Here is a 72,089-nt window from a genome sequence, read left to right as displayed (position 1 = left end):
TTCCTAGTGGGGGAGACTGAAATATCTTGGGTTTTGACCCTTAGAAAATTTCCTAGAATTTTTGCTCTCTAGTCCCAATACGACTCATAGGTACGAGCCGTATATTGGGGTACAAGTGGTATGGTCCTGTCGTATGCTTACCAATATTAGTTGGTGGGATAGTTTTGGTCACTAGAATGGGAACGACTTAGGGGTATAAGTCATAGGGCTTGGTACAAGTCATACCAGGGACTCGTATAGTGGGTAGTGTTTGATCCTCCTAGTATTTTATTATTCCAGGGATACGGGTTATGGATATGAATTGTATGTTGTGGTTATGACTTGGTTGGATATGTCGTATGCTGAATAGTATTTGATATAGTGGTTGAGGCTTGGATACAAGTGGTGGGTACTGATTGTATAGGGAGGATACGACTTGTATGGGTCAATTGTATCCCTCTGAAGGGATTTTGTGCAACTTAAGTGGGAGTATTCTGGACATTTCCCTGCTTACCCTAATTAGGAACCACTACTTCTAATATACTTAGGAGGTTATTTACCCTATAAATCTATTCATTAAACTTAGAAAATATTTCAAAACACTCCATAATTCTCTCAAGAGCTTTTGGGGTAAGAAGGTTAGGGTTTCATCTTTTTGATTGCTTTGGGGCTTGTCTTGGTGATTTCTTTCCATCATTTCTTCAGTATACGACATAATTCTCTTCCCTCATTGTAATTTCCACTAAAGGCATGGTTTATATGATTGATTTCATGGTTTTACTATTTCATGATTATGGTTTTCAACTATTATTTAAGGGTTTTGATATTAAAGTCTTGGTTATGGTTTCCTATTGTTTTAATTATGCTTTTTATATGCATTATTGGTGGATTTTTACAATTAGATTGTGTGGTAATGGTTTAATGGTCTTTGGAATTGCTTTTAGTTATATTATGCCCCCATGTGTTTGATAAACTACTTATAAAGATTTGTTTATTGCATTGAATTATTTTGATGGAACTCTTGCATGTTTTTAGCATAGTAAAAGAATAATACATGGTTTAAATGGATTGAAAAGTCTAAAGGCTACATAATTATGCTTGTGAGGATCCCAAGTGGTTTAACATGGTATATGGAAGGGCACTTGAAAGTCCCCTTAACTTAAATGGTTGGCTATGGATATTACTTGCAAGTAAGGGGTGGTATGACGATACTACTAATATTGTCCTTGGTTAATAAAATGGTAAATGGATTGGTTTCTCATTTGGAAATGGTTTTAATAGGGCATTAATAGTGGGATGTGTAGCAAAGTCGTGGAAGGTGATGGCCCCGGGGGAGCAAAATAGGAAACTTGTATTTGCCAATATAAGGATTGGTCTTAGTGGACTGTGTGCATAATGTCACACTATTGTGGGATGTACTAGTCATCCTATGGGATACTTCCTTAGTCGTAAGGCTACACACACTAGGGCCTTTTCAGCAGGGGAAGCTGAACCCATATAGCCCGTGGGTGGTTTAGGACTGCCAAGCTACATAGCCTAGATAAAGGTTTTAAATAAATGCTAAACCCGGATCCCCGTTCCCATAACTTATATATGTATGGTTGTGTGGATTGGATGGTTTTACTTAGTTTTATAACTGGCTTTATTTTATCCTTATCCTAAGATTTGTGCTAGCAGTCACTCATTAACCCATCAATGAGCGGTTGTATACCTATGCTATACAGGAACTATCTGTTTGACTCCTCCTACATAGTGATTGATTCTAGGAAAAGACTGAAGTGGTGAGCTTCCATTCTTTCGGATGGAAACATTTCATGTTATGGATATTGTTAGAAGTTTTGATTTTGTATTGGATATTGGTTTTGGCCATGGTTGGGACATGTCCCAACTGAATTTACTTACTTTTTTGGATAGAGGCTTTGTGGTACTTCTGGGGGTTGGAATGGGTGGAATCGGTATTTGTGTTTTCCTTGGTATCAGTATTGGTGTTGGGGTCTATAACCATAGAAGATATTCTTAGTTGTTCTATCATATTACGTTTTTGGATTAATTATATTATGTTTTCATATTCTTTTGGTTATAACTTGGTTTATGGCCTACGGTTTGGTCGGTATGGTTGGGTGGTTGATTTGGTACGGATGGACTCAGTTGGGTCGGTCATGGATGTGACCCTATCCCAGAGACTTCATGAGAGCATTTATGCTATCTTGCTATATTCTAAAAATTTAGCCCATCTAAGGCTGGATATATGTGGTTGGGTTGGGTAACAGGGGGCGGTCCCCAATCTTGGTTAGACTTGGGATGCCTATTACGATAAGGCCCAGGTGTCGGGTCATGTCAATTTCTAAGCTAGAGAGAGGTATGCAAGAGATATCTTCCTTCGTTACTTCCTTAGTCAGTGCATTATGTTCTAGGATGGATGTTCCTCAAGAGACTCAAGACACTATGGAAAAGTATGAGATGGTGTACAGACCGTTGAGGGGTAGGGACATACGTGGAGTGAGAAAAAAAGAAAGATTAGGAAAGAAAGAGAGAGTAGTCAGAATGGCAACGGTGAGGAGTCAGGTTCCCCTTCTACTTAGTCTTCCTTATCTCTCGATAGTTAGGAGTACGAATTTTCTGCCATTTGGAGATAACTAGAGAGGACTCAGCTACTCTCTCCTAGGTTGTCTCATTCGATCTCAACTTCCTTCTTGTATCCATCCTATGCATATGCTAAGTTTAGGAGTAAGCTAGATGCAGACGAAGAAGAATTTCTCTTGAATTGTATGCTAGAGGGGATGTAGAAGGAGGTCCATGTGATCTTCAAGTGTGCCTCACCCACTAAGAAGCTCCCCAAGCTGACCAAGAAGGATGTCAAGGAGTTCTCCTTCCTTAGTGGGACGGAGTAAGAGAGTTCAGATGAATTGAGCCTCAGAGAAAGTGCCACCAAATAGATCTCCCCCTTTAATTGTTATTATGATTTCTAAATTTGGATTGCCCTAATTTGTAGTTTGTAACAAAAAATCACTCTATTTATTTTCTTTTATTTTTAGATATTTTACTACCACGGTGCTTGAATACTAATTATTTTATCTTACACTAAGTGTCAAATCAGTTTTTCATTTTATTATCTCAAAAATAGGGTTCCCTTCCAACAATTGCAAAATCACAAAACAAGGGAACCCTGGCAGGCCACTGCACGTAGCCACTGTAGCAGTTAATTTTATCATTATAGTGGTAACCTCCAGTAGTTTTTCCTTTTCCCTTTTCTTGTTAATTTTATCATTATTGTTCTTGGTTAGGTTTTGGTTTTGTTATTCAATTTAAGACTTTGAAATTTCTTATTTCATTATTATGAGATTGGTTCTATAATTTTTTCTATGAATTCTATGAATTACCTTTCAACTATGAGCTGCTAATTCTCTTGGATAGGGTTGTGGGAACCCTGCAGGATTAACAAAGTAGAGACAGTGTCAAGTCATTCTAGATAAATATTTTTTCATGTATTGGGTTTTGTTCGTTCTTATTAATTTCTTAGCGGTGGCCAATATTAAGATCCCACGTATATTCACTACTTGCTTCACAATAGAGTTAGTGAGTAGGAAAAGATGATCACAATAGTAATTTAGAGATTAATTATCAATCTAGGCTAATTAGCATCATCCACATAAGATGATTATCTTTTATCTAATAAGTTGAAACTCAAAAGGTGATAGTTCACTAGGATCTAGGATAAGGGATAGTAAGGCAACACTCTAAGACTCAAAAGCTAAAAAGTGAAATCTATCAATGAGGCCATAAGACAATTGATGTTACATAACTTACAAATTCTACATGCAAGGCATTACAGTTTATCGATAGTGCACGATAAATCTATGGAGTTAGAAACCAGGGGAAACACAAGCCAAGTGTTCGTCTTAGATTGCTTACAACCAAAAGCATCCAATTCTTGTTACTTCTTTCTAGTTACTATAAATTCCCTCTTTTCACTTTTTTGCACTGCCTGGTGATTTTAACAAGTTCAAAAAAGATATCTGATATATTCCTTGTAAGATCGACCCCAACCTATTCGGTTTACTATATTTTGACAACAAATGCTTTATCCTTAGAAGGAGGTATAGTTTAGGCATTATAAAATTTTAGCATTGTTACCGAGGAATGCGATTGTAGATTGACTGATTGAAATTGTTGAAGTTGTCAATTTTTTCTTTTCTAATCTACTTTGAGAATACGCTAGTGTTTGACTACTGTTCTTGATATGACAACATATCCGGAGAAAGTATGGAGTGATAAAGAATTCTTAATTATTGATCGTTATACTTTTGACATTATTCATTAATGTAAGAGTGTGGCTGATATAGTGTATAAACACATTGATAGCCTGTTGGAAGCATTTACACACCTTGTCCATAATAATCATGAGCTTATTCAAAAGGTTGATAGGTTTGTCATAGATATTTACCACTTACAAGTAGAGTTGATGTAAAAGCTACTGTGTGTAACGTCCAGCAACTTAGTTAGGGGTGGTATGACTAAAAAATTTGTGAGAAGCTAACTTGTAGAGCTAAAATTTAAGGAGTCTAAAATTTCTCATACCCTTATAGATAGTGTCACTCTTAAGGAGAGTATACTAGAGTTATCTAGGGATGTAAATAAGACTGCAATTCCTAACTTGGGGCGTATTGGACCTCATTCGAAGCATTTTCCACATTGTGTTACTATAGTCAGATCTTGGTTGAGCCATCTGGACCTGAAGAAGTGTGCAAGAAGGAGGAAACACATGTCTACATTCTTTAATTTGCTAAGCCAGAATCAAAGAATTACATTCCTCGCATAAGGTTTGAGAAGTAAGATATGCCACATCTATTCCTTACGTCCTTTATTTTTATAGCTCCGCCCCATGAGTATAATGAAAAATCAAAAAACAATTAAGGGTGAAATTCATAAGTTAAAAGTGGAAAAATAAAATTAGAGACCAACTTTTAGGACACCATGATGAAGTCTGAGTAAGCAAGGTACCCATGGGCTTATTGGTGAAGTCTGAGTAACCAACCCAGCCTCGTCATACTACAACATCAAATCAGGCGTTGTTTGAAAGGCAACTAAAGGTATTTTGTTATTTGTATTTGTCTTCGTGGTTGATGTTAGATCTCCACACCTATGGTGCCAAAGGTATTTCCTAACTCTTTTGTGTTATAGCGGTTTGATGCATTGGGGACAATGCATGATTTTAAGTTGAGAGAGGTGCTACTTATGGGTTTTAATATCCTCATGGGGTATTTTTTGTTGTGTCTCTTTTCCTCAGAGTTCTGTTCCTAGTAGAGCCTGCATGTTTAGGCGTATTGTATTTTGTTTTGTTATGCTATGTGTTTAACTAGGAGAAAAATGAGTATCTAGGGCAGTTGACTTATTTTAGAACTATATGATATGTATATTTATGTGACCATTATGGATCTTATTATGGCATTAGAATTTGGGAGATGATAATCATTGCTAACTTGTGCATGAACCAGATAGGTGGTAGCTTATGATGTGACCCTATGCCATGTGTGAGTAAGATGCTACTTAGTCCCTTTGTGTGTTGAATCTATAACTTTCCCGGTTATCTTGCCTAAGTTGTAGGACAGTCGGTTAGTAAAGGATTATTGGTTGTTTTTTATATTAGTCTACTTTTAGCCTAAATGACCTTCCCAATGTGCATAAGTATCCCTTGATCCCTGTCTTTGAGCTTGTATAGGCTATTTCTTTGTTTTTACCTTTCACTTTCCTATTTGGTAACAATGAACCTATTTTGGCCATAGTCCTTCTTAGACATTGTGCACCTCAACTTAGGAAAATCGGTAAGTTGAGGGTGGCTATCATAGGGGTGTGTAATGTAAAGTAGGTATGAATAAGGATAAAATAAGAGAAAAAGAAAGTAAGGTTGGATGTGGTAGCAAAAGAAAAGAAAGGTTGAAAATTTTGAAAAAGAAAGAATAAAAGAAACCACACTTAACCTGAATGTGTAATAACATAAAAAGGGAGAAATAAGGGTAAAATAAGAGTATATTGATTAATAAGTGGGAGCCCAAAGTGAATTTAGTGTCGAGGAGGCTTAGTCACTTGATATATCCATATATGCCATACCAGCCCCCAAGCCTACATTATAAGATAAACAAAGTTCCATAGTGATCCTAACTTACTATCTAAAAGTTAAGGTAAAGAAAATAAGGGCAAGCCTATGGTGTTCCATGTGCATTGGTGGAACTTCTCTTGTGAGTGTATCTTAAATGTCTCTGCATTGACATGCATGGTTTCATATGTGTGAGTGGGATTTCATTAATGTGAGGGAACATGGGTTGTATTGCTAGTTGCTTACATATTTGGGTAGTGTGACTTGTACATAGGCATGTTTATATGTTGCTAATGTAATTACCATACCTTGATTTCTTTGTGTCACACAGTTGCGTTTCATGTTTACACATGATTGGTCTTTGAATTGTTTTTATAGGAGAGGGTAATGTATTTAGAGCTAAATTTGATGATTGAATGCCATAGGTATCTTAGTTTTCTCTTGGTTAAGCATCATCGTATACTGTGTTGTGTTTTTGTTGCCTGAGGACATGTAATGTTCTATGTTGAATTTTCTTGATGTGCTATGAACTTATAGCACTTATGATGCTTAAACTTGGAGAATATGCATGTACTTAAGGCTATTTTGTTGGATATGATATGTTTTTGGAGTGATTTACAAAAAACCAAGTTTTGGATGCTAAAAGGAAGAAAAAGATGGTTGTGGATGCTAAATGAAAGAAAAGATGGTTTTAGATGCTAAACAGAAAGAAAGTTGAAAAGTAGAAGTTTTAGGCTACTTACTTAGGCAGTTTTCGGTGTACGTACCACTTACGGGACATAGGTGACCAAAGTAGTTCCAAAACTTGAAGTCTACAGGCTCATTAGTAGAAAAAATGAGGTTTTTTACTTACTAAGACCAAATAATGGTCTGTATGTGGTACATACGATACATATGTGATCTTAGTAAGTGGCCACCAATGCAAATTTTTCTAGATCATTATGAAATTGTTTCCTAGGGTTTTCGTGTAACCTACATACAGGCATATGATTTTTTAGTCCTTATTATGTACATTTAGTCATGTTTTCTTATTTTATTTAGGATTTGATTTCTAGGGTTCTTATAATCTATAAATACCCTTTAGACTTTGTTTAGTGGGGATACACTAGAGAGGGCCACATATTGAGAGATAGGCCCTTGGGGGATACCATACACTTATTATTCTTGGTTTGTTTTTTGGTTTTTTTATTCAATTTAAGACTTTGAGATTTCTTATTTCATTATTACGAGATTAATTCGGTAATTTTCTCTGTGAATTCCATTAATTGTCTTGCAACTATGAGTGGCTAATTCCCTTAGCTAGGGTTGTGAGAACCCTAGCAGATTAACGAAGTAGAGTAAGTTCCAAGTCATTTAAGGTAAAGATTCTTGCAAGTATTGGGTTTTCTTCATTCTTATTGATTTCTTAGCGGTGGCCAATGTTAAGATCCCGTCTATATTTGTTGAGTTTATTTAAGTTGTTGGTTTTGTTTGTTGATTTTGGGTTTTCTACTATTTTAAGGCACACATTTATGTATTCTCAATACTCAAAGTCAAAGTAATCCCCTGATTCTATTGAATCCTGAGCTTGAATAAACTTTATGATAGAATACTAAGATGGAGAGAAAAAAAATATATGATCAAGAAGCCTTGAGAGAAGGGGTTCATGATGACACAACAACATTGAATTAACTACCTCGACACAGTGTTTATGAATCTGTAGAGCATGTCACAACTTGTTTAATAGCCATAGAAAATACTAGGCAGGCAGATGCCTATTGTACAGCTATGAATGAAAGAGATAGATAAGAGAATAATAAATGTCGAGCAACACTTGACAGTTGGAATTAGAAGGAATAGAGGTCAAAGATGATTCAACAGTACTTGCCAGTGCATAATGATCCAAAAGAAAACTTGGTTTATGTTGATCCAATTTAGAAAGGTGCAATATGTCCACTAACATTTCCCTAAGATAAAATCCAATATGCAATGATCTAGTTGCTGAACTTGAAAAGAGTATTTTTTAGTTTGCCTAATGATGATGCAAACATGCACCTTATGAACTTTATGTGGATTTTCACTTCAAATAAGTTGCCTGGAGTGAGTCAAGAATCTATACGACTCAGGTTGTTCCAATTCTCACTAATAGGAGAAGCGACTTTGTAGTTAGGAGAGCTTCCTCGTTGGTATATTACCACATGGAATGAGTTGGGGACGTAGTTCTTGCACTAATTCTTTCCAACCCCTCAAATATTACAGTTGAAAGATTAGATCTATAATTTTTGATAGTTATATTCAGAGGCACTATATGAGACATGGTTGAGGTTTAAGAAGAAACTATTGAATGTTGCAAATCACAAAATCATAGGGAAAAACTTGTTTGAGATATTTTATAGAGCCTTGAATACAAATACCAAGGTTATAGATGATACTATTACAAGTGGATTTTTCATGAGTCTCTATTAGAAGCAGACCGTAAAAAGCTTAAATCAGGTTACTAAAACCAATTAAGGGTGTCATACTTGGGAGGCGAATAGATCAACTGGTACTTATACCAGTAAGTTGAGAGCATTTGATGAGATACTGGCTCAAGAGGTAGCATAATTGAGAACTGAGATTGGTCGGCTTACTATGCAGTTTGTAGAAATGGGAGAAGAAAAGGTAAATAAAATGGGCTCTAGAGGTAAGTCCTCTAGACATGAAGAATCCAATTTTGAGGAAGAATTATAGTATCTAGACAAAGAGATAGCAAGTTTCTGAGCCAAGGTCTTAGGGTCTAATCAAGACACTTGGAACTCAAGGCAAGGGAATCAAGGTCGAAACTACTATGGCAACAAGTATAAGGACAAAAATAGACAATGTGATTGTGACTAGAAGAGGAAAGAAGATTATAAGGATAAAGTAGCCTTTATGTTCCACCGGGGAAGCATGATGCTGAGTCCAAAAGTTTGAGAATTGAAGAACTGATTGTTAAGCTTGTGAAGGGTTCAAAGAGCCAAGAGAGTTGCTTTAAGGAAATTAAGGCGGATATTTCAAGGTTGGGCCCGAAAGTAGAATCGTATGAATCAATAATGAAGTAGCTTGAGCAATAGTTTGGGAAGATGTCTGCTACATTGAATTAGCATCAATCGGGCACTCTTCCTAACAATATTATTTAGAATCCAAAGAACGATAGTCACTTCCTAGATATTACTACTCAAAGTGGTAAGGCTACTATTTATCCACCTATGCATGTGGTTGATGACGTGAGGAATAACAGTGTGGATGCGGATAAAATTAAAACTAAAAAGCCAATAAGTGACGGTGAGAAATCTTAAAAACTGATAGTTGTAAGGAAATAACCAAATAATGATAAAGAAAAGGGTAAGGACCGCACCTATATTGAAACCCATACCACAACCTCCTCCACGTTTTCCTAAAAGGTTGAAGAAGAATGCTAAAAAGGGGAAATATCACAATTTTTTTATGTTAAAGAAATTGGCTGTGAATATCCCTCTTGTGGAAGATTTGGAGAATAAGCCTAGATATGCAAAATTTTTGAAGGATTTAGTGACTAAAATTCGGATGGTGAGTTTTGAGCCTACTAATAATTTGCACCACTATAGTGCTATCACCTCATGGTCTTTAGTTGAAAAGAACGAGGATCTAGGAGATTTTACTATTCCTTGTACTATTGGATCTTTCTACTTTGCATGAGCTTTATATTACCTAGGACCTAGCATTAATTTAATGTTTCTTGTTGTATAAAAAAAGTTAGGGTTAGGGTTGCCTAAGCCGCCTTTTATAAGACTATTAATGGCAGATTATACTGTGAAGAAGTAGGTTGGTATTTTGTGTTATGTATTGGTGAAAGTGGCTTCTTTCATATTCTCAGCTAATTTTTTGATTCTCGATTCTAAAGTTGATTTTTCTATCCCTAGAATGTTGGAAAGGTCTTTCATATCCATAGACAGGGCATTGGTTGACATGGAGATCAGATAGATAAAATTAAGACTTAATAATGAGTAGTTCATATTCAACGTGTGTCAGTCGATGAGGCAACCCAAAGATATGCAAGTAGTTTCTTTGGTAGACACTGTAGATAAAAATATGTTCGTTGTACCCATTTAGAAGAGGTTCGATATCAATTCTTAAGAATTCATGATCATGAATTTCTATAGTGAGTGTATTGATGAGTATGATAAAATGGTGAGTTCATTTGTCAGTAGAGGTTTATACACTTATGCGCTGAAGAAGTCTGACCTTGATTTGAAAAATAGAGCAACCCAGTCGATGAGACCATCTATTGAGGATCCATCAATTTTAGAATTAAAGGCCCTCTTCTCTCATTTGTGTTATGCATTCTTAGGGGCCAACAATACCTTTCAAATTATTATTGCAACAGATTTGTTAGAGTAGCAGGTTGAGGCCTTGATATTCTTGTTGTAGAGGTTTAAAAGGGATATTGATTGGACTACTGCTGGCATCATCAGAATTCTACCTGGAATTTATACTCACCAGATTCAGCTTAAACGAAAATATGTACCTAGCATTAGAATCAATGTCAATTGAATCCACCTATGCAAAAGGTGGTGAAGAAAAAATCATTAAGCAGTTAGATGCAGGTATAGTTTACCCTATTGACGATAGCAAATGGGTGAGCTCGGTTCAGTTTGTGCCGATTAGGGTGGGATAACTGTAGTCCCTAATGACAAAAATGAGTTAGTACCCATGATACTAGTCATGGAATGGTGAGTTCATATGGATTATTGGAAACTAAATATTTCGGCTTAGAAGGATCATTTTTCTATACCATTCATGGATCAATTATTAAACCGTGTTGCAGGTAGAGAATGGTATTGTTTACTTGATGATTATTTAGGGTATAATTAGATTTTATATTGCTCCCAAGGACCAAGATAAAATCACTTTCACTTTTTCATATGGTACATTTTCATTTAAGAGGATTCATTTCTATCTTTGTAATGCTTCTGCCAGCTTTTAGTGTTGAATGGTTGAAATGACCTGTAATACCCGTGCTTTTTATTATCTTGAAAATCATCTCAAGAATGTTAGAACTTTCTTATAAATAAGAATTCATTCTTATACATGAGTTATTTCCATAATTTTCACTTCCTATCACGTGGGAAATTGAATAAGCTTTCCATTAATATACAATTCGCCCAAATCTGACACTCGAGCAAAGAGTTAGAGCCTTTTTAGTGAGACGGTGTTTGACCTGAGCCTTCAGCGCGTCGTGGAGATAGCTCAAATGGTAATTGTCAATGTCCAGTATTGCTCTGCGATACTGGCGCATCGCACCAAAATTCCAGGTCATAGACATGGTGGAACGAGATAGCTCCGCGTCGCGCCACCATGCAGTTTCCCAATTGTCAATTTCCAGTTACACAGCACGATACCGCCGTATTGCACCAAGGGTCCAATTTGGGAAATTTTACTGAAAATTAAATTATGTGTCCAGGGTTAAAAGGGTCAATTTGCCCCCCTATATTAGCTTCCAAACACGAGATTTAGCCCTTATTCATCCAAAATATTGATGTTTTCTCAAATACTCTCAATAACTCAAGATAGGGTTTTTAATAGAAGGTCCAATTTCAAGAAGGTTTCACCATTAATCTTCACGATATCATAAACTAAGGTATGCATAGTGTTCATTCATGGGCTCCTTTCATCTATAAATTCCAAGAATCCCTTTTCAACTACAAGTTATGGATTTTCTTCATGTTTTCATGCTTTGTATGTTCTCTTTCATGTTGATAAATGACGAATTGATTTGTATTCCATGATTTGATGATAAATTCCATGTGGGTTGACTAGTATAGATAAAGATTTACGAAATCTCATGACTAAAACCTTGTATGATGAAATTGGAATTGAACCATGATGTTTAATTGCTATACCATGATGTTTACATCTACTATTCCTGCCATATATTTGATTAAATGCCTAGATAAAGGAAATTTGCCTAATTAGCATGATATCATGAAAATCCCTATAAATGTACAAACTTATGCCTAATAGACGTTTGATGAAATGATTCAATAAACATATTGTGGTGATTATCATGTATTCAAGAATATCAAGTCATGTTAGTTTCCTTCCATCAAGTCCTGAGGGTATTTGTACCCAAAATATTAGTTGTGTGCCTAGATCCATGTCATGTTTTCATGATACTCTCAGTCAAGATATGAACTCTTAGACTTCAGATAGTCTTATGACTCAGGAAAAATCTTCATGATCTCATGACTCAGTCAGTTATCAGATATCAGTAGTATTTTGTCAGCCACAGAAATTCAGTAACTCAGTCTATGCTCAGTTTAGTTCAGTAAATCATGCTCAGTGTCCATTCAGATGGTAGTAGGAATTAGAACCAAGTGAACCAAAGGATGGGGACTCACTTGTTATACGAGGGTGTGATTTCTAGAAGCAATCCTTGCATTCCAGAACTATGTAGCCAGCATAGGTTAAGACATCGTAGCCTACTATATGAGGATAGATAAGGTAGCTTAACCTATTATGTGAGGGTTCCCACTATTCTCGCTAGAGTTACCTGTTAATTGAGGGTTACTCATATGTTGTCATTACCAATGGTGCGGTATTGACACCCTTCCAATCAGGGCATAGATTGGACCATAGCTCAACTATCATAGCACCTTTGGGGCATGTCGGTTAGATACTACTTCCTACAGTTTTATGTTATAGAATTAGGACTGTCAGATATAGTCAATCAGTTTCAGTAGTAGAACTCAGATAGTTCTTCAGATTTCAGGACTTTCAAATACAGTCAACTCAGATACAGTACAAAACTGAGATAGTTCCATTAGATTTAGGACTATCAGACACAGTCAGGCATGTTATCAGTTATTTTTAGATACAGTTTTATTATTTATTTCATGTTATCAGTATCCAGACTTAGTAGTCATGCTGCCACGGTATTAGTATCATTGTGTTACGTTATCAATTACAGTTGCATATTTATGTATGCATTCTCACGTTTATGTTGGATAGTCAGTTAGTATTGATCATGCATGTAAACCCTTACATATAGCCTACCTCACATGTATACTTGGTACATGTGTAATGATGCATTTGTGCTATAATGATTTTCCATATTCCGCAGTCAGAGTAGAAGTGAGTCCTCATCCTTCATGGACCTAATAGTTTTCTAGTGTCTCATTGATTAGATTATTAGTTGGAGTTAGTTGGGGACATGTACCATCAACTCCTTATTTAGATTCTTCAGACAGTAGAGGCTTCTAGACTAGATGCAGACTAGATACAGACTATCATGTTCAGACTTCTGTATTTTCAGTTTTGTTTTGGGTATTCTATTACCCCACAAAGATGTTATATCATTCAGTTATGTTCAGTATTAAACCTTATGGACTTTCAGTGCATGTTTCCATATTATTATGTTATCTTATGCAGTATACATGTACAAATATTAGTCATGGGTTAGCTTTTGGTCCTTCGGGGTCACAAGCACCGTGTAGCATTCCGATTCAGCAAATTGAGTTGCTACATGACCCTTTAGGTTATTTTCCATATTTCAGCTTATTTTTACTGCTAGAGATTTATTATAGTTTCCCCATGTCATTTATGATGTACAAGAACTAGCAGTTTGATTATCGGGCAATTCATTAGATTTTTAGAGTAAATTTCCTATTTTGAAGTCTTCGCTGGTTTTAAATGACCATCGGACAAAACTTTGGTCAAATAACTTTCAATTCAAATTATGACTATTCTTACAGCTCTATAATGTCAATATTATACTAGAGGTCACTTGGTCCAGGTCTCGAGGAATTTGAGCTTATTTCAATCTATTGGTCGAAAAGTAAAGAAAATAAAAATTTAGGTGTGAGACCCATATTTCATCAAAATGACCTCGAATGGAAATTTTGACAATGTCATTGAGTCTAGAACATCAAATTTGGTATGGTTACCTAATTCATTTGTGCATACGAGATTCTGAATGAATCCCAAGGGCTTGGCAGGGACTTGGAAATTTTCCAAGTCTCATTGTATCTGGTGCATCATAATCGCGAGCCAAGGGTAGCGATCGTAATATCCTTAGTAGGCACCAAATTCCACAATTGCAGTGGCTTTTATAGATCGTGAATCACTGGTAAAGCCACAAGATGTGTCGATAACAAACATCGAGTCATAATAGCCAGACACGACGACCTGCTATAGGTTTAACTAGACCCTCTTTGCATGATTTTGCTTATTATTTATCCATTCTAAGAGAGGTAAAACCCTAAATTGTGAGATACCTTAAAATTAAAGCTTGTGGGTGATTCGGGAGCTTTCCTAATACTTATTTACATGATTATCTTTCGATTTATGGTATGAATTCACCCTTTTTCATAGTAGATTTTCTCAGTTCTTGTTTAAAAATCCAAAAACCTAGGAGGCTTGATTCTAGAACCAAATTATCTTACATTTCAACCATTTTTTAGGGTAATGATTCCTTGAGAATATGGGAACATTAGGTTGGTTTTGGAAATGTGATTTTTGTAAGTAGGGCCCACATGGGGTTTTAGTATGATTTATGGACCTAAAGCATAATGGAGTGATATGGGTATCGTTATTCTCATATTAATGAGTAGAATGTGATTTTGATAGGTTGGCTCTTGCTAAAGCTTCTCAGAAGGGAAGACGGTGATTTAGCAGATCTTTTGAGTTTTCTTTGGCATCTAGGTAGACTAGGTTTTAACCCTTTTTAAATTGATCTAATTAATCATATTTATGATATTATGTTAGATTATATATGGGTTTTAGGTTTTGATGTGATAAAATTCAATACTTGGGATTAGTTGGATCATTTAGGTTATTTTGGATTTTACTTTGGGCGTGATTAGTCTAGTTAACCATATCTCAGGTGAAGCTGGCCTTTTAGGCTTATTCTTAGGTTGGAAATGCTTTAGCTACTCTTTAATGAGGAACTTGCCGTAGTTCCTTGATTTTAGGGTGGAACTGACCTTAGTTTTCATTCCTCAGGTAGAATTGACTTAGTTTCTCCCTATTAAGAGAGATTACTATCCTAGGGCTAGTCTTGGCTCATTTAACATCTAATAATGGATTTGGATACCTTAGTCTAGTCTGTGGTAGATATTTCTTGGTATAGTATTTTGGGGATTTAGAAGTGGGTTCTCAACCCAACTTAGGCCAAAACTTGTGATAGTCTTTGAAAACACTTTATACGTTTGTTAACACCTAGAAAATACATATTTATGCTGATTTGAAATGCCTTTGTACTAGTTGGTTATGATGGATAACGTTGAAATTAATGTTTATTGATAAGCTATGAATGGATTATTGATTAAGTAGATGATGAGCTAATTCATTTAGTTATTGAATAAGCCTTTGATTATGATATTGATTAAGCCATTGATTAGGCTATTAATTCAACTATTAAGTATGCTATTGACGAAGCTATAAGCTAGGTTAGCGATCAGGCCATTGATTATTTGTAAGGCTATGCTTATTGAATATAATATCAATCATGCTATTTACTATGCCAAAGTTTATGCTTAATAATTATACTAGCGATTATGCTTTTGGTTATACTAGAGATCATGCTTCTATTATGATTAGCAGTCATGCTAATAGTTATGCTATTGAATATTATAATGATTACATTATTGTCTATGATAAGGATGATATACTAATTGATTTGAGTCCAGATATTGCCTATGTTATAAATTATACAAATAGCGGTTTAGTTCTAGAAAGTAATAATGATATTGATTATTGATACCCGATATAAGTGTGGAGGATGGCTATGATATTGATGATATTGATGATGAAGCGGAGGATGATGTTGATGATGTTATTTATGAGGATATTGTTTAATATCCACGCTGGTTTGAGTTTGGATATATGTATTGTATGATGATGAGATACTTATTATAATATAATGATATCATGGTGTGAGATTAATAATAATGATTCAACTTAAATATGAAAATAAGGAAATGGTTACTATGTAGTATGATAACTAACGATTAGTTGATAAATAAGGACTAGTTGATAAGTGTTGATCTATTGAAAAATTATGACAATAGGTAGCTGAAGGTTAGTGTGGTGTGGATGAATTCTAGTTGCATCATAAGAGTTGATAAATCACAGCGGTGAGTTACTTTCCTTGTTTGTACCTTCCAGGCTTATGGGGGCTTGCGATGTGTTATTTACTTTTCCGCACTAATTGGCATATGGGGGGCAATTTTATAGTTTTGATTGCTTATGTTTATGTCTTATGTGATGTTTTTATTTCAGTTTATTTACTTATGCATGCACAATGATGTTAGAGTTGATTCAAGCTCATCTCTACCTTGACTTAGTTATGTTATCTTGCATTTTATCATACTTATATTATGATTTAGCTCAGTAGACCGATGATGCCTATTGAGTACCCGTTGTTTTGGTACTCATACTACACTTCTATTCCTTTTTGGTGTATATCCTAGTACTAGTTGTCATCATTGATTAATGTTCATGCTGTGTTAATTTCTGAAGATAGGGTGAGCTCTTAGAGTCGGAGTTGCGTATTTCCTTCTACCTTTTATATTTAATCTTTTGTTTCGAGAGAGATGTTATTGACTATTCTATAATTTAAGTTGTATAATGACTAGATGATCTTGATCTGACTCTACTAGGTCATAGGATGGTTTTCTATTTATTGACTATTTTTTTTATCTATTTTAGATACCTTATTTATTTGGAGTTGTACAATTGATTTTTACCAAATTTAGGTATTTTTCCACCATGTTAACCAATTGTGATTTGCTTCAGGTTGTGGTTTGGCTTACGTACTGGCGGGATATAGTAGGTGTCATCATGACTCATAAATTAAATCATGCCAAATTGGTAATAGAGCCTAGGCTACACCGTTATTGTTGATACAAGAACAAGTGTATAATAGAGTCCTATGGATTAGAATGATGACATCCATTTCCTATCTTCAGCAGGCTATGGGACATTATTAGGAGTTCTTTACTTCTTTCACTCATTTCATGCTAAAAGTCTGAGTTGATTTATAGAGAATTTCTTTGACTTCACCCTTTCACAGATGACTAGGACACATGCTACCACTACTTCAGATGAGGGTCCCAAGACCGATCATAGGGATCCTACTCCTGTTCGTGGATAGCCCAGAAGTCATGATCAGCCATGAGATGTATCCCCAGCTAGAGGCTAGGATAGGGGTCCTCCACCAAACTATATTCGCACTTCTGAGCTAGAGATTCTTCAATCCTAGCCAGTGGGGGGCCAAGGACCAACCCAAGATCCACTAGGGTTTATTTTTTCTTCAGTGCTTATAGATGCTTTGGTTCAGCTTTTGGGAATAGTTAGTGGTTCACCATCTGATAGTGCACAGTGTATAGATAATAGTGGTACGGAGGCAGATGTATATCTTGTTGCTGTAGCTCCTAGAGTTAAGATCCCTCCTGTACTAGTAGTTGCTCAGTTAATAGTTCCCAGCCTGCTATGTCTGCCAAGGAGAAAAATATATTGGGCAGATTCTTGAGATTGGCTCCACCTAGGTCTTCTGGTGCTCTAGTCAAAGATGCATATGAGTTTATGATTGCTTATAAGGATAGGCTCCATATTTTGGGCCTCATTGAGACTCATGTTGTGGATTACACGATATTTCAGTAGGACTTGGTTTCTCGACATTAGGGGGAGAGGTTATATGGATTCTAGGCCAGCTGAATATTTTTCTTTGCATGGGCTTAGGTCTCCAACATTTTCTTGGATAATTACATGCCTCGTAGCCTTAGAGACTATAAGGGAGGTTAGTTCTCTAAATTAGAGCAGGGCTCTACGACTATTGTAAAGTATGAGGCTCATTTTCACGAGTTGGCTAGGTATGCCACTTCTATTCTTGATACTGAGTTTGAGAGAGTTTGTTTCTTTGTTAGAGGGTTGAGACTTCTCCTTTGTATGTCTACTCACAGTTTGGTTGCTTTGGGTAGGTCTTTTGTTGATGTTTCTGATCATGCACAAGTGATGTAGAAGATGCATCATGAGGTATGTGGGGGTAACGATAAGAGACCTAGATAGGGTGGTTTCAGTGGGAGCCGTAGTAGTTCTTGATTCAAAGGTAGTAGTTCTTATGGTGGATATTCTCTACGGTTATAGTGTCAGCTTTAGAGTCAGCCTAGTCGACATATTCAGGCAACTCATTAGATTATTGATGGAGGTTAGTCTAGTGTTAGTGATCAATTTGATCAGGGTAGAGATTAGGCTTGAGGGGTTCATCTTCTTGTTATTCTAGTTGTGGTGGCTGCTCTGGGTCATCTGTACTTCTGGTTCTGGTTCAACTTAGGTGACATGTTATAGTTGTAGAGCTTGAGGTCACTATTCATGAGAGATCCCCAATCATGGGGTGATTGTTGTTGCAGCTCAGAGTATTCTCCCATTAGAGCATTTCATCCTACAACTAAAAGAGGTTCACATGGTTGTAGGGGTGGTCCTCAGGGTGCTTGAGGTGGTTCTTAGACACATAGGGTAGGGGGATGGATTGGAGCCTAGCCAGGCAGCGGGCGTGGTCAATTATATGTAGTATCTGATAGACCCAAAATGGATTCTTTAGATGTTGTTGTTATAGGTACGATTTTGGTATGCCTCTAGTCAACCCTTTCTTTATTTGATTTGGGATCCACTTATTCTTATTTATTTGCTTATTATGCTCCATGGTTAGAGTTATCTTGGGATATATTATCTATGCCATTGCATGTATCGACTACTGTAGGTGATTTTTTAGAAGTGGATCAGGTTTTAAGATCATGTGTTATGACAATTAGTGATGTTGACACTCATGCTTATCTTATTATACTTGATATGCTTGATTTGATGTGATTTTGGGCATGTAATGGTTATCATACTATAATGCGGCCATGGATTGTTTTTTCAAGACTATTAACTTAGCCATGCCTAGTTTACCCTAGTCATGTGGCAGGGAGCTATTAGCCATGAGCCGATGGGGATTATTCCTATATGTGTGCTAGGAGGCTTATTTCGAGGGATTACAGTCTTATCTCACTTATGTTCATGATGTTAGTGTGGAGAGTTCATTGCTTGAATTTGTTCCTATAGTTTTTGAGTTTCCTGATGTGTTCTTTTCATGACCCGAACAAGGGCCTGGCCGTGATGGGTATCTCAAGTCCCATAGGGACCGGAGACCACCCCATTTCACCTAACCAAACAACCCAATAACACCCCTGTTGGATGAATTCCAAACAAATAACAAGATAATATACGAATGAGCTTAAAGGTATTTAAGACATGTTTATAACCTGTTGACTGAAAATCAGCCAAAACTTCCGACCAACATCACCCAATATCCACAGTAATTCAAACAAAGCCTTCTGGACCAAGAACCAAAACTGAATATCAATAAAGTGTTGGGACATGCCACTGACGATAGCCTAAAACAAGTCTAAAACAGTCTAAAACATAAGACACCAAAATATGAAATGTATACTTTTGAAGTATCGAAGCTCACCACTTCAATGTCAACTTACGAACTGATCCCGAATCCTAGTCACTAAGCAGGGGAAGTAAAAGTATGATCAGTTTCTACGTTGCATCGGGATATAGCGTCAGAAGATGCTTAGCGGTTAGAGCTCTAACATGAAGCTTAGGGATAAGGATAACATAATGACATGGTCAATAGTTTAAAATTATTCAAATCCAATGCACATAATCAAATGCATATACTATATTTATCACATGTCGAGATAGGGAACAAGGCTTAACATGTACTTTAAAACTTTAGCCTAGATTGTGTAGCTCAATTGTCATAACATGTACCCACAGGCTATATGGCCCCCAGTTCTTACCCCGTGGTCGGGCCCCAATGTGCGTAGCTGTATGAACTAGAGAATAATCTCATTTATATGCACGGGGGACTAGAAACGCCTAATAATTTACTAAGGTGACTTAATCACATGACCATGTAAGGATGTGATGGGGATTCGAACCAACCTAATCATGAAATAATAATGAGAGAGACTCAAACCTCCCTGGTTACTTTGACCCCTGCATTGGGAAACACGATTTCCAGTATCGATCACTAGATCCTCCACTTTCATGACTCAGCTATATAATCCTTATTAAATCCCAATTAAAAACATTCATCATACATTCCCAATTATTGAACAATATTTCACATTAAGTAATACATTATTGGTATCGTCATACCAACTACACTTGTAGGGTAACAACAACATGCTAAAATAATTACATCACTCGGGGGAATTCACAACCCCCCTCCCCCTCCCCGACCTTAGTTCAATTGTGCAATAGCTTGTGAAAAACACAAATCCACAAAGTTCAATTTGAAATCATAATGCAATATTTCAAGAATAGTTAAATTCCCACGTTTCTCATAACTAAAAACCAATTTCACCATAGGGGGTTGGGGTAATAACCACTTCAAAAGTCATAAGTTTGGTAAATCACAATCCTTAGTTCATTCACCACTCCCCATGTATCAATTTTGACTTTAAAATAACCATTTAACATAACCCATGCAGGGATAACCTTGAAACATCATATAAACAATAGTTATACAAAAACCCTCAACCCATATTTTTAAAATTGTCACAATATCTTTTAAACAACACTTTGAATCATATGATTTTATAAAATAACAATGAGGGAAGAGTAATATGCCTATAATACCAAGTTTTATAGAAAGAATCCAATTCTTGATCCCTTGGATGACCTACTTCTTGGAAATCTTACGTATGGCTACTTGAAAGAATTTGAAAGAGCTTTTGGAAGAGTTTAAGTACGTTAAGGATGAAATATAACCCCCTTAAGTGCCTTATGGACGTGGGGTTTTAATTGGGTAAGAGGAAATTATTTAAAGTTCCCTTCATTTAAAAACTAAAATTTTCGTCGTTAGCGACTACAGGTCACTATATGACTCATCACAAAGAGTTGTAATCAAGAAAAAACCACCAAGGACCCATACTGGTCTAGCTATGATTCATACCACCGACTCGTAACCATACTTATACGACTCGTAACCACTTCTCATACTCAATACAATAACAATTTAGGATGATACACTGGGCACCCTACAATTGGGACATAATAATTCATCATTAGTCTTTACGACTCGTGGCCTCAAATCATATTGGGCTAAATTTTAGGACACCTTACGACTTGGTCCTTACGGCCCATATGATGTCTAGACGACTAGTTAAGAGCCACTCATACCAAGAGCAGAATACTAGCCATTTGGTCTGATTAAGTTACGATCAAGTCCCTACAACTCATCAAGACCCTCTACGACTCGCCAGAGGAGTTGTAGTTAGGATAGTGAGGATGAAATTTCAGAAAATTTTCAAGGACCCAAAAACCCAGGGCTTTACATATTCCCTCGCTTCGGATCATTCGTCCTCAAATGATAGGACAAAGAATTTATTAGCATGATTTGACTCCACATACACTACTCTTACATTTAAAAAAGACAAAACAATGATGTTAAGGAATATACATACCTTATGCACAATTATCAGGGACGGGGAACAAGAACAGATACTTGAACTTCATGCCCTTGGCTTCCCACTTAGCTTTCATAATCTTTTGGTTCAGCCAAAGAACCTTTACTAAAGCCATGTCCTTAGTTTATAACCAACAGACTTTCTAATCCAAAATCTCAACTGAGACTTCCTCGTAGGACAAAGAATCCAAAATACACACCTCCTCCAAGGGAACGGCCATCGAAGTATCGCCCACACACTTTCTTATCATCAAAACACGAAACACTGGATGAATAGAGCTTAAGCTAAAAGGCAAAATCAATTCATAAGTGACATTAACAACCCTCTACAATAACAAATATAAAACAACATAATAGGGACTGAGCTTTCCCTTCTTGTGAACCTGCATCACTTTCTTAATAAGAGACACCTTCAAGAATACCCAATCACTAACATAGGATTCTAAATCCCTTTGTCTCACATCTGTATTGCAATTTGGGGGACTTTTGGTGGCCTTAATTCTATCCCAAATCACCTTTAACTTCTCCATGGATTGGTGAACCAAATCAAGGCCAAACATCTTATTTTCACCAACCTTAAACCATCCGATAAGAGATATACACCTCTACTATACAAGGCCTCAAATGGAGTCATTCTAATGCTAGAGTAATAGCTATTGTTTTAAAAAAAATTCTGTGAGAGACAAGTGGTCCACCTAATTACCACCAAAATCACACACACATGCCCGAAGCATATCTTTCAAAACCTAAATTGTCCTTTCTGCTTGCCCATTTGTTTGCAGATGGAAAGCAGCACTAAGTGTCACCTTAGTCCTCAAACTCTATTGAAAAGACCTCCAAAATAAAGATGAGAATTGACTACCCCAATCAGATATGATGGAGACTGGAGTACCATGTAACTTTACTATCTCCTTAATGAACATCTTAGTATAATCCTTAGTAAAGAAATTAGTCCTCACTGACAAGAAGTGAGCGGACTTAGTCATCCTATCCATGATGACCCAAATTTAATCAAACTATTATAGAGACAATAGAAGACCGATAACAAAATTTGTATTAATTATTTTCCATTTCCACACTATCAGTTCAATCTCTTAAGTCAACCCATCAACCTTAGGAACACATAGCCTACCTTAGTACCTCAAGATACCATCACCACCCATCTAAAAAAACATCACTTTTTGCCTACCTACATTATCCTTAATCTGCATCAAGATAGGATCTAATACCTGCTTCTCCTTTACCTTAGCACCGAGAGATAACTTTGCCACCTCTTGAACAATTACACCACCATCTTTGAAATCAAATGACGAATTCCAAGATTAGCCAAATGGTGAATATCCTTTACTAAATTCCTCTTCTCCTCATCTGCATGGGACAATATTTCTATGGATAACCTGCTAAGAGCATCAACAACTAGGTTAGCTTTACCTAAATGATAGTGAAGACTCATCTCATAGTCTTTTAGCAACTCAAGCTATATTCTTTGCTTGATATTCAGTTCTTTCTGAGTGAATGCGTATTATAGGCTCTTACAATCAGAATAATGTCAAAATATACCCCATACAAATAATTTCGCCATATTTTTTGTGCAAACGCCACAGCTAATAATTCTAAATCATGAATTAGATAATTCTTCTCATGAGCCTTTCATTGTCTCGAAGCATAAGAAACTACCTTGCCAAGCTACATCAACATATATCCCAGTCCAACCTAGGATGCATTACAATAAATCATAAAACCATCGATGCCTTTAGGCATAGTCAAAAACCAGATCCAAAGTCAACTTATCCTTCAACTTTTCAAACCTACCCTCACAGGCATCAGACCATAAAAACTTTATCTTCTTCTGAGTCAACCTAGTCAGTAGGGCAGTAATAGAAAGAAAACTCTCCAAAAACCTTCTATAATTTCTTTCTAAACCTAAGAAGCTCTAAATATCGATTGGAGTTATTGGTCTAGGCCACTTTTTAACCACCACAACCTTCTGTGGATCCATCATGATCATTTCATTGAAAATAACATGACCCAAATAAGTCACAATATTTAACTAGAACTCACACTTAGAGAGGTTAGCATACAACTATTTCTCTTAAGGGTTTGCAACTCTAAATAGAGGTGATCAGGATGATATGCCTCACTGTTTGAATGTACCAAAATACAATCAATAAATACAAAGACAAACAAGTCCAGAAATTGATAAAAAAAAAAACTAATGCATAAGATCCTTGAATGTTGATGGGGCATTAGTCAAATCAAAGGATATCATCAAAACTCAAAATGACCATACCAAGTTTAGAAAGAAGTCTTAGGGATATCTGCCTCCATAATCTTCAACTGATGGTATCCAGATCGAAATCTAATCCTAGAAAAGAACTTTTCCCTGAAGTTATTGAACAAATCATTAATTTTCGAAAGCAGATACTTATTCTTCATGGCCACCTTATTCAATTAGTGGTAATCAATAAACATTCAAAGGGAACTATCCATCTTATGCGCGAAGAGAACGGCATCACCCCATGGAGATATACTAGGATGAATAAAACCCTTATCTAAAAGATCTTTCAACTACTCCTTCAGCTCTTTTAACTCAGCCAAAGTCATTCATAGGAAGGGATAAAAATAGGACAAGTGTCCAAAAAAATCAATCCCAAAATCAATTTTGCTATCGGAGCATTACTAGGAAGATCATCAAGGAACACCTCGAGAAATTTACAAACCATAGGGACAGTCTGCAAAGATAAAATTTTGAATCTAGAATCCTTAACATGCACTAAATCATAAAGTCACCCTTTAGAAGCTCATTTCTGGGCTTTAAGATACGAAATAAACTTTACCTTAGGTACTAGGGGAACTAACTTTTCACTCAATCACCCGCTCATCTAGGAAATAGAATCTGACCCTATGGATATGACAAAGTCGTGGAACATCGATAGTCATGGGATTCATACAACGAGTTTAACTAATCGATCCTTAAAATATAATTCCCTTTGTTTTTAAGGACATTGTGGAACCTATAACTAATTACTCAAGTCGTGTAGACTCATTATGAGTCATGAGAAGTGATTGAAGTCAAGACAGTGTGGGATGGTTGAAGTTTTGTTTTGGTTGTGACTCGACCCTAAGAGTCATAGTAACACTATATGAGTCGTATAGTCTAGTCACAATGAGCTCAGTGGAAAGGCATAAAGTTTCTTATCAAATAATGACTCGACCCTTGGAGTCGTTATGAGAGGTGACAATTCATATCGTGGGAGTGGTAATGATATCAGGGTAGGATCCCTAAGTTTCTATCCTGATTATGAGTGATAGCTATAAGTCATAGTAACTTGATGAGAGTGGTAGGATACTCCTCGTATCTAGTATAGTCTGCATCCTTATCATTACTGTCAAGGTTATGAGTCATCGAGATAACTCATAACTATATGTTATGATTTGTGAGATGGCCCGTGACAACTAACAGTCAAGTTTATATTTTCTCAGTTAAGGAGATTTTTGGTCATTTTTCATTTAAAAACTCCCAACCCATGAATTTATAACATAAAAGAGGTGTTAGTTTCCTTTATTCTCAATAAATTAATAATGCTCTTTCTCTACCCATCCTCAAGGACAACAAGCCTAGGGGTTCTCCCATAAATACATCTCTCAAGTCTCTAAGTTCAAGTTCTCTTCACAAGTCAAGTAAATTCAGGTATGTAAGGTTTGAGAAAGGATAATCTTTCATCCTTGTGCCCAAAAGCATTTATTTTAAAGTTGGACTTATGTGATTCAAATTAGGGTTCATACCCAAATTTTGATATTTTTGAATTACGATATTACCATGTGATTTGAAGTTTAACTCACACAAGAAATGGCCTTTATTCATTTTCTAACTTGCATGATTACTAGTATGACATGACTTTCATTATCTTTACATAGAATTTGATGAATTAATGAATGATTTTAATTTAAGTCTTGAACATGGAGTTTTTAATATAAAGTTTCTAAGACATGATGCATGAACTTAAAGATTGAAACACAAGCTATTAAGTTACAAGAAGGTTAAGCTTATAAGTTCAAATTACAAGTATTAAAGCTTGATTAAAGTTTAGTTTTGATCTTATGATCACATTCAAGGTTTAAAATCCATAATTTTACCCACTGGGTATGGTTTAAGTAAGAGAAACATAATTGGTTTCTAATTGCAAACCCATATGCTATTTTATGTTGGATTTCCTAAGTATGAGCATATATTTATATATATATATATATATATATAAATCTTAGGAGTAGTATTTAGCACTGAGAAGGCTATGTGGATGAGTGTATCCTAATTTTTGTAAACTATGAGCCACCATAGGTTTAAGGGACCTCGCCAACGAGTGTCTTTTTTTCCCAATATGGATGAAGTTTAGTGATCACTTTAATTTAAGGTTCTATTCCAATGAAAAGGGTAGAAAAGCTCTCCCTAATATATATAAGATGTTAAACTCCATGATAGCTCACATGATTTATATCAGCTATAAGAATCTCTCACAAGAAAACATAAAAGTAAAGATTTTAGAAACTAAGTGTAATGTATCTATTAGTTTATTAATTATTATTCAATATTCATGTGTTATAATCATACAGTTTTCAACTTTATTCATGTTCAAGGTGAGTCCTATACACTTAGCATGCATGATTTAAAATTACATTCAATTTATGTTTTACTTATACATTTATCCCCATATACTCAGTACATTCCAAACTACTAACCCAGACATATATGTCTATGTGCTACATTATCTTATAATTGTAGTTTTGTTGCTCATTTCCTAATACACAATTAATCACCGACATCACCTCCTATATCTCAGCATTTGGTGAGTGAGTGATCATAGTCCGAGGACCCATCTTATTAGACTTTAGATGATCATGAACATTACTTTAGTTATTTGCTTTCAGTATATATTCGAGTCAGCTGGGATCAATCCCTGTCGCTCTCTTATAGAATTAGAGGTTTGTTGGACCATGTACTTTTTAGTTCAATGAGATTTATTGGGACTATTTATTTAGAAGTTAAGATTAAGGCTTGAAGTAGTTTTCCTTCAGTATTCGTATGGATGCTAGTCCATTTTCCATTTGAATTTCAAAATGAATAGCTATCATGGGTTAGCTTGGGGATATTCGTAGTCCTAGGCACCATGTGACTTCCAAGGGCACTTTTGAGGTGTTATAAACTTGGTATTAGAGCCTAAGGTTTTAAAGATTCCTAGGGAGTCAGACATGCCACATTATGTAGAGTCTTGCTCATGAGTATGAAGCATACTACATTTATGAATAAGTGGCTACGGGATGAGTTAGGAATCATCATTTATTTCATGATCTATCATGGTTAAAGTTGTTTTTATCTTCTCTAATTGATGATTTCATATGATATAATATGCCTCCTCATTGATCTGACGCACGTAGAAATGGTGATTAACTAATACTACTACACGCAGATCCTCTAAATGAAAATGTCTCATATGTAGAATTTTAGGTTACCTTTCATATGTTGCCCCAAGATATGATTGCTCATGTTAGGGAACCTAATAGGTAGTAGTCCTATTTTAGTAAAGTGATAATTTAATTATAGCTAAGATTCAGGATTTTATGAGGATGAATCCACCTAATTTTCATGGGTGTAAGGTTGACGGGGATCCTTAATTCTTTATTGACGAGGTGAAAAGGATTACTCAGATTATGCATATTACTGAAGAGAAGAGTATGGAACTTGAATCTTATGGATTGAAGGATGTTGCTTATAATTGGGACTCTATGAAGAAGGATGGTAGGGGTAAGAATGCAGCTTCTATGAGTTGGCAGGTGTTTTAATGTGCTTTTCTAGATAGATTCTTTCCTCTTGAGATGAGGGGGTCCAAGGTGGAGGAGTTTATGAACCTGAGGCAGGGCTTTATGATAGTGAAAGAATACTACCTTAAGATCACTTAGTTAGCAAAGTATGCCCCAAAGTTGTTACCTAAATCTAGAGCTTGTATGAGTAAGTTTGCTACTGGATATCTGATTTAGTGGTCAAAGAGTGTAGGACTTCCATGTTGATCAGAGAAATGGATATTTCTTGATGACACATGCACAATAGATTAAGCTAAAGAAGTTAAAAAAAAGAGATAAGAGAAATAAAAGAGCTAGGATTAGATAGTTTGAGTTTAGTAAACAAAGGTCCAGAGGGGGAAGTGGTTCATAGATTCAAGGTCACGCATTATTTCCTACACCATCCTCAGCCAGTACCCCTGCATCCAGGACCAAGCAAGAGCTATGGGGAAGAGGTTTGAATTCTAGGTCTTCGAATAATGTGGTCGGGAGGCCCAGTTATCTGACTTGAGCAAAGTATGGTAGGACCCATTCTGGTGAGTTTTTGGTAAGAAAAGGGTGTTTCTATGGTTGTGGAAAGATAGGTGACAAGATCAAGGAATGTCTGTATGCTAAGCAAGAAAGTAGAGATGTTCGTCATAAGATATAGGCCATAAATCTAGCAGCTTAGCTAGGCCGCCTAATTTCTCCACAGGATGCATCATCCATTACCCATGGCAGTCAGTGACAAAATTGATTTTATGCTTTACCAACCTATTAGGAGTAGGAGAGTTCACCAGATATTGTTACCAGTATGCTTCGTTCCTTTCACCTTGATGTATATGTGTTAGTATCCCTAGGATCAAATCTCTCTTATGTGACCCCACTTGTTGCCATAAATTTTTACGTAAGCCTTTAAAATCTTTTAAGCCCTTCTCAATCTCTAGCTCAGTAGGTAAGTCAGTTATCGCTAGGCGAGTTTATAGAAAGTGTCCTATTATCATCCTTTGTAAGGTCATACTAGCAGATTTAATAGAGTTAGAGATGATACATTTCGACATCATTCTGGGCATGGATTGGCTCAATTCTTACTATGCATCAAGAAATTGTCGCACCCATGTGGTAAGGTTTTAGTTTCTTGATGAAGTAGTTTTTTAGTGGGATGGAAGATTTGTGTCTCCTAAAGGTCGTTTCATCTTTTATATTAAGGCCAGTAACTTAATATCGAAAGGGTGTATCTACCATTTAGTTTGAGTTAATGATATTAAGTCTAAAGTCCCATTAATTCAGTCAGTCCATGTAGTAAATGAGTTTCCAGAGATTTTCCCTGAAGATCAGCCAGGGGTACCTCTAGACAGATAAATAGAGTTTGGTATTGATCTTCTCCCTAATACTCAGCCCATCTATATCCCTCCATATAGCATAGCTCTGGCCAAACTTAAAGAGTTAAAGGAGCCACTTAAAGATCTCTTAGATAAGGGCTTCATTAGACCCAGTGTTTCCCCATAAGGTGTTCAAGTTCTATTTGTGGGTAAGAAAGATAGAACTCTCAGAATGTGTATAGACTATAGACATCTAAAAAAGGTTACAATCAAGAATAAGTACCTCATTTATAGAATCAACGATCTGTTCGATCAGCTTTAAGGATCTCGATGGTTTTCTAAGATTGACCTTATCTCGGGATACAACTAATTGAAAGTCAAGTAAAACAGTAATCCAAAAACTACTTTTTAAACAAGGTAAGGTCATTTTTAGTTCGTGGTTATGTCATTTGGGCTAGCAAAAGATCCTACATCCTTTATGGATTTGATAAATAGGGTCTTCAAGCAATACTTAGACATGTTCGTCATCGTCTTTATAGATGACATACTGGTTTATTCATGGAGTATGGAGGAACATGCAAATCATTTAAGGATAGTATTGCAAACCCTCAAGGACCGTCAATTATATGCAAGGTTTAGTAAGTGTCAATTTTAGTTGGAGTCTGTTACCTTCTTAGGGAAAGTTATTTCAGGGGCTGGTATTCATGTAGACCCTCAGAAGACTAATGCAGTGAAGCCCTAGCCTAGACCCATCACTCTATCTGATATCAGGAGCTTTTTGGGTTTATCTGGGTACTATAGAAGATTTGTTAATGGTTTTTATCCATTCCAGCACCATTGACTAAGCTGACATAAAAGAATATGAAGTTTATATGGTCAGAAAAGTGTGAGAAAACCTTCTAAGAATTGAAGGGTAGATTGACTTCGACACCAGTGTTGGCCCTGCCAGAGGGGTTATACGAATTTGTGGTGTATTCTGATGTTTCTAGAGTCGGGTTAGGTTGTGTCTTAATGCAAAATGGGTGAGTAATAGACTATGCCTCCAAACAATGTAAGGATCACAAAAAAAACTACTTAAATCATAATTTGGTGATAGCTACTGTGGTATTTCCTCTAACAATTTGGAGGTTCTACATTTATGGTGTGCATGTTGATATTTTCACTAACCATAAAAGTCTCAAGTATGTATTTTCTCAAAGGGAGTTGAATCTTTTGTCAAAGAAGATGGTTGGAGTTACTGAAAGATTATAATATGAATGTCCTTTATAATTCAAGTAAGGTCAATGTGGTGGCAGATGCACTGAGTAGGTTGTCCATGGGTCATATGGCTCAAGTGAAAGAGGAAGAACAGGAGTTGGCCAAAGAAGTGCCTAGATTGGCCCATTTGGGAGTATGTTTTATTTACATGGATGATGGGGGTAGTGATTTAAAACGACAAAAAATCATCTCTGGTAGTGGAAGTAAAGGAGAAAAAGCATAATGATCCCAAATATAACCAGATATTTAAAGCACTCCAGCAGTAGAAGGTCGAGGTTTTCTCCTAAGGGGAGATAGTTTACTTCTCTATCAAGGTAGGCTTTGTGTACCCAATGTTGATGGGTTGAGGGAAAGTATACTAGTCGAGGCTGATGATTTAAAGTATTCTACTCATCCTTGTGCTACTAAGATGTTCCATGATTTGTGAGAAGTTTATTGGTGGAATGGTATTAAAAGGGACATAGCAGAGTTTGTAGCCAAGTGTCCTAACGGCCAACAAGTTAAGGTTGAATACCATAGATCAAGTGGTACGCTACAGGAGATAAGCATCCCTACTTGGAAGTGGGAAGCAGTGAATATGAACTTTACTATAGATTTGCCTTATACAATATGTCAGCATGATTCAATTTAGGTCATAGTCAATTGAATGACCAAATCAGCTTATTTCCTACCTGTTAAGATTTCAGATATGTTGGAGGATTATCAAAATATATATTCGTGAGTTATTAAGGCTTTATTAGATACCCTTGGATATTATTTTAGATAGAGGAACGTAATTCACTTCCCAGTTTTGGCAGTCATTTTAGAAAGGCCTTGGTATAAAGGTTAAGCTTTGTACTACTTGTCATCCGTAGATCGATGGTCAAGATGAACGTACAATCCAGACATTGGAAGACTTGTTGAGGTAGTGTGTTTTAGACTTTAAATGCAGTTAGGATGATCATATACCTTATATTGAGTTTGCTTATAATAATAGTTACCATGCTAGTATTTAGATGGCTCCATTTGAAGTGTTGTATGGGCATAGATATCGATCACCCATAGGATGGTTCGAGGTCTGTAAAGCGGCATTGATTGTCCCAATCTCTATTCTTGAAGATATGGAAAAGTTTTAGTACATTCATGAAAGATTGAGGACTTCTCAGGGTCATCTAAAATAGTATGCAAATGTAATAAGGAGAGACCTTAGGTTTGGGGTCAGTGATTGGGTATTCTTGAAGGTCTTACCCATGAAAGGGATAATGATATTTGGATAGAAAAGAAAACCGAGTCCCCAATTTATTGGTCCGTATGAGATTGTAAAGTGCATAGGAGAGGTTGCTTATGAATCAGACCTTCTACCAGAGTTAGATACAGTTCACCAAGTTTTCCATATCTCGATGCTAAAGAATTGTTTTGGGGATCCATCCCTAATAGTTCCCCTAGAGAGTATTAGGGTTAAGGATAACTTGTCCTATAAGGAAACTCCTATCGATATACTTGATAGGTAGGTCCAAAGACTAAGGAATAAAGAGGTGGTGTCAGTAAAGGTTCTTTGGAGAAACTAATTGGTTGAAGGGGCCACTTGGGAAGCTGAAGCGAACATGATGACCAAGTACCCTCATCTCCTTTCTTCTAACTAAAATCCTACTGAAGGAAAGCTACTATTTCCAATAAATTCTTTCTCTTTAAGTCCTTTTAAGTATTCTTATATTGTATTATGTTTCATGAGTCATTGAATCCTTGTGGTAGTTATATGCTTGGTTGTAAGTTCAATGTGAAGGTGTCGATTCTTTTCCAAAATCCCAATCCTAGAGAAGCCTCATTCTAGTATGAATGTTTCCAAGGGGGAGATATTATAATACCCTATGTTTTAAGGTCACTGTGGAACCTATGACTCATTCTTCAAGTTGTAAATACTGATTAAGAGTTGTGAGAAGTAATCTTAGTCAAGACAGTGTGGGATGGTTGAAGTTCTATTTTTGTTATGACTCAACCCTAAGAGTCATAGTAAGACTATACTAGTCGTATAACCCAGTCATAATGAGCTTAGTGGGTAGGACTTAAGTTTCTAGTCACATGATGACTCGAACATAGGAGTCGTTACAAGAGGTGACGAGTCATATAGTGGAAGTCATAATAAAAGCAGGGTAGGATCCCTAAGTTTCTATCCGTATTACGAGTGATGGCTATAAGTCGTAGTAACTTGGTGAGAGTGGTAGGATACTACTTGTATCTAGAATACTCTGCATCCTTATCATTACTATCAAGGTTACGAGTTATCATGCCAACTCATTACTAGATGTTACGAGTCGTGAGATGGCCCATGACAACTGATAGTCAAGTTTATATTTGCTCAGTTAAGGGGCATTTTGTTTTTTTTTCCTTTAAAAACTCCCAATCCATGAATTTATAACATAAAAGAGGCATTATTTTCCTTTATTCTCTGTTAGTTAACAATTCTATTTCTCCTCTCATCCTAAAGAACAACAAGCCTATGGTTTCTCTCACAAAGATATCTCTTTAGTCTCTAAGTTTTAGTTCTCTTCACAAGTCAAGTAAATCCAGGTACGAGGGATTTTACCAAGGAAAATCTTTCATCCTTGTGCCCAAATGCATTTATTTTAAAGTTGTACTTATGTGATTTCAATTAGGGTTCATACCCAAATTTCCATATTTTTGAAATTATGGTATTATCATGTGATTTGAAGTTTAATTCACACAAGAAATAACCTTTATTCATGTTTTGTCTTGCACTATTTCTATTATGACATGACTTTCATTATATTGACTTGGAATTTGATGAATTAACGAAGGATTTTATTTAAGTCTTGCATGGAGTTTTGATATGAAGTTTCTAAGACATGATGTATGAACTTAAAGATTAAAGAACAAGATATTGAGTTACAATAAGTTTAAGCTTATAATATCAAATTACAAGTATTGAAACTTGATTAAAGTTTTATTTTTATCTTATGATCACATTTAAGATTTGAAATCCATAACTTTACCCATTGGGTAAGGTTTAAGCAAGAGAGGCATAATTGGTTGCTAATCACAAACCAATATGCTATTTTAAGGTAGATTTCGTAAGTATAAGTATATACATATATAAAGATATAAAATTATGGAAGTAGTAATTAGCATCGAGAAGGGAATGTAGAAGAGCGTATCCTAATTTCCAAAAACTATGAGCCACTGTAGGTTTAAGGGACCTTGCTAGCGAGTGTCTTCTTTTTCAAATATTGATAAAGTTTAGTGATCATTTTTAGCTAAGGTTATATTCTGATGGAAAAGGTAGGATAGCTCTCCCCAACGTGGGTAAGACGTTGGACTCCATGAAAGCTTACATAATTTATGTTCATTATGTTGCAATATTCATGTTTTATGATTGTATAGTTTTTATCTTTATTCATGTTCAAGGTGAGTCTTTTACACTTAGCATGCATGATTTGAAATTATTTTCAGTTCTTGGTTTTCTTATGCATTCACCCCCATATACTCAGTACATTCCAAAGTACTGACCCACACATATTTATGTGCTACTTTGCCTTATATTGTAGGTTCTAGTGCTCATTTCCAATAGCATGATTGATTACGGACATCACCTCATATATCCCATTATTTAGTGAGTCGTCATAGCCCAAGGACCTAGCTTATCAAAATTCTAGATGATCATGAATATTGCTTTAGTTATTTGCTTTCAGTATATATTTAGGTCAGCTGGGGTCTATCTAAGTGGCTCCTTAGTAGCATTAGAGGCTTGTCATACCATGTACTTCATAGCTCAAAGAGATTTATTGAGACTGTAAATTTTCAAGTTAAGATTAAGGATTGAAGTGGCTTTCCTTTTGTATTCGTATGCATGCCAATTCACTTTCCATTTAAGTTTCAAAATAAATATAAATCATGGGTTAGCTTGGGGTTATTCTTAGTCCTAGGCACCATGTGACGTCCAGGGGGTACTTCCAGGGCGTTATAGAAAATCATATCAAAGTCTACCATGTCCAACTCTATTAGATCCACCAAGGTGTCTCTACCATAGACCAATATCACACAACCCCTATAGAACCTTCTAGCATAATTAAGTCACCCATCGAGGTGGATATAGAGATTAGATCTGGAATACACTCAGGATCAAAACCAAAATAAATAGACACATAAAGGGTCACATAAGATAGAATAGACCCGAGATCAAGTAGATAATATACATCATAAGAGAAAAGTTTGAGCGTACCAGTAACAACATTAGGGGATGCTTCAAAATCCTAGCGGGTGGCATGAGCATACAGACAGTTTTGACCCTCATCGGATCAAGAGGCAAAAGTAGCACTCTTTTGTGATGAAGTGGCAACAGAAATCTTATTCACCCCATAAGCAACCTTAGAAGGATAATCCATCTTCAAATGACCAATTTTTCCACACTTAACGTACTTATTCATTCCTTCTTTGCAAAACCCCTGATGCTCTTGACAACAAAACCTATAAGAAGGATATGATAGAGTCGACAGAGCCCCACTAGACTATGACTGGGTTCCTGATGCTCTAAAATAGCTATCATACTGAGAACAATATTCACCTGATGGCTTAGAATAAGTAGCACTAGTTGTAGATTAGGAACGAGAATTGCCTCACTTCTTCTTAGACCACTTACCACTATCTCTACCACTTTCTTCCTAACCTCTACCTAGATTCGAGTAGTAAAACTTCTTACTCTACCTTTCACTCATCTCCACTTGCCTCTTCTTTACTTCTTCCACTTGTTGCATATATACCATAAGTCTTGAGATATCCATATCCTTGTTCAACAAGGTATCCTTGCTCTCCAAGATCAAATCATAGGACAACCCCAAAGCAAACTTCATCATTCTATCTATTATACTAGATACCAATTAAGGAGCATAATGCGACAGATAATAAAACTTTAAGGCATACTTTTTTACTAACGTCCTACCGTGTTTCAAGTTTACGAACTCCTCAGCCATCGCCTCTCTCAACTCTTGATGAAAGAAGAGATAGAGGAAAAAACTAGAGAAGTCATTCCACAAAGTGGACTCGGTATCCACGAATCATAATGCAATATTTCAAGGATTATTAAATTCCCACATTTCTCATATCTAAAAACCAATTTCACCATAGGGGGTTGGGGTCATAACCATTTCAAAAGTCATAAGTTTAGGAAATCATAATAATTAGTTCTTTCACCGCTCCTCATATATCTATGTTGACTTTAAAACCATCATTTAACATAACCCATAGGGATAACCATGAAACTTCACATAAACAATAGTTATACAAAAGCCCTCAACCCATGTTTTAAAAATCATCATCAATATATTATGAACAACACTTTGAATCACATGCTTTTATAAATTAACAATAAGGGAAGAGTAACATGCCTTTAATACCAAGTTTTACCAAAGGAATCCAACCCTTGAGACCTTAGATAACCTACTTCTTAGAAACCCTAAGTATGGTAGATAAAGAGAATTTGAAAGAGATTTTGGAAGAGTTTGAGTAAGTTAAGGATAAAATATAATCCCCTTAAGTACCTTAAGGATGTGGGGTTTTAATTGGGTAAAGAGAGAATTGTTTAAAGTGCCCTCAATATAAATACTAAAATTTTAGTCGCAGTGACAATGGGCCATTATATGACTCGTAAGGATACATTACGACTCATCACAAGGAGTCATAATCAAGATAGAACCAATAAGGTTCCATACTGGTCTGGCTATGATTCATACCACTAACTCATAACCATACTTAACGACTCATAACCACTTCTCATACTCAAGACAGAAACAATTTTGGAAAATAGAGACATAATGACTCCTCATGAGTTTTTATGACTCATGGCCTCAAGTCATAATAAAGATAGTGTCTCGGGCTAAAATTTTGGGACACCTTACGACTTGGTCCTTACAACCCGTAAGAAGTCTAGATGACTAGTTGAGAGCCACTCGTACTCAGAGTAGAATACTAGACACTTGTTCTAATTAAGTTACGACCAAGTCCCTATGACTCAACAAGACCCCCTATGACTCATTAGAGGAGTTGTAGCAGGGACAGTGAGGATGAAATTTTATAAAATTTTTAAGAAACCAAAAAACCAAGCTGTTATAGTTCCCTACCGTCCTTCTTGGTAAACCTCCTACCTGTGAGATGTAATTTGTTATTGATCTTGAGATTGGTACCCAACCTATTTCTATGGCACCTTACTATATGGCTTCTGCCGATCTTAAAAATCTGAACTCTCAACTTTAGAATATTCTTAGTAAGGGTTTTAATAGGTTGAGTGTGTATTTTTTGGGAGCTTCGATGTTGTTTATATAGGAGAAAATGGCTTCATGCATATATGTGTTAATTATAGGCAGCTTAATAAGGTTATAGTGAAGAACCATAATCCTATGCCTTGAATTGATGATTTATTTGACCAGCGTCAAGGAATAAAGGTGTTTTCTAAAATTGATTAAGGTCTAGTTACCATCAATTGAGGATTTGGGTTGAGTATATCCAAAGACAACTTTTACAACCCGTTATATCCATTTTGAGTTCTTTGTAATGTCTTTTATGTTGATAAATGCCCCAGTTCCATTTATGGATTTGATGAACCATTCAGACCTTATTTGGATTCCTTCATGATTATGTTCATCGATGACATCCTTGTGTATTTAAGGAGTAGAGAGAAGCATATGTAGCATTTGAGGATTGTGCTCCAGATTTTGAGAGATCATATGGTTTTTCCCAAGTTCTCTAAGTATGAGTTTTGTCTTAAGTCGGTGACATTCCTTAGGCATGTGGTGACTAAGGATAGGATTATGGTAGACCCGATGAAGATTGAGGTGATTCGTGATTGGGCTAGGCGTACATCTTTGATCGAGGCTTATAGCTTTATTGGTTTGGTTAATTATTATAGATAATTCATTGATGGTTATGCTACTATTTTAGCACCTATGACTAGATTAACTTAGAAGGAGGTTTCTTTTTTATGGTCAAAGGAGTGTGAGTTGAGCTTCAAAAAGCTCAAGGATTTTCTCACTTTGGCTTTAATTCTATCTCTTCCTATTGAGGGTAAGGGGCTCATCATGCATTGTGATTCTTCTGTCATTGGCTTGGGTTTTGTGTTGATGTAGTAGTTTCATGTTATTTCTTATGATTTGAGGTGGCTTAACATGCATGATCATAACTACCCCACTCACAATTTGGAATTGGCGGTGGTAGTCTTTATGCTTAAGATTTGTAGTCGTTATATTTATGGTGTGTGCATCGTGAGATTTTCATCGATCATCATAGTCTTCAGCATCATATGACCCCGAGAGATCTAAATGCTAGAAAACATAGATGGATTAAGTTTTTTAAGGATTATGATATCTTTATCGTGTATTATCTAGGCCAGGCTAATGTAGTAGTAGATGCCTTGAGATGGAAGGCAGTGACTCTAGATATCTTGTCTTGTATTTTAATTTATTAAAGGTCATTGTCACGGGACATTCAGTCCTTAGACAACATGATGGTTCACCTTGATATTTCAAACATTAGGTGGATTCTTGCTAGAGTTGAGGTAAGATCTTTATTATTTGAAAAGATTTGGGATTGTCAGTATGATGATAGTAAACTTTATTTCCTTTATGATCAGGTGCTGAGTTGTGAGTCCTAGAGGATCACCTTAGATTTAGAGGGTGTTTTGAGATTTGATATCTGCATTTATGTTTCGTAGATCAATGACTTAATTTAGTTGATTTTGCATGAGGCTCACTGCTCTAGATATTACATCCACTCGGGTACAGCCAAGATGTATAGAGATTTAAGACAACATTATTAGTGGAGTGGAATGAAGAATGATGTGGTAGACTTTATAGCTCAATGCCTTTGTTGTCAGTAGATGAGGGTCGAGTATCATTGACTAGGTGGTTTGATTCAGATATTACCCATTCTTGAGTGGAAATGGGAGCGGATTACCTTTGATTTTGTTAGTGTTTTACCTCATAGTTCTCGTGGTTTTGATGGTATTTGGGTCATTGTAGACCAAGTCCGCATATTTTATTCTTATTCAGATGTCCATCAGCACAGAGAGGTTAACTCATATCTATGTGCGTGATATAGTTCATTTGCATAGTGTTACCATATATATTATTTTAGACCAGGATTTTGTGTTCACTTTAAGATTTTGGAGAGCTTTTCAGGAGGAGCTGGGTACTCAAGTGGACCTTAGTATAGCCTTTTATCCATAGAAAGATAGACAATTAAGAAGAATATTCAAGTGCTTGAGGATATGATTTAAGTCTGTGTTATGGGTTTTGGAGGCCAATAGAAAGATCTTAGCCTTGGCAGAGTTTGCATATAACAATAGTTATTGTTCGAGTATTGAGATTGTGCCTTTTGAGGCTTTGTATGGTAGGAAATATTATTCTATGATTAGATGGTTTGAGGTTTTTTAGATTCAACCCTGTGGTATAGAATTTCTACAAGAATCATTGGATAGATTTAAAATGATTTAAGATAGGCTGAGCGTAGCTTAGAGTAGGACGAAGGCCTATACAGACCGTAGGTTTTACGCTTTCAGATTTAGAGTTGGTGATTGGGTATCCTTCCATGAGTTGCCTATAAAAGGTGTGATGATGTTTGGGAAGAAGGAAAAGCTCAACCCTAGATTTATTAGACCTTTTGATATTCTTCACACAATTGGTGAGGACTTAAAAGTCTTAAACTATCTAATTAGATAACAATATCTCCTACCATACAAAGCCTCAAAAGGTGTCATCTCAATACTCGAATGATATTCAACCCTATAGTAATGATTTGCTTCAGGAATCATTAGATAGAGTTAGAGTGATTTAAGATAGGTTGAGCATATCTCAGAGTAGGTAGAAGGCCTATGTAGACCGTCAGCTTTGTGCCTAGAGATTTGGATTTGGTGATCTGGTATTCCCCCATGTGTCGCCTATGAATGGTATGATGAGGTTTAGGAGAAAGGGAAAGCTCAGCCCTAGATTTATTAGACCTTTCAAGATTCTTCACGCAGAGGTGGCATGTGAGTTAGACTTACCTCTAGATTTTATTGGTGTCCATCCAGTTTTCCATGTTTCTATGTTACGGTGATACATTCCAAATCCATCTCATAAGCTTAGATGGGATTCAATCCAGTTGGATAGCGATTGACCTCATGTAGAAGCTTGTTCTTATTTTAGCTAGTGATGTCAGGTGGCTATGCACTAGAGAGATTCCTATAGTTAAGGTTTGGTAGAGGTACTGTCCAGTGGATGATTCCACTTAGGAGATCAAGAGTGAGATGCAAACACAATATCCTAACTTATATAAGACTTCAAGTACAGCCTAATCCTTAACTTTCGCGGATAAAAGTTCCTTTAGTAGTGGATATTGTAATGACCCTTAAGGTCATTTTCCATATATCAACTTATTTTCACTGTTAAAGCTTTTCTATAGTTTCCCCAATTCATTTATGACTTGTTGAAACTGACAGTTTGGTTATTGGGTAATTCGTTTAGTTTTTAAAGCCAGTTCCCTATTTTGAAGTTTTTCCTGATTCCAAATGGCCACTGGGAAAAACTTCAGTCAAACAACCTCAAGTGCAAATTCTAACTATTCTAATAGGTCATGAATATTAATTTTAGGCTAGGATGACTCTTTGTTTGGGTCACGAGGCACCTGGGCTTATTTTGACCTATTGGTCGGAAACTTAAGAAAATGGAAATTTAGGTATGGGAGCCACATTTCATTGAAACAACATCGGATGGAAATTTTGACAATGCCATTGAGTACAGAACATTGAATTTGGTATGGTTATATAGTTCATTTGCATATACATGATTTGGATGGATCTCGAGAGCTTGGTGGGGACTTGGAAATTTTCTAAATCTCAGCTGGATCTGGTGAATCACGATTGCACACCAGGGGTCATGACCGCAATACTCTTGGTAGGCACTAAGTGTCATGATTGTGGTGGCTTATCACAAAAGCAAATCACTGGTGCAGCAACAAGATGTGGTAATCGCGAACATCAAGTCGTAATAGCAAGACCCGACGACTTGATGTAGGGGTAAATAGACCTTTTTTACATTCTTCATCAATTCCAAGAGAGATAAAACCTTAAATTGTGAGATAGCTTAAAATTGAAGGTTGTGGGTGATTCGGGAGATTTTCTAATACTTATTTACATGATTATATTCCGATTTGTGATAAGAATTCACTCTTTTTCAGGGTAATTTTCTCAATTTTTGATTAAAAATCCCAAATTTCTAGATACTTGATCTAGCCTTAAATTAGCTCAGATTTCACCTATTTTAAGGATAATAATTCCCTGAGCATATGGAAATGTTAGGTTGGTTTCAAAAATGTGATTTTCATTGGTGGGACGCACATGGGTTTTGGTATGATTTTTGGATCCAAAGAATAATTCTACAATATGGGTATTGTTATTCTCGTATTAATGAGTAGAATCTAATTTTGATAGTTTGGTATAAAGCATAAGCTTCTCAAAAGGGAAAAGTGGTGATTTAGCAGCTTTTTTAGCTTTCTTTAGTGTCTAGGTAGGCCAAGTTCTACCCCTTGTTAGATTGAGCTAATTCATTGTATGTTTATGATAATTTTTTAGAATTAGGATGGGTTTTAGGTGTTGATGTAATAAATTGTACTTCTTAGGATTAGTTGGACATACCCTGAAAGCAGCAAAGAAAGCAGCAAGTATTTAAATTATTTTAGATATTGCTTTGCACGTGATTAGACTAGTTATCCATACCTCACGTGAAGTTGACCTTCCAGTCTTATGCTTAGTTTGGAAATACTTTAGTTACTCTTTTATGAGGAACTTGCCTTAGTTCCTTGAGTTTAGAGAGGAATTGACCATAGTTACTATTTCTTAGGTAGAATTGACTTAGTTACTGCCTATTGGGAGAGATTACTATCCTAGGGCTAGTCATGGCTTATTCCACATCTAATAATAGATTTTGATACCTTAGCCTAGTCTGGGGTAGACATTACTTGGTAAAGTATTTTGGGAGTTTAGAATTGGGATCTCGACCCTCCTTAGGCTAAGACTTGTGATAGTTGTTGTTGAAAACCTTTTATACATTTGTGAACATCTATGAAATGTGTATTTATGTTGATTTGAAATGCCTTGGTATGTGTTGGTTATGATGGATGACGATGGAAGTAATATTTATTGGTTATGCTATGAATGACTTACTGATTAAGTGAATGATGAGCTAATTGACTTTGCTATTGAATAAGTCCTTAATTATGATATTGATTAAGCCATTGATTGGGCTATTGGGTATGCCATTGACTAAGCTATTATCTAGGTAAGCGATCATCCTATTGATTATTCATAAGGCTTTTCTTATTTATTATATTAGCAATCATGCTATTGACTATTCAAAAGTTTATGCTTAATGATTATCCTAGCGATTTTCCTCTTGATTATGTTAGAGATCATACTCCTATTATGATTAGTAATCATGCTAATAATTATGTTAGCGCTTATGCTATTTAATATTATAATAATTATGCTAATATCTATGATAAAGATGATATACTTACCGGTTCGAGTTTGGATATTGCCTATGCTAGAAATTATACAAATACTGATTTTAGTCTAGAAAATAATGATGATAATGATTATTGATACCCAGTATAAGCTTAGAGAATGGCTATAATGTTGATGATATTGATGATGATGTAGATGATGATGTTGATGATGGTATTTGTAAGGATATTGTTGAATATCCATGCTAGATTGAGTCTGGATATATGTATTATACTTTGATGAGATACTTATTATAACATAACGATATCGGGGTATGAGATTTACAAAAGTGATTCTAATTAAATATGAAACATAAGGAATAGTTATTATGTAGTATGATAACTAATGATTAATTGATAAATAAGTACTAGTTGATAATTGTTGATCTATTGGCAAATTATCCTATGGATAACTGAAGGTTAGTCTAGTATGGATGAATGCTAGTTTCATCATGAGAGTTGATAAATAACCATGATGAGTTACTTTATCTTGTTTGTACCTTCCATGCTTATGAGGGCTTGTGATAGGTTATTTACCTTTTCGCACTAATTAGCAAATGGGAGCCAATTATGTATGTTTGATTGTTTGTGTTGATGTCTTATATTATGTTATTCCAATTTATTTACTTATTCATGCATAATGATATTAGAGTTGATTCAGATTCGTCTCTACCTTGACTTAGTTATGTTATCTCGTATTTTATCATATTTATATCATGATTTAGCTCAGTCGGCCAATGATGCCTACTGAGTACCCATTATTTTGTTACTCATATTATACTTCTGTACCTTTTTGGTATAGATCTGCGTACTAGTTGCTACCGTTGATAGACGTTCGTGTTGTGTTGATTTATGAAGATACGGTGAGCTCTTGGAGTAAGAGTTGCCTATTCCCTTCATTGTTTTATGTTTTGTCTATTGTTTCTAGATAGATGTTATTGACTATTCTAGAAATTAAGTTGTATTATGACTAGATGCTCTTATACTAGCTATACTAGGTCTTGGGATGATTTTCTATGTATTGACTATCTTTTATCTATTTTAGATACCTTGTTTATTTGGAGTTGTACTATTGATTTTTGCCTAAGTTGGGAATTTTCCCACCAAGATAACCCATTATGTTTAGCTCTGGGTTTTGGTTTCGCTTACTTAATGGCAAGATATAGTAGGTGCCATCATGACTTATAAATTGGGTCATGACAATGATGTCCATTTTTCTTATATGGTGAAGGATACTATCGAGGTCTTTATGAATGATTTCTCTATTGTGGGTGATTCATTTATTGATTGTTTGGGTTACTAGGACAATGCACCCCAAAGAATTGAAGAGTGAAACTGGTTCTAAATTGGGATAAGCGTCACTTCATGGTCAAAGAGAGGATAGTTCTTGGGCATAAAATCTCAAAGAGGGAATATAGGTCAACAGGACTAAAATTGAGGTGGTTGAAATTTTTTCCCCCATAGATTTCAATGAAGGGTATTCAGAGTTTCTTGGGTCATGCAGGGTTTTAGAGATAATTCATCAAATATTTCTCTAAAATTACAAATTCATTAAGCGAATTGTTAGAGAAAAAGGTGAAGTTTGTTTTTGATGATGCTAGTCTCAAGACTTTTGAGTTCCTGCAAAAGAGGTTGATCTAATCCTCTATTATTATATCTCCTGATTGGACCCTTTAATTTGATGTATTGTATGATGCTAGTGGTGGGGACCTAGGAGCAGTCCTAGGCCAACGACACAAGAAGATACTTCATCCTATTTATTATGCCAGCAAAGCACTCAACCCTACAGATAAAAAACACATGATTATTGAACTAGAATTGCTTGCGGTGGTATTAGCTTTTGAAAAATTCTAGTCCTACTTGATTGGTACCAATGTCATTATACCTACAGATCATGCTGCTCTTAGGTGACTTATGGTGAAGAAAGATTCTAAGACAAGGTTGATTCGATGGGTACTATTGCTATAAGAATTTGAGTTTGGGGTTAAGGACACAGAAAATCAGGTTGCAGACCATCTATCACGTGTAGAAAATGAGGTGTTGCTTAAAATAGGGGATGATCTTTATATTGATGATACTTTTCCAGATGAGCATGTCGTAGAAGCATCATAAGAATTAATCTATTGGTTTGCTGACTTTGCTAATTATTTGGCAACTGACCTGGTCCCCGAAGACATGTCTTTTAAGCAGCAAAAATAATTTATGCATTAGGTAACAAAGTTCTTTGGGGATGAACCATATTTATTTTGGGTATGTGTTGATGGTATAATTCAGAGGTGTACTCCCAAAACTGAGATGATGAGTATTTTGGAGGCATGTTATTTGTCTTTAGTTGGGGGTCACCATGGAGGTACTCACACTGCCCAAAAGATTCTACAATTTGGTTACTACTATTGGCCGACGATCTATAACAATGTACATGATTATGATAGGGCCTAAGACCAATTCCAAAAGTAGGGTAATATCTCACAAAGGCACGAGCTCCCTATGATGCCCATCCTTTATCTTGAGTTGTTTGATGTGTTGGATGTTGACTTTAAGGGGCCATTCGAGAGTTTACATAGTATGATGTACATTATAGTGGAAGTCAGCTATATGTCCAAGTGGGTGGAAGCAATTGTGCATCAAACAATGAAAGTCGGAGTGTCACAGTATATTTGAAAAAGAATATTTTCTCTCAATTTGGCACTACACAAGCTATCATCAGTGATGGTAGGTCCTATTTTACAATCATCCATTTAAAGCTTTATTTGATAAAGATGGTGTGAAGCATAAGGTGGAAACACGTTACAATCCATATAAATATGGGTAAGTTGAGTTCTCTAACTGCAAATAAAGTCCATTTTGGCAAAGACTGCAAATTCCAAGCGGACTGACTGGTCGAAAAAGTTAGACGATGAACTTTAGGTCTATCAGACAGCTTACAAGACCCGATAGGTGCCTCGCCATATCAACTTGTGTATGGAAAGGCATGCCATTTGCCATTTGAATGTGAGCACAAGGCACTATGGGCATTGAAGAAGCTAAATTTTAAGTGGAGTGATACTGTACAATTAATATTGGACAATATTAGTGAGATGGACGAGCTTTTCTTCTGTGCATATGAGAGCTCGACAATGTATAAGGAGAACATAAATTTGTACCATGACAAGGGAATTAAGAGGAATGTATTCAACCCAGTCATGTGGTCTTGTCTTATAATTTAAGACTTCGCTTGTTTCCTGGCAAGTTGAAGTCTAGATAGTTTAGACCATTGACCATGGTAAGAGTATTTCCACATAGTGCAATTGAGTTACAACTCGATTGTGATGTCCTATTCAAGGTGAATGAGCATCATGTTCAGCATTATATGGGGATCATTGAGGAGTTAAAAGTGTGTGAAAATGTTAGCCTTGGAAAAATCTGAGTAGCTAAGGGAACTAAGTTGTGTCGCGATGTTAAATCAGGTGATTTATAGGAGGAAACCCAAGTCATGTGGGTGAAATCTAAGTGCTCAACATAGTCACATCGTGCCATGATATTAAATCAAGCATTCTTTTAGAGGAAACCGTAGGTTGTACTGTTGAGTTTATTTTGTTTTGCATGATAGGGAGCATGGGAAATAACTAGAGTATGATAAAATTTCAAAAATTCAGACAAGTCTAGGTAAGTGGACTCACGGCTCCAACCCACGACTCGTGATTCCAACCCACAAATCATGAGTTAGTTCATGGGAATCAGATATTGATAAGCATGCTTATGAACCTAACTCAAAAGTCATACTCACAATTCATTAGTTGAATCATTGGAATCAGAGACCCCAACACATTTCATGATCTTGTCATATGATTCATACCCACTAGTCGTGGGCTGAAACCATGATTAATGGGTAGATTTATAGGAATTAGTCAAATTTAGTGGGTGTCTAAACCCAACTCATGACTCCTACCCATGATTACTGAGTTCAACTCACTATTTATGAGTTGAGTCATAAGCAGCCACCAAGAAAGATTTTAAATTTTAAATCACTGCCCATATAACCTGATCTGTATCGTCTATCCCTTTCAATTGAAATCGTAAACCTGGTCCACTTCTCAAAATTCACAACTCCTACTCAAACTAAAGATCATCCAACTTATCACATTAAAATCCTACTTCAAACCAACATTCTTATGTGTCCCAAGGCACCAAAATGATAGTCTTCCAACTTGTTCTTTCTTCTTCTTAGATTTTTCTCTCAAGGTAAGGTCCATCATGGTTGAAATTCATTTCTAAATTAATCTTTATTAAGGAAACTTATGATCACATTTAGACTAACTTAAAACTTAATTAACTCTCATAGTCTCAATTACTTAAAACCCTAATAGTGGAATTGAACTTATTCAATCAAGAATAACTTGAGAAGGTGATATAGTGTGCATTGTGAAATTAAACTTTGAGAATATGGATTTGAGTAGGCTTCGAGTTCGAACCTATGATTCCTGAATTGCACTCACAAATCATGGGTTAGATTCGTTGAAATTAGACTTGAAGCCTTGAACCTCGGAGGCTCCATTTTATACCTACAAATCTAAGTCATGATTAGTGACTTGAACCTATGAATCATAGGTTAAACTAGTGGATTGACTTCTCAACTCACGAGTCCAACCTATGAGTAGTGAGTTCAACTCACGAGTCATGACCTGGACTCGTGGGTTGGACCTATCTATTTCAAGTTAAATTTTACTATTTTGGTTAATGTGATTTAAGTACCGATGACTCTTGGTACAGGTACTATAGCACCAAAATCAACACTGAGAAAAGGCGTACAGTCCAAATTGAGAGATGAGTTTTCCAAGTGGAGTGGATCCGTGGAGAAGTACTCTATTTATAGTTTGACCTTAGTTCAATGCTAGACCCAGTACTAGAATTGGATAGATGCAGCATTTATGGCTTCCATTTAGTCAGGTTCTTAACCTTTACCACCACGGATATCTCAGTCCAGTCCCCAGACCCCATCAACACTTATTGTTTGGTCTAGACCCTAAATAAACATTGCACGAATGAAATTGCCATACTCTCTTATCTCTCTTTAGTATGATAAGTGAGAGGATGAGTTTTGTTCTAGTGCTGGTTAGGAAGAGTCAATCGTATCTCAGACTGAGGAGAAAGAGGATTTTGTATCAGGTATTGAATATAGAGAGACATATATGCCCAAGTCTGGTGAGGGTTCAGAGACATTAGAGGGTACTGAGGATTCCTTTGCATTAGCTCTAATAGTTCAGGAGTCCACACATATCTCTATCGTACTAGTAGCTTAGGTCATTTAGAGATGGTGTATGGAGGACAAGCTATGCATCTATGATAGATATATTGAGGTTATTGAGTAGGGTAGGACTCATTAGAGTATAGTTAAGGAGACCCATATTGGGTTTGCTGATTTGGTAGATATTCCAGACCTGAAGGTCGCATTTGATAGATATAGGCTCGAATAGATAGGTAGCCTTTAGGATTTTACAGCCCTGAGGTGGTACTAAGTTTTATGTATCCTACATCGCATCTATTGACTTGATCATACCATTGGGGATAAGATCTCTCAACCAGTCTCCACTGGCTCACACACTAGTTAGAAGTGATAGAGTTGATTTGTCAAGGGATATGATTTGCAGATTCTTATTTGGGTCGGAGTTTGTAGGGTCGGTGATAATAATTAATTTTGACTATTAGATGAGGGTAGTTAGGAGTAGGATGATTTTGAGGGATCTCTATCAGTAGGAGTAGAGGAGAGAGTTGGATAGATGGGTGGCTCAGTAGATTGTTGATCTTGGTGTTGATGCCCCTTGGGTCGAGGGGAAGATAGATATAAAGTGGTCTTCTTTTCTCTTCAGAATAAAGTTCTGGTAGTCGATAGTAAAGCAGGCTGAGTCCCATATTTGCGGATAATGCACTCAGGTGGGAACGGATAGTATTAGTTGCCAGCATCATAGCTGGGAATGACATAAACTTTGCCTGGTGGATCTGAGATAAGATTTATGAAATGGATTTTTATGAGATCATCGGTATTCTCTTACCCTACTTGACTTAGAAACTGTGTGATATAGTGGGAGTACTGGTATTACCAAAGATAGATAATCATGTAGAGGCTACCCGTATGGCTGATATAGGGTTGATTCGTGATGATTCCAACCCAGTTGCACTAAAGAAGGCACAACTTCCTACATCTTCAACAGTATCCCTCTTGTAGGGACCTTCTGAGTCGGCCGAGTAGATTGATAGGCTGACAGTAGTTGGCGATATTGGGATAGATAGTCAGCTGACAAAGCATTTATCTACAGTGGACAGTGATGGGGCTACAAACACTTCAGACCCAACTTCTACTTCTGCAGTGCCCCCGCGCCCACTAATTCCAGGTATGGCATCAATGTCATAATAGATTTTATAGCAGTTGATAGACAGGCAGCAGAATTTTGTTGAGCGCCTGACACACACTAATTCCCAATTATCCAATTTGTTTGGTCAGATCCGGCAATAGGTGTGAACTGCTTTAGAGACATCTAAGGTGCAAGTGGAGTTGAGAATGATGGTCGTTATTAAGTAGATTACTAGACAGAGAAATGGATGGATCAACAGTTTTGAGATCTAAATGGGAGAGCGACTCTATGAGGCTCAGGTGCCTGACTTATTGAGTCTACATAGGGAGGTAGCTACATTCAGATCCAAGGTTCGTAATTTAGCTGAGAGCCACGTTCCTATTATTTCTTTGGTTATACCTTCTACCACGCAGATGTTGCCAACACCACCAGCACTGATATTTAATTTATTTGCTGATGAGGATGAGTCCTAGACTATTAGGGTCAAGAGAGGCCGAGAGCATGCCAAGCAGAGTGATAGCTTAAATAATTTACTGTAGGACCTAAATAGGGCCACCACGGAGTATATTATAAAGCTGCACATTGACACGAGTTAGCGTGCCCAATGCGAGTCAGGTGCCTCCCCTAGTCGAGCACTACTACCACCTCATGGTACCACAGCCGATGTCCCTTTTGATGCCCTGACTAGGGGTGAAGCAGAATTTGACACCTAGAGCATCTTAGGTATGTCCCTATAACTATATGATTTTTATCTTATTTATATGCATTGGGTATAGTGCACTGGGTACATGTGTTTTTATATGTTTGAAAAATGATACCCCTTCTAAAAAAATTTATGAACTTGTTGTGAAAATATGTTATGACCATTTGTGAATCTTCTTATGGCATTAGTATTAGGTACAAAATAATCATAGTTTAGTATTTCGTGAATCTGATAGGTAGTAGTTTGATAATATAACCCTGTGCCAAATGTGTGTGAAGTGTTTACCTAGTTAATTTTTGTGTTTATTCAAGAACTTTCTTGGTTAGTCTTGCCTAGGTTGTAGGATAATTGGTTGGGACGTGATCATAGGCCATGCTTGAATAAGTCCACTCTTAGCCTAAAAGACCGATCTAATGAGAATAAGTATCCCTTGATCCCTAATTTGAGCCTAAAGTGACCTATTTTCTTGTTTAACCTTTTCACATTTCTGTTTGAATTACAATGAACCTATTTTGGCTTTGGTCCCTCCTTGGACACTGTGTACCTTAACTAAGGAAAATTGCCTAAGTTGAGGGTGGCTATCATAGGGGTGCATAGTTCAAAATGGGTATGAAGAAAGGGGTTGAATAAAAAAAAGAAAGTAGGATTGGGTGTGTTAGAAAAGGTGAAAAAAATATGAAAGAAAAATAAATTATAAATGCAAAGAATGAAGAAACCACTCTAATCCAAATAGTAATAAAGGAGTATGATTGAGTAGTGGAGAAAAAAATAAAAATGTAGTGTCAATGAGGGTGAGTCCCTATTTCTAATATGTACCATACATTCCCCCAAGCCTACATTATAAGACAAGAAATTCCTATAGTTATCCCAGTCCAAGTGTCCAAAAAAATAAGGCATAGAAAATAAGGGCAAGCCTATGCTATTTCCTACATATTATTTGAACTTCAAGCATGAGTGTCTTAATGTAGTCCCTGGATTGATATTCATTGATATTGTGAGAGTTGGGACTTCCTTTCTATAAGGGTATATGGATTGCGGTGATAGCTACTTAGTTGTTTGAGTAATGACATTTGCATACACGCTTTGTTAGTTTGGCTAATATAATGTCATCACCTATTTTCTTCGGTGTAATGATATTATATTACATAGTTACATCTAGTGGTTTTGAATGTTATACATAGGAAGGGGTGGAATGTTGAGCTAAAATGAATGAATTGATTTTTGTAGGTGCCTTAGGTTTCTTTTAGTTAAGCATCGTGTTTGATTAGTGTGTATCAGTTTTATGAGGACAAGTAAACATTCTAAGCTGACGGTGTTGATGTGACATAGTTTCATGATACTTTTGATGTTTAAAACAAGGATATTATGTAGGGACTAAGTTATTCTTGTTAGATATGATGTTCATTTGTGTTGATTTTGCATAAAATAGAATTCGGAGCAATGAATGAGAAAAAGGGATGAAGAGTTGTAGAAAAAGCTACCCATGAGTCAACCTACGACTCGTGGGTAGTACCTACAATTTGTGAGTAGCCTTCATAGGTTGAGTTTAAAAGATATATGTTGTATCTGATTTCCACTAGTCTACCTACAACTCATAGGTAAAAACTACAAGTCGTAGGTTGCGGTGGCGAGTTAGAGATCTAAAAAGTAAAAGTTGTTCTAATTTCCATGATTTAAAAGCGTGATTTATGGGTTGTATCCATGACTCAACCCACGAATAGTAAGTTCATGCCAACCCTGGTTTCTTACACTATTAAGGATAGGTTTTGTTTTGTATCTTTTAATACCCCTAGGATTTTTCATTATCAGTTTATGCACTTTATACAATTTTTACATTGTTTTTGGTTCTGAGATACATTATTGATCTTGGATATATTATTCTTGATTTTTAGGGTTTATAATTTAATTGAGATTTTGGATTTTCTTATTATTCTTTGAAAGTTCATCACTATGCCTTTATCTATGAAATCATTTTTTGTTCTTACAACTATGAGAAGCTAAACCCCATAAATAGGGTTGCGGGAACCCTGTTGAATTAATGAAGTAGTTTAAGTGCAAAGTCATTCTACATCGATGTTCTTGCATGTATTGGATTTTCTTTATTTTGAATTCTTTCTTAACTACTTCAAATATTAGGAACTCACCCGTATTTGATACTTTCTCGTGAGAGAGGTCGAGATTAGGAAAAAGAGATCACAGCAGTAATTTAAAGTTATTAACCTTTATCTAATGAACTTGAAACCGAGAGGAGATAGTTAATCTAAGATCATAAAACAATGGTTTGTAAGGCTGCGCTTTGAGACCGAGAGGAGATAAGTGAAATTCAGCAAAACCAAAGTTGAGAGATAGTTAAGTGATACATATCGAGATAGTTTGATAAGTCTGAACAGTCAGTGGAGTTATAAAGTCATGTGGAACACATTCCTAGTGCTTGTCTTATACTGATCACAAACATAATTTCCAACAATTATTATTATTATTCATGTTGTTACAGAACCCCTTTTACTTTACGTACTTTCCAATTACATCAGCAAGCTCTTCATAGATTTTCGGCCTATTCCTAGTGGGTTCAACCCCTGGTGACCGCTTTATACTTTATTAGAGGTGTAATTTGGGTGACATCATCAGCGTGCATGATTATTTTAGTATTCTTTACTTGAGGTCATTTTCTAATTAAATTTACTCGGCCTATATGATACCTACTAAGTACATATGGATTATACTTGTACTTTTCTGCATCCTTTCACTGACATCTCGGTACGAGTGTTCTCATGGTCTGTGATCATTCTTTACAGTCATTCTTGATTCTATGTTGAGTTCCCTCATTTGGTGGCTCTTTCGGCTTTATCTATCTTTACTTTTTGTCTTATTTTGTATCTCAAACAATATTGTATTTTGATATAATAATTTATGTAGAGTCGTTCTTGTACTTATGAATTATAAGTCTTGGGATTTAGATTAGTTGTTCAGTTTCTTTAAGGATCAGTTTGAGTTGATATTATTATATTTATCATTTGGACCTTATTCTATCACCTTTATTTTATGTATTTTATTACGTGAGTCAGGCTTACCTACCACAGTTGGTTTGGGGTAGGTGCCATCACAATGCATGAAATTTTTGGTTATGACATCTCTATATTTTGTATCTCTACGTCTATCCTTGTATTTCTATATTTTATCTCTTTTTATCATTTTTTTATATTTCTATCATAAATGATACAAGTGATACAAGAGAAATTTAATACATATGATACTAGATCGAATGAATACAAGATAATTATAAAGAATGGATATAGTCACCTATATTTATCGTGTATCTTTGTATACACATGAATATATTCATCTATCAACCTGTATGTATCATATTTTATTTATTAATACAACATTTATCAACTTGTAAGAATCTAACTATATTCATTGATACAAGATATATATGATTGTATTCATTAATGCATCATGTATTAGCGCGTATGTATCAAACTTTACTCGTTAATGATAAATACCCAAACTACACCTCCAATTGAGGATAAAGTGGTCATTGTCAAGTATAGTAACCCAACTCAGGTAGTGCTCAAATCCACAGGGAATACTTTTGATTTGTATGTCTTAGTTGTTGGAGTGAATAGGCAATGAGGAAAGTAAATGGGGGGTTTGTTGTATTAATCTTGAACAAGTAGCAAATGTCAACTTTGATTGTAATCAATTAGAAATGAACACAAAGATTGTGTTCCCCCTGGCTTCTCAACTCAGTGGTTTATCGTGCTTTATTGAACCAATTCAGTACCTTACATGCAGAATCTGATAAGGAATGTACTATCAATGGTCTTATGGACTCATAGACGGATTTCATTCATTACCTTCTGAGTCTCAGTATCTCGCATTACTAACCCTTATCCTAGATCCCAGTTAACTATTATCTTTTGAGTGTCAAGTTATTAGATTATAGATAATCATCTTGCATAGATGATACTGATTAGCCTAGATTGACAATCAATATTCAAATTAATATAGTAATTATCTTTTCCTAGTCACTACTCTTTTTATGGAGTAAGTAGTGATAGTCTGGGCGAAATTTTAATGTTTGCAACCGCTAAAACATCTACTAAACTGAATATAATGAAATACATTCAATACAGTGGTTCAAAACAACTTAGCACTTCCCCTACTTCATAACTATGCCAAGGTTCCCACAACCCTAGCTAAGGGAATTAGCCACTCATGCTTGTGAAATGAATGAAGGAATTAATAACTAAAAACATTCAAGCAATATCAAAATGACCAATGAAAAAAACCCAAAGTCTATAGCTAAATTATCAACCAAAATAAATACAATCCAATCCCGATCAAAATTCAAATCTTGGAATAAATACTTATTTGTAAGTGTTAAGAATGTTTAAACTAACTAAAAAACATATAAATGGTATTTATAAGATACAAGAAAACCCTAAAATCAAAACCCAAAAGAAAAAGGAAAATTGAGGTCAGAGGCCACTTACTTAGGCCACCTATGGACCATAGGTGCTCCGTAGTAAGTCACTGACCTCCTACATATCTCCTCAAACTCTCTAGAATAGGACTTCTAGTTCTTAACAAGGTCACCTACATACCGTAGGTGGTACCTATGGACCGTAAGTGCCAGAGCCTTCTTTTTCCAGCATCTAAGCCTCTGGACTTTAAGTTCTGACACCGACTTTGGTCACCTACACCCGGTAAGTGGCACTTACGCCTAAAAACTCCTAAGTAAGTAGCCAAAAACTTAAATTTTCATGTTTTTCTTCATTTTGGCATTCAAAACTTAATTTCCTGCAAAACATACCCAAAACACATCATATCTCACAAAACAACTAAGAAACTTGCATATTTTCATCATTTTAAGTGTCGAACGTGCTATAAATCCATAGCATATTAAAACCTTCAACTTAGAATGTTCTCATGTACTTAGGCAACATAACAAATAAAACAAAAACACGACGCTTTACTAGGATAATCTAAGTTATCCAAGATAGTCAATCATCACACTAAGCTCAAACACCATACCCCCTCCTATTTCAATAATTCAAAACCAACTATGTGTATACGTGAAGCAAAAAAATATGACAAAAGGATTCAATATATGAAAATTACATTAGCAACAGACAACCATATATATATACAAGTTACACTACCCAAACAAGTAAGCAGTTAGCAATACAACCCATGTGCCCTCACAACAAAAAACTCTTATTCACTCATATGAAATAATGCATGTCAATGCAGGGACAGTCAAGAGACACTCACACTCACAAGAGAAGTTCCACGAATGTGTATCAAATACCATAGGCTTGCCCTTATTTTCTTTACCTTAGTTTTTAGATAGTAAGTTTGGATCACTATAGGACTTTATTCGGCTTGTAATATTGGCTTCAGGGCTGGTGTGTTACATATGAATATATTAATTGAATAAGCCTCCTTGGCACTACCCTTACTTTGGGGTCCACACTTTAACCAATTTGCTTTTTATTCCACCCTTATTTCTCCCTTTTATTCTTTAATGCATATTCAGGTTGGGTGTGGTTTCTTTTATTCATTTTTTTCTATTTTTTTATTTTTTATATTTTTTCTTTTTCTCTTCTACCACACCCCTTCTTACTATCTTATTCTCTTTTTTATCCTTCTTTGTGCCCACTTTACATTATGCACCCAAATGATAGCCACCCTCAACGTAGGAGATTTTCCTAAGTTAAGGTGCATAATATTCAAGGAGGACTAAGGCCAAAATAGGTTCATTGTAACACAAATGGGATGGTGAAAGGTGTAATAAGAAAAATAGGCTATATTAGCTCAAAAATTAGGATTAAGGGATACTTATTCATACATGGAAGGTCATCTAGGCTAATAGTAAACTAAAATAAAAAATGACCAATGATCCTTTCCTAAACGACAATCCTATAACCTAGGCAAGACTAATCGGTCATGTTCTAGAATCTACACACAATGGGAACTAAGTAACATCTCATACACACATGGCATAGGGTCACATCACAAGATACTTTCTATCTAGTTCATGCAAAAGTTAGCAATGATTATCATGTCCCTAATTCTAATGCCATAACAAGATCCACAATGATCAAACTTATTTATATTGCACAGTCTTAAAAATAATAATTTTGGAGGGGTATCTTTTCTCTAAAGAATCAACAAAAACATGTCAACTGCCCAAGATACTCAAAAATCTCCTAATTACACAAAAATACAACATAATACAAAATAAAACACAATATGACATTAATTTAAACTAGACCTGTCGATTCTATAACCATACCACGGCCGACAGGAACAAGGCACGATAATAAAAACCCATACTAGTTATGGTATACCCCACCCTAAACTAAAAGGTTGTGCACTATCCCCAGTGCACATAAATAATAAGAATCAAGGGAATGAGTACATACCTGGGATGCTCTAAGCGTTTGTGTTTGTATCATCCCCATGCAAGGGTATATCAATTGGCAGAGGCGATGGTAGTAGAGGTGCACTACTAAAAGATGCACCCGCAGCTATCTTGGTATGCCTCTGCCTTTCAGCAATTATAGTCTCTGTCAAATCATATTCGGCCTATTTCGGGTCTTGGCCAAATAGAATACTGGGACCCTCGCTTGGCCACTCTTGGTCCCAATTATGAGGACAGATCCATCATTCTCCATAAAAAAAGTCAAAGTATCTGGGCCCAGGTGGAGATATCGGTTGAATAAATGAGGGTACAATAGGAGGGATAGTTGATATATGACTCTTAGTGAGAGAGTGTACTTCTTCTCTAAGTACATCTATCTCTTACCTAATATCTCCTAGATATGACGTCTCCATGTTGCTGAACCAGGCCAATACTCGACCTTAAAAAACATCTTTCAGTGCATGTGACTCAGCCCATAGGTCTAATAGCATAGCTCGGTGTACAAAATCTTATCTATCCTCTTTCGTCTCTAGTGTAGCCCAGACCCATGGTCAGATTTTTCCATACAATGTCACCACCTCGACTTCAATATTTTGTAGCCAAGTGTTGGTGATAGTCTGACTGTCTACTAAGTATTGCAAAAACTCATGTGAAACTAGCATCATACCTAAGAAAATAGCTAAAGTGGATAGGCAAGGGGTAACTAAAGATATACTCACCAGCTCTGAAGTAGAAGTCGAGGCTGATATAGGTGTAGCTAGGGTCCTCTCACCATATGTACTCAACTCAGAGGCCTCTCTTCGCTCCCTGTCTTAAACTCTATATTAACTCCCATGTCATCTCCCAATGTATCAATAGGATCCGTAAGAACTTAAGGGCCCTCATTCTGGATCGAAGGCACTGTAGGGGCGCATGGGGTCTCATGGGAAAGACTAGATATGTTGAATCCTTCATCATCTTAGTCTGTGCCATAGTCATTGCCTCTACTGATTCATCAACACCTGGTACTTTATGAATGCCAGCCTCATCACATAACCTCTAAATAAGACTTGGGAATTACAAAGTCCTCATATCACCAAAAGATCTCTCATAAAGCTTATGCCAAATAATAGCTACAAAGTTAATATTGTATCCAGCCATTATGCTCGCAGTCAATGTAGCTCCATCCCAAGTTAAAAAATTATCCATAGCAGTCATACATAATATATATCAAATAAGCATCCACCAAAACCTCACAACAAAAATTAGTTTTGTCTTCTTAATAACACCATGCCCCTTGATCCAATAGGTATCATCTCCAAGAGGTGAAATATAGCTGGCGATCTATATCGCCATATCAACTTTCTCTCTCTTATGCTCAATATTATGCATAATATGTCTATCTTGTGCAAATCTCAATCTATAATCACACTCTATTGTGGATGCTAGAGCAGCATAATCTGGCCCAAAGAGAACTCGGTGAATAGTCGTTGCTGAAATGTCAACCGTAACCTATTTTATAAGTATCTACTCTAGTTGAGGCTTCTTAGTATACCTCTAAAGACCCCTACTCTTTGGCATAGTCAAAGATGTTGTGGAATGGTATGAGGTATAGAATTATTGCATCAATGTCGAGCTATAAGAACCTAGGGGTCTAGTAGTCCACCCCAGCTGATACTTGTCAAATTCAGCCTACAACACTGGTGCACTAGCAAACCGAGTCAATTCAATCCATATCTCTTCATTAATAACCCTTTTGGGTCGACTGGTCTTAATAATATAGTCGTCCCACTCAAAAAGTGATTGAAGTCCCTCCATGCACTATGTCGGGTTAACCTTATCAATAGTTCTTCCAAGATATGTGTGGGTTGAAAGTATAATCATGCTAAGTTGGTACCTCTGAATCAAGAGGTGGCACCTAGTATGAAAACTTGCATGTACTCTTCTCATACTAGGTTACAACTATAGGCAGCTTAGGGACTGGTGTCTTGGACTCATCCTCATCCCAAAACCCCTCCTGAAACTGGGGGTCCTATGTATCTACCTCTGGTGCTAGCTCCAAATCTGCCTCCTTATCATCATCATCGTTGTCCTCATCTTCATCGTCACCACCCTCAACAGGTTGAGGAGTGTGTAGTGGTGATATTCTAGCTGACTTCATCCTCACATTGAAGATGAACTGGATAGCCTCAATTTGGGTCGTAGGATGATTAAAAGAAGGCTCTTTTCCCCATTATGATTTCTCTACAAGTGGTATGCCTAACTTTTCCATTATAATGTCCTTGGCTGCAGCATGCTTCAGGCACCTAGTCACTCGCCGAGTCACTCTGGTCAGGCTTGCTTTGGTGTAGGCAACTGGGTATACCACCTTTGAGCTACTGCTTTTGGAAGAGTCGCCCCGTCGCCTAGAAGGTCCAGCTTTCTTCTTTGATGCCATGTCTACTTGAAAAAAAAAAGTGTTAGTGTTTGCATGATAGTGAGGGAGTGCAAAATTTGAAGAAAAATTCAAAATTCAAAAACTTTAAATTTTTCCTAAATTTTTGCATCCCTATGACTAAACTCAGTCCCAAAAAGTCCAATATGAACACATTCAACTCGAATCAACTTTTTCAATACAAACTACCATTCAAAACTTTTTGTATTCCTCTACCTTTTTAAATTCAACTTCCGCTTAGGGCATATCTTAGGGTTTTAATTACAGAACAATACCCCACATTAATATTTTAGGCTAATTCAAGGCTCCTATATACAAGCATGATGGTTTCTACGTATTTTGCATGAGAATAGACATCCGAACTTACTTATTTTAAGTTTAGCACAAGATACTACTATTAGGAGCCAAGAATATTGCCTTTTATTGAAAGAACCAAAAGTGAACTGTGAAAAAGTGAAGTAAAACCCAAACTTGAATGCGTACTTAGTGCTAGTTGCTACCAAGAACAAGTAACCTTTTTGCCTTTTCTTAAGTGTGAGGAAGTGGGGTAGTTTGAATTTTAAGAGAAAAGAGATAATTTTGAGGATTTATATGTTTGAAATAGGGTAATGGAGCTTAAATACCCATGCGGGGATCGATTTAGGGTTAGTATAGGCTGAGTTGGGCCTAAATTTTAAACCAAAAATTAGGCCCAAAACTACCCACCTATAGGCCATATGTGGTACCTACGGTCCTTAGGTGTCCACCGTAGGTAGGCCCAAATTTTTGCCTTCATTCCCTGCTCTCTAGACTTTGTATTCTTACACATTTTTTGCTACTTACAAGATCTTGAGTGGTATTTACAATCCTGTGAGTAATTTCGTAAGTTAAAGTCCAAAAATTTCTCAAAATTTCATCTTTTCAATTAATGCATAACTTACTTGGGCCACGTGGTACTTATGACCTTGTAAGTTTGTCACAAGGTCCTCTTACCTAGAATATTTTAAATTTAGCAATTTTATCGTATTCCAGGTCATTCTTTATTCCAAGTTACCTATAAACAAAGAAAAAAAAATGTGAACACTGAAATAACAGGTTGCCTCCCATCCAGTGGTTGATTTAACATCATGGCACGATGCGGCTATTTTGGTTTCTCAAACTTAACCAACAATCCCATGGGTTACCTCTTGTGCAGTGCTTGATTTAACATTGAGGCATGATGCGGCTACCTTCTTTACTTAGAATTCATCAAGGAACCCAAATAAAAACCCTCTTGGGTCATCAATACAATGAATAACTGACACTACCTTCATGTCGGTTGGTTGCTTCATAGTTCATTGAACGTTGTATGTAACCTCCTCATTATTGACTAAAAACTTGAATTCCCCCTTATTCATATCAATCATCTCTCTACCCATGGCTATAAATGGTCTTCCCAATATGATGGATATCTCAAAGTCAACCTCACAATCCAAAATGAAAAAATCAACTAGAAAAAATAAAGTTGTCAAATTTTACCAACACATCCAAAGATATGCCCTCGGGTTTCTTTACTATGCGGTCTTCCATCAACAACTGCATAGATGTAGGTTTTGGAGGACTCAAAACTAACTTCTTAAAAATAGCCAGAAGCATCAAATTAATGTTGGCTCCAAGGTCACATAATGCTCTGGAAAATCTGGATGTCCCTATAGTACATAGGCTCATGAACGCATCGAGATCACCCTTCTTTTAGGCTAGAGACATAGAAGTTACTGCACTACAATGGTACAATCCACCAATTTCCTCAAACTTAGCTACTCGTTTCTTCATCACCAATTCTTTCATAAACCCAGCATACCCAGGCACCTGCTCCAAAGCCTCAAGAAAAGAGATGTTCAAACTCAGATTATTCAGCATCTCAATGAATCTTTTGAACTCCCTTCCTATTCTTCTATTTCAGTCTTTGAGGAAAAGTTGGTGAGGTCGTGGAATTTATTTCACTATAGGCTCATCGACCTTTCCCTTACCTTTATCCCCATCAACACAACTACTAACACCTATCGTCTTGTCTAAATTCATAATAGGGGCTTCATCAACCACAGTACTATCATTCTTTAGCACCTCATCACTAGGCAATGGGAAATCAATAATAGATAAACCACTCCACATGGTAATAGCAAGATAGTGACCATTATTCTTTTAATTTTGGACCATGTTACTCAAAAGGGTACGTCTTTGATTCAAAGTCATACACATCTGCCTAAGTTGTGCTCTAACTGCATGATAGAAGTTGCATTAGACTCAGCCTTTTGGATCAAACCTAAAATATCGGCCTTGATCTCCTTAAGGCTAGCCTCTTGACTTCCTACCCCTTTACAAATTTGGTCAACATCACCTTCATTCTTAATTTAGTATCACCATTTATGATGGAATGTACCTATCTCCCTTCTCTTTGTAGTCATCCTTTCTTCTTCAATCACCATTATACTCCGTATTATGATCCTTGTATCTATCTTTGTAATAGTTTTGACCTTCATTTCCTTGCCTTTCTGCTTGGAAACCCACCAATTCTCGATTATGATACTTATCCTCCTCCTCCAATTCAAACTCATATACTTAAGAGGCTACACCAGGTGAACGGTGAACCTACCGCATTTACCTTCTAAAAATTCACTATTACAAACTGCTTAGTCAACAACCTAATATTAGTCCTCAGCCAAACAATCTCTTACACCACAGAATTATCTACTAATCTATGGTCCCCAAAAGATCCAATAGCATAAGTTCCAACACCTCTCTCAGCCTTTCAAATTTACCACCCTCGATTGGCAAGAGAAATCTAGTCTAGAACCTTAAAGCCATCTCCCAACATAATCTCATAAATGCTCCTCCAGTAATTGTGTCTGCCATGGCTCAGAAACGGATATTCAGGGCTCTCTAAAATATCTCCATCACACTTGTCCCTAAAATACAATGATTGGGCACTCTGCTCAATTTCTTCTTAAACCTAAATCAAGCCTCGTACATTAACTCGGAATATAGCTGCCTAAAATTGTATATCTCATCTTTAAGCTGCAACATCCTGGCTAGAGGAAAGAAACAGTTTAAGAATTTCCTTTGCAATTCATTCCATGTAGTGATTAATCCTCTTGGATGTTCCCCCAACCATAAAGAATCTTCTTTAGTCAATGAAAAGGGAAACAACCTCAATCTGAGTGCCTCTTAGTCTACCCTCAAAAAAGTATATGAAGTGTATATCCCAACAAAATTAGCAATATGCATACTTACGTTGTCTATAATTGAGCCCCAAAATACATATTTTAAGTTCAAGAGTTGTATCGTGGTGCTGGTTATGTCTAATTTCACATCGGGGGATAGTATAGGAGGAATAATAGCTCATCTTTCTATCATCTCAAAGTATCCCATATCTTCTTTATTATCATATGGCTGGAAGTACTGGTATGCTGGTATTACTTGAGATTGACCACCTCAAACTCTATCTCAATTACTATCTAAGTGTTGCTAGATGATTAATTATCAGTCTTGGCCTTGCTAGCTCTACCTACTGAGCTAACCAATGAATTTTAGTCTCCCTTCTCTGGTTAGTTGCATCTTCTGTATGTTCTCTATTTGTCTATTAGCAATGTTCTGTGGATCACTTGGAGTAAGGAGAGGTACTACATTCTTATTATCCCGAACCTCTTTAAGCTGTCCTTCATGTACTGGTTCTGCCATCGTATGATTAGGCTATAGAATCCTCTCTGGGTAAGGATTTAGGGCGAGTAAGGTATTTCTTGACTCCTGGTATTAGGCATACACTGGAGTACACCCAACTAAAAAATAGAAAATAAGAATCTAAAAACTCCAACAAGCTTCAATCAACAACTCAACACCATAGTCCCTAGCAACAATGCCAAAATTTTGATCAAAACCCAAAATGCACCTCTAATTAAGGATAGAGCAGTCACTATCAAGTATAAAGACCCAACTCAGGTTGGGGTCAAACCCATAAGGAATAATTTTGATTTGAATCTCTCATATTGCTAGAATAATCAGGTAGTGCAGAAAGTAAATAGGGGGTTTGTTGTAGTAATCTCGAATAAGTAACAAATCTTTGGTTGTAATCAGTCAAAAACTAACACTGGATTTTGTTCCCCCTATCTTCTCAATTCCGTAGATTTATCGTGCTTTATTGAACCAACCCAATACCTCACTTGACGAATATGATAAGTTATTTTCCATCAACTATCTTGTGAACTCATTGAAGGATTTCATCCTTTACCTTTTGAGTATTAGGATGTCGCATTACGAACCCTTATCCTAGATTCCAGTTAACTATTACCTTTTGAGTCTCAATTTATTAGATGATAGATAACCATCTTACATAGATGATACTGATTAGCCTATATTAATAATTAATCTTCAAATTACTATTATGATTATCTTTTTCTAGTCACTACTTCTCTTGTGGAGAAAATATCGATAGTCTAGGTGGTATCTTAACATTTGCAACAACTAAAACATCTATTAAAATAAAGACAATGCAACACATGAAAGAATACTAGTTTAGAACAACTTAGCACGTCCCCTACTTTGTCAATATACTAGGGTTCCCAGAACCCTAGCTAAGGGAATCAGTTGCTCATGTTTGAGAAATAAATGAAGGAGTTCATAATTAAAGACATTCAAGAAATATCGCATTGATCAACGAATAAAACCTAAAGTCTATAACTAAATTAACAACCAAAATCAATACAAAGTAATCCCAAGATCAAAATCCAAATCTTGGAATCAAATATATGTTTGTAAGTGTTAAGAGTGCGTAAACTAACTAAAAAACATAAAAAAGGTATTTATAGGATAAAAAGAAACCCTAAAATCAAAACCCAAATAAAAAAGAAAAATTGAGGTCGGTAACCACTTACTTAAGCAACCTATGAACCATAGGTACCACAGACCATAGGTGGTCCATAGTAAGTGACAGACTTCCTGCAGAGCTCATGAAACTCTCTATACTAGGCCTTCTATCATTTACTAAGGTCACCCACTGACCGTAAGTGGCACCTATGGACCGTAAGTGCCCAGAGTAAGTGCTAGAATCTTCTTTTTCCTGCATCTGAGTCTCTAGACTTCAAGTTTTGACACCTACTGTGGTCACCTATGCCCAGTAAGTAGAATTTACACTCAAAAATGCCTTGGTAAGTAGCCAAAAACTTCAATTCATCTTTTTCTTCAGTTTAGCATCAAAAACCTGATTTCCTACAAAACATACCCAAAATACATCATATCTCACAAAATAACCTAAGAAAGTTACATATTTTCATCATTTTAAACATCGGAAGTGTGATAAATATGTCTAAGTATGAATGTAGCTGACTATATTAGTTGATACAATATATATATCTATATAAGTGATACAATAGTGAACGAATACAAGTAATAAAAGAGCAAATAAATATAAATTAAATTAAGGCAAATGAATATAGTTCCCTTTTTTTGTTTTTGTATCTTTTGTATACATGGAAAGTGTATTCGTTGATGCATCATATATTCATCCATACGCCCTAAATACAATAAATATAGACTCCCAACACCTCAAAAATATAGAAATACAAAGAGAGAGAGAGGGGTGGCAATACACAATATAGACTAAATGCATGTATGAATATAAAAAACACAAACATCTGAACCAGAAAATGTATAAAAATAAAAAGAAATGGAGAGAGAGATACAGAGTACACAACCTGTGAATATTATAAATAAAATCATTTTACACCTAAAATATATATAGGTATCCTAAAGAGAGAGTGGGAGAGAGAGAATAAAACCTAAATGCTCATATAAATACAATAAATATAGTTGCCTGACACTTTAGAAATATAGCAAGATAGAGAAATATGGAATAACAAAATACAAAAAGAGGGCAGAAGGGAGGGAGAAAGAGCATACCATTTAATATACATATAAATACAACAAATACATTCACTTGACACCTCAAAAAATATGATATATAGATAGACACAAGTCAAAATATATAATACAAAGAAAGAGATAAGAAATATATAAATATAGAGAGAGAAAAATTGGGAAAGAGGGAGAGAGGCAAGTAATACAAGGAGAGAGAGTTAGAAAGAGAGAAAGAGAGAGATTGAGGAGAGATGTGAGCGGGTTTCATTGCCTACATCTCAAATAGTTTTACCCAAAATATAGCTACTGAAGCTTAATATCACCAATAGGTTGATCATTTTTTGATTTCTTTCTCTTCTTTATGCTTACTCCAATTTAGGCCATATAGTTGATCACCATACTATCGTGGGTTGCTAGCCACAAGATTTTTCCCATGGATAGATAACAAGGTCCATTGGTCAATATTGTTGAAAGTGTCTACCAACAATGAGTTAAGAATTGTTAGTTTTTTAATTTGATATAACTATTGACAAATTAAAGTAGTGGGTGTTGAGTAGACAAATTCCTTTGGCTCGATTTAAATAATTTTTAGAAATAGTTTCTATGAAGAAGATGCTAAGGTCTACAGCAGAACTGATCCATTGGCAGCAGTACCATAAAAAATTCCAAAAGTAGTTAGCTTTTCAAGCATCTAAAGTTTAAATAATTGTATTAATTTTAGATTTGAGATTTAATACATTACACAATGGATCTATGAAATAAAACTACTATTAAGTGCCTAATTTGAAAAATAGTACCTCATTATCTCATGCTTTCCTAGGATCCCGCACTTTTCCTCCAACTAGCCCCAAATAACTAGTTGTAGCAGAAGATTTCTACTTCTGGAGATTTAAGACTTGATTCAGCTGAAGTACATGGAGGACAAGTTATTTGGTGGAATATTTTTAGGTCTATTTCTTCAAAAGATTGATCAAAGTGTGGTAAAGGTTGCTCAGAATCTCATTATCTCAAGAACCATCGTAAGAAGATGAAGGGACTTTTCCATTTTTTCTGATTCTAGAATTTTCTTTGGAGAGTTACACTTTATATATTTGATATTTATTTTTTTCTTTTTATTTTTATTACTGGATCGAGTGTCAACTTGGGTCTGATCTCATATGTACATATTTTTTTACTTTAATAAACGTAGGTTGTTTGCCGTTTTGTTATTAAAAAAATGTTTAGTAAACAACTATTTATTAAAGTTATTCTGACAACTCATGGACTATTTAGATAATGACTAAAAGATTTATTTTGACAAATAATAATGTATAAAAATTATTTGACTGTGATCTAAAATTTTATAAGTTATTATAACTATTAAATGATAGTCTAATATTTGTTTGTAAGGTTGAACACTATGAACAAATATTACCATAATCAAACATTGTCCGAAAGAATAATTACTGAACGACTATATTTTTTACCTTTTTAAAAATAGGGACAGTCAAAATGATGGCATATAGAGTAACATTTGAAAGAATCAGTCAACGAATTATGGGTGCTCATGCATTTGGTGATTTGTACAACTAGTATCTCTCCACGTCATGTAATAACCATTGTTATGATTTTTAGCATTTGTTATATTTTGACCATTTTTACCTTCTCGATAATTGATATATACTATTTATAAATTATAGAATCAATTAGCGCGATTCTTGATATGTTTGAGAGTGATTTGAATGAGTTTGACGTCCATAGGAGGTTTAAAAGGTGGTTAGTTTGACTTCAATCAATATTTTGTGAGTCAAGAATTGAAATATGATTTAGTTAGTTTCATTAGATTCAGGATGTCAATTTTGGGTTAGTAGAATAGTTAGTTCGGATCCCAAGACTTTATATTGTATTTGGAGTATTTACACAAAAATGAGTAAAATAAGCTTAAAGGGGGTTCTAGGGGTGAATTCATTATAAATAATCTCTTTTAGAAAATTTGATGATTCCATTAATACCAGAACATCGATTTTAGCCTAGTAGAAATGTTAGTTTCTTTCTATAAGGTCCCAAATAAATTCCCAAGGTTCAATTGGGATTGTTTCTTTACGTCCCAATAGTTGAACTATTGTTTCTGGTTCAAGGTAAACCTTCTTTGCATTTGTGGGCCCAAGTTTGCGATTTTACAAAAGGAAAATACTCTTTATTATGAACGTGATGGTGGAACCGCTTTGCAAAGGGTTGCCCTTTTTGTTCATCACATTCATAGGATAGGGACCACATTCATGGTATTAAAGGGTTATTTGGTTTGAGTCTGGGTTTGATTTATCCTTCATTGTGATGGTAATACACTGACCATAATCATGGGACTTGGGTCGAATTAGTCTTTGCATTTTTATCCTAGGGATTCCATTCGAGAAGAGTGTTATATACCTAGATAGATTAAATTATTTTCTCAGTCAAAACTCTATTTTCAAAATTATTAGACTTTAGAAACTCATTTCTAGACGATATGAGTGAGGTTTTTCATTAATCTTGCATGTGTGTAATCTCTAAACTCCTATTTTCTTCATTTTCTATTTATTTCATCTTCCAGAGGACTAAAATTAATGATTTCAAACTTGGTTTTTGGGGCTTTTATCTAATAAATTATCAAATTAATTTTTATTTGATTTAAAGTTTGATTTCAACTCATTTTCTATGGATCTTCATATTTGGACTCCTCTTGATATAGGAAACATAATTCTTAAATAAAATTTTAGATTTATCCTTTCTGATTTTCGAGCCAATTTTCAAACTAATTTTGGAACTAGAACAAATATAACCAATATGAGTATTTTTGGACTTAATTTAATGTGTAGAATACATTTAGATTTAGTTTATTTTAAGACCATTCGCATAGGGAAAACTCTACATTTAATGGTCTAGGCTTAGATTTTAACTATTTGAGGTAGGTTATGGCCTAACTTTCTTCAGATTGGATTTGCTGGTTAATTATTTACTTAAAGTATTCTATGGGTAGGGTATTTAGTTATGAGATCATATTTTGGGATTGTTGTTATTATCGTATTGCATATGTTGGGGCTTATAATCATATTATTAGTGACTGGAGAGAATATATTTATTATGATACCTATGTGAAGGCTTGACTTGATAGTATAGGCGTTATTGCGCATTATATGACTTATATTATCATGATCCTGAGGGGGGATTATATTGTATTTTAAGACTTACCTGCTTATTATATGCCTCTATCATTATAGTGATTCTCGAGAGAGTGGCTTGGATTGATATTATTAATGTCTTACATGACTATTTATTTTAGTGGTTCCACGTGATAGTTTATATCATAAAATATTGGAATATTAAGTAGATTTTTGAGCTTATTTATAGCATTATTGAACTGATTATTATCTTCATGCTATTTAGGTTATGAGTATTCATCCTCATTTCATTCTTGCATATTTATGAGATAGGTACCATTAAGGAATGCTAAATTTTAAAAGAAATAAAACCTTGTAAAATCCCTTGGCCGAGGTCCTTAGTGGAAAGTTTGATTGAGATACTTTGTAAAATCCTTGGATAAGATCTTATCTAGCAATATTGATTGAGGTCTTTGTCGGCAATCTTGATTAGAGCAAGATTGATTGAGATTGTAAAAGTATATAAGTTACGACCTCCATGAGTGTTGTCTTGAAAATTTTAGCTTGGAAGATCTATACGAGGTCATGATATGGCCTCTTTGAGATGGATTATGTCATTATTATCCCATCATAATACCATAACATTGCATCATTTGTATTTCTATATATGTATTTGTGTTGTGTGTTTAATTATTTTAATATATTCGTGTGTATTTATTTGTTATAGATGTTATACTTGTATAATTATTAGGCGATACGGTGTGAGCTAACATTTGAGAACTTTTTGATATGCATGTGGAAACTTGCTCATAGTATTTTTATATCTTTTGTTTTATGCTTTGCTTAGTCAGTCATCTATGATAGTGACTAAGTACAAATGGACCGTACTCACTCATTTTTATGTGCGTTTTGGGTACAGATCCTAATATGAGTGCAACCCATGGTGGCTAATTTGTGTTATTAGAGATTGATACAGAGATTTGTTAAGCTCCAGAATTCAGGTCATATTCTAGACTCTCTCATATCTTATTTTGTCTTTGTTTGCTTTGCAAAGAAAGATTTATATATTTTAGATTTCTTTATCTGTATTAGTGCTCTTTACTCATGACACTAGATTCTCTAGCTTGAATTGTATTATTTTTGTTTCAAATTTTGTTTTATTTTTATATTTATTTATGTCTTAGCTTTATTCTAAGGTCTTATTTGTGGGATTTTTTAATTTTTTTTCTGCATTTATATTTTTGTTGGTATTGGGTTTACCTATCCAAGGTAGGGTTGGGGTAAGTGTTATAATGACCTCAATTTTCAGGTCATGAAAATTTGGTATCAAAGCACTGGGTTCACCTATCTCATGAGCAAAATAATAGAATGTCTAGTTGAGTCTCATGAATCGATATGTGGATATCCGTAGCTATTGTTGAGGGACTAAAAGAAATTTTTCAAGAAAACTTTTCTAGTTTTATTCCTTATTAGGCATGTTTTATCTTGTTTTGATGATGATCAAATCACTATAAGGGACCAGGTCCCTGGATGTCTAAGGGTACAGTATAGCTGGCACGCATCTGCACAGTTTTATCCTCAAATGTAACAAATAGTACAGGTGCTTCTTGTACTATTGAGGACACCTGGTCATATTATATTTCAGCCCTATTTATCACTCATCTATAAAATAAAAAGGATGTTTTTTACCAAGCAACTTTTGCAAATCCAAAAATTAAAGATTGAAAGAAAGGCAGAAACTCAATTTCAACATTGCTCAAGTTCATATTTCTTGTATGCACAAAATGATTGAGTGTTATTGAGTAAATCTTGATTTGTAACAGAATTGCTCAGTCTATAAGAGTAATGCTCTTTTGTTCTCTTTGCTTAGAGTGTGCTTAGGTAGAGTTGTCTAAGTTTGACATTGATTAGAGTTGATCAGTTTTGAGAAAGTCGTGGTGGATTTGTCAAGGTGAGCTTGTAGTAGATTTATTACAAGGTGGGGGAGCCTAGCATTAGGTTCATTGGAGTGTGTAATCAAGAGTTTGATTATAGTATATTTTGGAGAGCTTGTAAGGGAAAGCTGTGGTTTTTCCTCCTTTGAGCAAAGGGGTTTCCACATTAAATCTTGTGTTTTTTAAGTTTCCTGCATTGTGTTGTAATTCTACTTAAATTACTATTTTATTATCTGTGACTGATTTTGATGGACCTGGTCCCTTAAAGTATGGTGTAACCCATAGGTTTTAACAAGGCGCGTTGTTCATACCTAATATTCTACACATGTTTTCCACTTTTTTATAAGTAAATGGTGAGGACTAGATCTGTAATTATTGAGGATGATAAGCTAGAACCCAACATTGTAGTAGCAAGGCAGAGACTAGGGTCAGGTACGAGGAGCAGCTCTAATAAGAGAACGAGCTAAGAGCATCCTCTATCAAGCCTAAGATTTATTATGATAAAAAGATTAGTAAACAGAGGATTTGAGACCAACACAGGCCCTTGAAGGTTCTGTTCCCACCTCGGCATTACAATATTTATTAGTTTATCTTTTAGGTTATCTATATGGCATTCCCCAGACACGTATTCCATCTAGTATAAGGAGTGGTTCTCAAACTTCAGAAGGTATTCTATCTTTAGGCAGGCTCCTACTTATGTTTTTCCAACTTTAGGGGTACAACTAGTTATTGTGGTACCCCCCACGTGTTTAGACTTTGCCACTAGACTTGTTGTTCATGCTATTGCTTCTGGTCTTGTGATGTCTTCTAATGATCACAAGATATTTAATAAATTTATTTGGTTTTCTCCCCCTAAGTTTAGTGGTGCTATTAGTAAGGATGATTAAAAGTTTCTTCTTGATTTCTAGGAGAGGTGTCCTAACCTTGAATCTCTTTAGTCCCATGGTGTTGCCTATTCTTTCTACCAGTTGATAAATATGGCTAGGTAGTGGTAGAGGTCTCGTGCTAGTTGTTGACCATTGCGTTCTTTTTCTATGACAAAGACCTAATTTTTTGAATTTTTTTTAGAGAGGTTCATACCCTATAGTTTGAGGGATCAGATAATAAGAGATAGGTTTAATCAAACTTGGAGCAGGGCTCCATGACCATTATAAAGTATAAGACATATTTTCATGTACTATCCAGATATGCTACTACTAGTAACTCCACTAATCCTAAAAGGATTAGAAAGTTTGTCAAGAGTTTGATAGGAGATTCAATTGGTGATAGCTTAGTTTGTGGTTTCAAGTGGTTCTTTCTAAAATATCATAAAGCTTGCTAACTTGGTTGAGTCTACTCACCTTGGAACTCAGAGTAGTGGTGCAAAGAGTATATACAGACAAGGCGACTCCAGTGTTTATGCAACTCAAGGTAGGGAATTCCTTGATAGAGGTTCTCATGGCTGCTATGGAAAGTTAGTACATCCGGTACTACAGAGTTTGGGTAGTAGGTTTGTGATTTTAGAGGCTTAAGTTAGCCAGAGGTCAAGTCATGCTGGTAAGATTCTTGTTTTGGTTCTTTGGGGTATGAAAGGTGTTCTTGTACTTATAGGACCTCAACCTCTCAGTGTGATTTATGTAGGACAGAGTTTTTTGTATGTCACAAGACTGGTCATTATGTAAAGGACTGCCCTCGACGTGAATTGGATCCTATTTAATAGGGTTCTCTGCTTTAGCTTTGTCCTACTCCTATATCCATAGTTAGATATCATTCATAAGGAAGCAGGGGTGATTCTAGAGGTTCTCGAGCTAGAGCTCGAAGAGCTCTAGTAATGAATTCAGGGTTGCTCAATCTAGGAGCAAACTTGGTCAATGCTATGCCATTCGCAAGAAACCTGAGGTGGAGGCCTCTAATGTAATTATCATAGGTATCATCTCAGTTTGCCATCATTCTAATTTTATGTTATTTGACATTGGCTTATATTTTCCTATATTTCTATATATTTTGCTATTAGCTTTAATGTTGCATGTGAGCTTCTTACTATGCCTCTCCTGTTTCTAGCCCTATGGTGATTCTTTAGTGATGGATCGAGTGTACCGATCATGTGTGGTGGCCTTTACATAGTGTGATGCCTGAGTAGACTTGATTATTCTAAATATGGTTGAATTTGATGTAATTTATGAATGAATTAATTAACTCTTTATCATATAGTTTTGAATTGTTTTGTCAATCATGACTGTAACTATTCCTAGTATGCCATGATTAGAATGGAAGGGTAATCTTGGTTTGTGTTTAAAAGGATTATATCTTTTCTACATGCTAATTTCATGTCAGAAAAAGGTGTCTTTCCTATTTGGTCTATGTTCATGATACTAGGTTGCATCATTGCCTCCCTTGGATTATGTTTAACTTGTTAGCAAATTCAAGGTTGTGTTTTCTATGGAATTACTAGGTATGCCTCTATACCAAGATATTGATTTTTCCATTGATGTTGAGTGCAACACCAATCCCATTTTCATCCCTGCTTATAGAATGGCCCTGGCTAAGTTGAAAGAATTAAAGGAGAAATTGAAAGTTATAATAGGAATTAAAGGAGAAATTTCTAGATATGTTAGGTAAGGGTTTCATTAGACCTAGTGTGTCTCCTTAAGGTGCTCCTGTCTTTTTTGTGAAGAAGAAGGATGGACCAATGTGCATATGTATTAACTATCGGTAATTGAACAAGGTGACGGTTAAGAACAAGTATCCTCTTCCTCACATAAATAATTTATTTGATCAACTTCAAGGTGGTTTGATGCTTACTATGATTGACTTGAGAATTAAATACCATTAGTTAAGGATTAGAGCTTTGAAAGGTTTGAAGACAGCTTCTCAAACGTGGTATGGACAATATGAGTTCTTAATTATGTTCTTTGGACTGACCAATGCCCCAACAGTGTTTAAGGAGTTGATGAATAGGATGTTTAGGCCTTATCTTGAGTTTCTTATGCTTGTATTTATTGATGGTATCTTGGTTTTTCCAAGAATGAGGTCAATCATGTGATATATTTGAAGGTTGTACTTCAGATATGGTGGGATGAGAAGTTGTATGCCAAGTTCTTCTAGTGTGAATTTTGGTTGGACTCTAATTTTTTCATTGGTAATGTGGTGACCAAAGATGATATTATGATTGATTTAGCCAAGATAATAGTGATTTGTGATTGGTCTAGACCCACTTCTTCTATTGAGATTTAGAGTTCTAATGGGATAGGAGGTTATTATTGGTGCTTTGTTCATGATTTCTATTCTATTATGACTCCTTTGACCAAGTTAACTTTGAAAAGAATTATTTTTTAGTGGTCCGACGCCTGTGAAGATAGCTTTCAAAAGCTCAAGGAGTTATTGGCTATCATGACCTTTCCCAAAGAGGGCAAAGGTTTCACCATATTTTATGATGCTTCTGGAGTTGGTTCAGGTGGTGTATAGATATAAAAGAGTGAGGTGATTGCTTATGCTTATCAATATTTAAAGCCTTATGAGAATAATCACACTACCCATGACTTGGAGTTGGACGTGGTTGTAATTATGTTGAAGTTATGGCGACACTACTTGTATGGAGTCCATTGTGAGATTTTGTCTTATTATGTAGCCTTCAGTGCTTCTTCACCCAACGAGATCTTAATATAAGACAACATCGATGGCTTGCATTGGTTAAGGATTATGATCTCACTATTCTTTATTATTGGAGCAAGGCTAATATAGTGGCGGATGCCTTGAGACAAAAAGAGACAAGAATATGGAGTTTGGCTCATCTTTTGCCTTAGGAGTGACCCCTAGCCTTGGAAGTTCAATC

The sequence above is a fragment of the Capsicum annuum genome, chromosome 11, assembly GCF_002878395.1.
Source record: "Capsicum annuum cultivar UCD-10X-F1 chromosome 11, UCD10Xv1.1, whole genome shotgun sequence".
Classification (NCBI taxonomy): Eukaryota; Viridiplantae; Streptophyta; class Magnoliopsida; order Solanales; family Solanaceae; genus Capsicum; species Capsicum annuum.
This window is presented reverse-complemented; position numbering follows the sequence as displayed.